This window comes from Cupressus sempervirens, chromosome 10 (genome assembly GCF_028749045.1).
Source record: "Cupressus sempervirens isolate cs-2001-9-10 chromosome 10, ASM2874904v1, whole genome shotgun sequence".
Lineage (NCBI taxonomy): Eukaryota > Viridiplantae > Streptophyta > Pinopsida > Cupressales > Cupressaceae > Cupressus > Cupressus sempervirens.
Genome location: NC_143127.1, coordinates 691,371,114 through 691,443,202, shown reverse-complemented (window position 1 = coordinate 691,443,202; position 72,089 = coordinate 691,371,114). Strand labels below are relative to the sequence as shown.

The window sequence follows — 72,089 nt, the reverse complement described above, 5'->3', positions numbered from 1 at the left end:
TTTGGAATTGAAAAGTACAATTTTTTAAAAATTGTATTGGCTCATGATGAAAAAGGCAATGAAAATTTTTAATTTTCTTTAACAAAAACACAAATATTTTTTCTAACACCTCTATTAATGAATGCATTAATTGCAACTTTATCTTTTTCACATTTGTGACAAGTGGATAAACTTTGAAAAAAATAATCACTTTTCTAACACCTCTATTAATGAATGCATTAATTGCAACTTTATCTTTTCCACATTTGTGACAAGTGGATAAACTTTTTTTAAAAACAATCATTTTTATCTTCCACCTCACAAATATGTCTAATCAATATTAATTATTCCTATCTATTTTCCTTACCAAGTTCAAATATAAACTTCAATGTTTTATATTTCTTATTTTAAATATATTTATTACTATTTTTACATTGATGTTTATTTTTGTAATTTGTAAAACATTATTCAAATATAGATATTTTAATCAATATAGAGTTAAATATTCTTCTTATTTTAAACGCATTTATTATCTTCTACTATTTTACAATTTTGCTCAATTTTTTAATACCCCTCAAACTTACTACATATCTTGGTACTTTGATTTAACTAATCAACAATTTTTTTAAAATTAAATATTTCAACTTATAATTGAATTGGTAGAAACGAGTAGTTCACTCATATAATATAATTTTTATTGTTATTTATATATTTCTTAAAATTATTAATATTTTTCAAATTCTCTTCAACTTACTCTATTATTCTACCTTTACGTGTCCTTATAATATCATTCTCTCTTTTAGCTCTATCTTCATATAACATTATATCCCATGGGCCATAGGCATCCTTGATATCAACACTAGCTTAGTTGTATATATATAGAAAAATGTTATGAACGTTTCTATTTTAAAAGACACTTCAACATTTTTCATTAGATTCTTTTGTAAAATTGACCAAAATATACACCATAATAATTAGAAACAAGATAGAGATCATTGCAAAAGCTACTTTAGTCAACCATAAAAACATGAAGGTAGGAACTTTGGCACATGCACCTCTTGTTTTATTTTGTTGCTAGGCATATGAGGATTTTTGATGGGACATGAAGTTGACCCATTTTGAACTCGTACAATTCATGATAGTCTTAGGCTACAGGGAAATACTATAGGACATTTATTTATTTCTTTGGCTTTTGGTTTAGGGGTATTATTTTATTGATACTCTACATGGAAGATTTTGAGCATATTCTCCTTGAATATTATATTGGACTATAATAAAAATCTAACTATATTATATTCTTCTCCACTCTCATACCAAATCTAGAGAGTGATTTTGCACCTACAAGCAAGTGTTCCTATGGTGGATTTATGTCATATTGTCTATTGATAGTTTTCTCTATGCAACTATGATGTTATAAGTCTTCAATTTGATATTTAATGTGAATACCATATTCATGAGCTTAGTTTAACAAGACCTTACTTTATTGATTTAACTAACTTCCAAATTTATGCATCTTATTGAAGCCTAATGTAATCATTTATAATTTGAAACTTGAGAAATCCTAATGAACTATTCACTTGTAACACCATAAATATATGTCTTGTATGACACTTGAGTAGGATTAACTATGAATTCAAATAAATCATTTCTACATGTTTACAAGGAAACTATGATTATATTTGCATCCTAACCATACATCACAAAAATCATTGACAAGATCAAGCATGTTTTGTATATGTGTTTCTCATAAAATTTCATAAACTAAATGCACCTAATTAGTAAATGAACATTGAGTACAATTTAATTTCTAAATTTTCATATTGTTCTTTATGTCAGTATTCAAAAGCAATGACCATCCTTTGAGATGAATCTCTTTTATATTATATTTATGACTACTATGATAAATAAATCTTTTCACTTAAATGTAACTGAATGCATGACATTGAATCTTGCAATACAAATACATATGATAATGTCCAAATTTCTTCACCTCCTTTATGGATCTACTCTTTACAACAATGTACATAAAATGAAGATCTCATTTTTTTGTTACAATACAATACACAAATGACAAAATAGAAGGGTCCAACTCTCACAATGCAATCCACAATAACATGGAGAAGTATTTCATCCCTTCAAATACATTACAAAGTTACACATCGCTTCCTTTCTACTATGCAATCATTCATTGAAACAACATGAATAAGATGGAGAGAGATTCTCCAATGCATGTACAATTCACAATGACAAGTTTCTCCTTGAAGCAACATCTATAAGATGATCTTTCCAAGCTTTTTCCACTACTCCCTTGAGCACAAAATCTGCAAATACATCACAACAAAATAACAAAGACCATGGGTACTCTCCTCCCAACCATAGGCATCCAAAGAGACCACCCTCGAGATGGGGGGAACAAGGCTCAAAACGAGTATCACATACAATCCTAAAAATGCATATACATCACATTACAACACTTGAACAATTTCATTTCAAGGGTATTTTCCAATGGTTCACCAATAGAAACATGAACATAGGGTGAAGGTGTGCTTTTCAAGTAGGAGACTTTCCATATCAAACAGTATCTATAATGACAATCTTCATGCCCTCTTGGGGCTTTCACAAATCAGAAAATTCCATGCGCTTTCAGGGCTTTCAAAATCATCCTCCAACACACTACCATCAACTATAGCTTCCTTAGAGCCCATACTCCATAAACTTCCTCCACACCATACTCCCCTTATCACCCCTAAAGAAAGATATGAATGATTATGGCATACAATGGAGCCTACACTCCAAGGTTCTCAACTAAATTTTCAAGCCCAACTAACCCCTTCACCCAAGACTTCTCTTCCCTTCCCAAAGGGTGAGTGAAGTCTTTACACCCATAAAAACACTCATAATAAAATGGAGAAACAAGTTAAAATTAAATGCAACAACACATTTCATCTCAACACAATAATATCACAATCTTCCTACAACATGAATCACAATTCAAACATTTACATGAATGCTACATCACAATACAACACCATGCAATTTACATACAATATGAATCTCACACTCCTTCATGCTCATGAATGAAACACCTTTATGAAAGTTTGAAGAAAAATACTACATGGGAAACAAGAAACCAACCTTGAATCCTTTTGTAAAATGGATATGAAAGGTTGTAGAAGAGCTCCATCCCTGCTTCCAAAATCCCAGAGTCTCTAAAGTTAGAGAGTGGGTAGACAACCCACTAATTTCCCCCTAAGCCCTCTAAAAAGCCTCCAACTTCTCACTTTGCTAAAAAAATCCCAAACAAGAAGCCTCCCTTTTCTTACATCCTCGCCCCTTTCTAAAACTGTAATCTTGACCAAGAGGGAGAAACATGTGAACTCTTCAATTTTGAAATTCTAAGAAAGTGACTTGATTGGATGGTTCCCAAGGTCATGTGGGCCTACTAAAGATTAAATTCAGACCCCCAACCCATATTTTTATCATGAGAGCACTTAGTTTTCACCAAAATAACCCCCTAGGAACACTTTTTGAACCTTAAAAGTTAATAGGAAGTTGGAATTCAAATTTCTCTTGATGAAGACTTCTCCTATCACTCTACCATAAGGGGTTAACTTGGGTACTACATTGGTTTAGGTTTAGGTTAGGTGAATTTTTTCCAAAACCCTAAATGACAAGTCATTAACACATGGACAACACAAGTGTCAAGTGACACATAAAAATAATACATTACATTTATAGTGACATGTCTTTAATTGTATGTGAATTAAACTATTACACACACATACAATTCACACTTACGAAACAAAACACATTACAATGAGATTTGAATCTTTTCCAATGATTCAACCTTGGCTATGGCATGCTCACATGGGCTTGATCTTTGGTTCCCCATTAAATCCCATGGTTAAATTCTTGCACACTAAACTCGAGCATAAGTAGTCCAAGAAAATCATATAAGCAATATGTAAATATGTGCAATAATTCATTATCACATTCAACATTAGGCTTGCATATTTCATCATTTCCAATTAACTTTCCCTTTTCTAATCATTTTCATATAAAACATTCAAAACATTAAAATATCAATCCTTGCATATCAACATTGATCTTTACTTAACATGATCTAGACAACATTCTAAACAACCTTATAATCTATTTTCTATCATAGTGATGAAATACTGAATCCATGACTATCAAGTCACTAGGCATGTGAATTAGGTCGTATTGCATATCACAATCTATTCTTTGACACTAATTTCAACTTAAACATTACAATTTGACATTTCAAGAATTTCTATATTTTAGTTTTTATTAAAGAAATTAAAATAATTTAGAACATGAAATGGAATCATTAAATATATCAATTAGGTCCTAATGTGTGGACACAAGTGTGGATCATAAAAATTCAACTATTGAAATGACATAACCCTATAGTCTGAGAAGTGTATTGAAACATTGAATTAGAAATATAATAATTCAAATATGTCATCTATGCTAGAGCATATCGGGTGAGGCCTCATAGTTTTCCTCATGTTAAAAAAAATTGTTGGCATAATGAATTGGAAAAAGGATCATTTATTGTTCTTACATAGTGTCTTGTCTCACATAAGTGCACTTTTTGTGGCCTTGAGATTTGATGAAACATGAAACATATTTTAGTTTTTATTGAGTTTCCATCGATGATTGCATCAATGGAGTCGAGAAAGTGATGCTCCTAATTTCATTAGTTTCCTACTTGATCCTTTTGATAATTTAATTCGTAGATGTGTTTTACCTTGGTTCATGTCTGTTAGGAATTTCTCTTTCAATTATTTTCTTTAATCTCTCATTTCTCTATCTTTTTTATTTTCTTTTCTAACACTTGGTTAAAATAGGATTTCATATAGTTGTATCAATAAATTGCATTCATCATAAAAATAGAAAATACCAAAAATATATTTCTTTTGTGGTTACTTTTTCAAAAATAATAGAGAAAATAGATTATCCAAAATTATTTAAAACTAACAAAGGCCTCCTCATGAACATACATATTTATCTTCAACTAAGCAAACCTAGTAGGTTGCAAGACTACCTGGAACATTGGAGTTAGTCCTTGATCAGCTTTTGAAGAGAGGGATTTGAAAGGATCCCCATCGTTCAACATCGTTCAAAATGACAACTTGACATCTACCAGATCCTCCATTCCACATTCATCTTATTCTTTATCCTCCTCATTGGAATAATATTCAGAGTCTAAGACTAAGCTATCACCTCCACTATCCCTTGCTCCTAGCAAAGCCATTTCCAATTCTCTAATAAATTTATATATCTTTGAAGCCTTCTAAAAAACCATCCATGTTACATTTTGGAGTGGAGACATTGCTTGTGGAGGGATCCATGCCTGGTTTAGGATCTAATTTTTTTCCTTTATCCTCTAAAATTATTTCTAAACTTGGTAGCCTTTGATCAATTTCCTCCATAGTATCATGAACCATGCAAGATAAATTATTGAGATCCACGTTTGTAGATGATAGGGAGAAGTAGGGATGAACCAATCACTGATTAGTGCTTCTTATCTGCCTCTAAGACTTAAGGTATCTTGCTAGACCACCACATGGACCTATAGTACCCTTTCCAAGCTAAAATCCCCAAATCCAAAATCATACTCCACCATCTTGAACAATTTCCACTTCTTGTTGTCTACTAGGCTCTTATACTAGATGAAGAGCATTCAAAGTTTTTTTAAAAACTACGTCTTTTCAACCATTCTTCTCAACCACTTGCAGGATCATAGAAGAAGTCTCAACACCTTGCAATGTACTCCTTTGACATATTAAAACATCTCTCTATGGTTAAGTTTCTACCCAATTTCACCCTTTTTCCCCAAAATAGGGCTACAAGGAAGAGCCCCAATTAGCCCTATTTCACCTACAAAATAGGGATTTGCTTACTTTTATTATAATAAAACTTCCAAGGTTTCTTCATGGACCTCTATTCATTTTGTGAGGGCTTTGATATTTTTTAGGTTTTAGGCCCTGGAATGGTCGTGCAGTGCTAGTACTGAAATGGAGGGTTTTTTGAGGGTTTACTATACCAACTTGTTGTTTGGTCTTATTAGGTGCCAATATGGATTGGTGGAACCTTATACTTCCACCCAAGGCATATCCTAACACTCCTTTGAAATCTCCATTTTCAACTTTCAAAATTTCTCCATCACCCTACAAGAAACAAGCTCTGCAACAACACTATTTCCTCAGGCATGCTTTAGCTCACCTAGGGCAAGAGCTTAAAAATGCTTGCCAATGTTTTTAAGGGCCCTATTTTTTCCACAATATATTACATTGATTTTTCTCACTATCTCCAAGATTCCATACAATTCCAATAGTAGGATAGTGAGTTACAACATTATTCCTACAAGCTATTGAAAACAGGACAACAAACTGTCTAAAAGGGAAAGATTTTTAAAACTATCAACCAAAAGACTTTCAAAGAAAACTTCCTAAAGAAAAAATGTTCTAATTAACCCTAAATATGATTCCATTAGGTACAAAAACCAATAAAAATAAAAAAAACATCTTAAAACTCAAAAAATTAGTATTTTTGCCTTCAAAATGTCATGCTACAACACTTGTCCACACAAATGACAATTCCTTATGTCTCTTTTAGGGTTTGGAAGGTATATATATGTCTTAATAGGTCTTTCCATTTCCTATTAGGGCTTTTATCAACCTTATCCTTGTGTTTTAAGAGAAATCAACATTTTTCTTGCTAAATCAACATTTTCCTCGCTAAATCAACATTTTTGCAAAAATTGCAAAATTGCAATATAGCAACTTTTGCAATTTGTCGTGCTTGCTCTTTGTAACACCTCTAACTTGTCATTTAAGCTATACCTTAGCAATTCCATTCTAGTGACCCTTCCCTAAGCTAATGATTCATCCCTTAGGTTACTCATAACCCTATGGTAAGGTATATCTTTCTTTTTAGGCCATTTATGACTCTTCTAAAGACATTTTTACTTCCTACACCCTAGCTATCACACCTAGGTCCAATGACCCTTATTCCTACTTACAAAAGATCTCTTGGAGCATAACAAAAAAAAATGAAAGGCGAGGGCCCTATGTTTCAAGGTTCCCCTGCACCATACTCCCCACCAAAGAAGCTAAGTCCCCTTTGGAAACAAAAGGTGAGATCTATACCTTTAAGCTTAAACTAATTCTCAAGAATCCATGTAACCTCTGAGTCTAGTTTTCCATGCCATTTGACAAGGTTCTCTTTGTATGTTCCATGTTTGGTTTTTGTATGAATCCAAGAATCCAAAATCATCTTTGCTTGAAGCTTTAGCTTAGGAGGTAAAGTTGTTGTTTGAGCATCCTTTTGAGCTTCCTCCACTTGCTAATCCACCTCAATAAGAGGGCCTTTATACCTGGTTAAGTCTACCATATTGAAGATGGGAGAGATAGCTTAATCATCTGGCAATCCAACCTTGTAAGCATTATGCCCATACTTGGTCAATATTGGACATGGTCCAATCCTCCTCATTTATAGCTTTGTAGATGTTCCCTTGTCCATCCTTGCCTTGTTAAGGTGAACCATGACTAAGTCCCCTACATCAAACTGGACTTCTCTCTTCTTGAGGTCAACTTTATCCTTGATCTTCTTGGTGTTATCAATAAGGGACTATTTTACTTGCTCATGCACTTCTTTCATTGCTTGACTGAAATCTTCAGCATAACCACTATTAGGTACTTGTCCATCTAGGTTTCTCAACTCACATACACCCCTAGGATGTATCCCATACACAATCTCAAAGGGACTCTTGCCCATAGTTCTATTAATGTTATCATTATAAGAAAACTCTGCTTGATGAAGAACCAAATCCCATGTCAAACCATACTCCTTGGTTAAGCATCTTAGCAAGTTGTCAAGTGTTTCATTGACCATCTCATTCTGACCATTAGTTTGAGGATGGTAAGTTGAACTAAAAGAGAGATTGGTGCCTAACCTCTACCATAAGGATCTCCAAAAATTTCTAATGAATTTTCTATCCCTGTTAGATATAATGCTAGTTGGCAAACCATGAATCCTCACAACTTCCTTGAAAAACAAGTAGGCAATATGACTTGCATCATGAATGACCTTGCATGGAATAAAATGACTCATTTTTTCTAAATCTATCCACTACTACATAAATTCTATCAAAACCACTTTTTGTTCTAAGTAAACCAAGCATAAAATCCATACTTACGCATTTCCATGGTTTGCTTTGTATTGGGAGAGGTTGATAAAGTCTTGCATTTGTAGAAGTTCCCTTTGCTCTTTGACATATGATGCATTGCTCAACATAAACTCTAACATCTCGCTACATTTTAGGCCAATAGTAGTACCTTTGGCCCAACTCCAATGTCTTATTTAAGCTAAAATGGCCACTCAAACTTCCATTGTGTTTTTCTCATATAAGGTTCTCCCTCATGGAACCTTTTGGCACGCAAAGTTGCCCACCTTTGAAGAGTAATCCATTCTACAATTTAAAGTCTACAAACTCACCATGAAAGTGATTTTGGTGCTCTTGACACACCTTGTATGTTGCTAAAAAATCTTCATTAGTTTGATAGAGTTCTTTGAAATTATCCAACCCTATGCTTCTTACATGGATTTCTTGAACTATAAGTAGCCTCCTACTCAAAGCATCAACTACCTTATTGAGCTGCCCCTTCTTGTGCTTTATGGTGAAGGTATAAGATTGTAGATACTTCACCCACTTGACATGTCTATGACTTAGCTTTTCTTGAGAGTTAAGAAAATTCAAAGCTTGGTTATCTATGAACACTACAAACTCCTTGGGCAAGAGATAATGCCTCCACTTCCTTAGGGATTGGACAAGTGCATAGAGTTCCAAATCATAGGAAGAGTACTTTTTCTTTTCTACATTTAGATTTTCACTAAAGAAAGCCACTAGTCTATTGCTTTGGCTTAAGACTCCTCCCACTGCTATATTACTTGCATCACAATCTACAACAAAAGGTTCATTGAAAGTAGGTGACTTAAGAATAGGCTTAGTAGCTACCTCCTTCTTTAATGTTTCAAATCCCTTATTTGCTACTAGTGTCCACACAAACATAGTTTTTATTCCACCTTTGATAGTATGCATCATGGGAGCACATATCCCACTGAAGTTCTTGATGAACTTTCTATAGTATTGAGCTAGGCCATGGAAACTCCTCACTTTATTGGCATTCTTAGGAGTTGACCAACTCAATATTGCTGCAACTTTGTCTTCATCCATTTTCAGATCTCATTGTGAAAGCACAAAGCCTAAACAGACTAGTTCCACTTGTCTAGATTGATGATTAAGTGTTCTTCTTTCAATTTAGACAATACAATCCTAATATGTTCTAATTTTTCCTCTTTACTCATGCTAAAAATTAGTGTATCATCTAAATAGACTACCACAAACTTACCTATGAAGTCTTTCAACACCTCATTCATGAGCCTCATGAATGTACTTGGAGCATCGAAAAGGTCAAATGGCATAACTAGCCATTCATAGAGTCCTTCAATGGTTTTAAAGGTTGTCTTCCATTCATCTCCCTCTTTTATTATAATCTGATGATAACCACTCTTAAGGTCTATCTTGGTGTAGTACTTAGCTCCTAAGGAATCCATTAAGTCTTCAATCCTATGTATGGGAAACCTATACTGGATTGTGATCTTGTTTATCACCTTGGAATCTGTGCATAATCTTCATGTTCCTCCTTTCTTAGGTGCCAAAATAGTAGGTACATCACATGGACTGATGCTTTTTTTTATCAACCCTTGGTCCATCAACTCTTGTACTTGCTTTGCAACTTCTCTATTTTTCTCAGAAGTTAGCTTGTAAGGTAATTTGTTTGGAAGAGATGCTCCTAGAACCAAGTCTATTTGATGACTGATTGCTCTTTTAGGTGGTAACAATACTGGTGTAACATTTGATATAATGTCCTTAAAGTCATGAAAAATTTGTTGCACCTCATGAGGTATTGCATCCTTCTTAGCTTATCCTTCTTCCTTGGGTTTCACCACAATGGCATAACGCACTCCCTCTTCATTGTCAAGAGTCTTCATGAACTCTTTCCCCTTTAATAGCAGCACATTAGGTCCACTTCCTTGGTTTTCAGATTCTAGTAATGATTGAATTTAATAACTTACCCCATCCTTCTTGAAGGTGTATGAGTTGAGCTCACCATTATGTATGGCATTCCTATCAAATTTCCATGGTCTACCTAATAAGAGGTGACATTCATCCATGGGTAAAACATCACATAGAATCTTGTCTTTGTAGCCTCCTATGGTGAACTCAATCCATGCTTGTTCATTCACCAAAACATGTTGCTCCTTGTTTAGCTAGGTGACCTTGTAGGGAGTGCTATGAGGTATATTTGGAATCTTGAGTTTAGCTATGGCTTCCTCTGAAATGATGTTATTAGTAGACCCTAAGTCTATGATAACTTTGCATACCTTTCCCATAATCTTGCATCTCACCTTAAAGAGTGATCTTCTATGCTTTGGCTCTCCTTTGATTGGTTCTTTAATCAGGATCCTCTTTATCATCAAGTTCTCCCCACTTTCATAATCCAACTAGATATCAAGTGACTTCACACTTGAAGCATATTCATGGATGTAGGTTATCTTCTTTTCTCCTTGTGATGTTGATCCCTTTTCAAGACACCTATAGGCAGGATGCCCAAGTTGTTGAAAATGGTAACATTTCATTGTAGCAAGGTAGGATGGTCCCCTTCCTCATGGTGATCTACCTCAACCTCTACCCCTACTTGAACCACCTCTTTGACTGGTTTCTCCAATTTTTTTGGTCAGCTTAGACTCACATTGGGATCTTCCTTCATTGATCCTACCTCCATAGCTTCCATTTTGTCCTCTACCATCTCTACCTCTTCCTCTATTCTTTGAGGTATAGTCTTGCTTTCTTTTTTCCTTTATTTTCCACCTTTAAAGCCATCTAATAGCATTGGTGGACTATTTTAAGAGTGACAAGGCTCATGTCTTCTTGGATAGAGCAATTAAGTCCATTCAAATACCTTGCCAATCTGATGTTTTCATCTTCTACCACCTTGGACCTCAAGCATAACTTTTGGAACTCTTCAATATAAGAGTGCACATCCATGTCTTTTTGCCTCAGATCTTGTCTCCTCTTGTGTAACTATATTTCATAATCTTTAGGAATGTAGACTTGTTTTATTTTAGCCACCATTCCTTTCCAAGTGACAATGGGACTTTTTCCTTCTTCATCCCTCTTTGTTTAAACAAACTTCCACCAAGTTAGAGCAGTACCTCTTAACCTTGATTTTTCCACCTTGACTTTTTGAACATCAGAGACACCATCACATTAAAAATGGTTCTCTATTCCTTTAATCCATTCCATGATGAGGTCTGGATCCATCTTGCCACTAAATAGAGGAATGCCTTCCAAGGCTTTACTATTTATTGCCTTTATTGCCTTCAAGAAAGGCTTTTCTGGTACAACAAGGTCTGGTGTTGGAGTTTCTTCTTCCAACTCAATCCCTTTCTCTTTTGCTTCTTTCTCTTCTTTCTACTCCATCTTGTCCTTGAATTTATTAGCTGTGTCTTGGACCTCGCTCAATAACTATTCAAGTTGTGCCAATCTTTCTCTCAAAGACATGTTGTCTTCCTCTTGCTCTTCTACTTTCTTCTCTTGTTCTTCTACCTTCTTGGACAATTTAGCATTGGTCACCATTGTGCTAGAACCACTGGATTCACTAGGTGACAACATTCACCTTGCTTTGCACCTACTTTTCCCACACCTTTTGCAGGCTCTGATACCACTTGATAGGGAGAAGTAGGGATGAACCAATCACTAATTCATGCTTCTTGTTTTCCTCTAAGACTTAGGGTGTCCTTCTATACCACCACATGGACCTATAGGACCTTTTTCAAGCTAATATCTCCCAATCCAAAACCCTACTCCACTATCTTGAACCATTTCAACTTCTTGCTATCTGCCAAGTTCTCATACTAGATGAAGAGCATTCAAAGTTTTTTTAAAAACTAGGTCTTTTTTACCATTCTTCTCAACCACTTATAGGATCATGGAAGGAGTCTCAAAACCTTGCAATTTACTCCTTTGGAATCTTAAAACATCTCTCTATGGTTAAGTTTCTACCTAATTTCACCCTTTTTCCCCAAAATAGGGCTACAAGGAAGAGCCCCAATTAGCCCTATTTCACCTACAAAATAGGGATTTTCTCACTTTTCTTCCACTAAAATTTCCAAGGTATCTTCAATGACCTCTTTTCATTTTGTGAGGGCTTTGAAATTTTGTAGGTTTTAGGTCCTGGAATGGTCGTACAGTGCCAATATTGAAATGGAGGGTTTTTTGAGGGTTTACAAGGCCAACTTGTTGTTTGGTATTATTAGGTGCCAATATGGATTGGTGGAATCTTCTCCTTCCACCAAAGGGTCTCCTAAAACTCCTTTTCAATCTCCATATTCAACTTTCAAAATTTCTCCATCACCCTAAAAGAAACAAGCTCTGCAACAACACTATTTCCTAGCCAGGCATGCTTTAGCTCACCTACGGTAAGAGCTTAAAAATGCTTGCCCACATTTTGAAGGGCCCTAATTTTTCCATAATATAGTAAATTGATAGTACTCATTATCCCCAAGAGGCCATACAATTCCAATGGTGGGATAGTGAGTTACACCATTATTCCTACAAGCTACTAAAAACAGAACAACAAACTAACTAAAACAGAAAGATTTTTAAAACTATCCACCAAAAGACTTTCAAAGCATACTTACTAAATAAATATGTTCTAGTTAACCCTATCTATGATCTCATTAGGTACAAAAACCAAGAACAATGTCAAAAACATCTTAAAACTCAGAAAATCAGTATTTTTGCCTTCAAAATGTCATGCTAGAACACTTGTCCATACAAATGACAATTCCTTATGTATCTTTTAGGGTTTGGAAGGTATATATATGTCTTAATAGGTCTTTCCCTTTCCTATTAGGGCTTTTATTGGCCTTATCCTTGTGTTTTAAGATAAATCAACATTTTTCTTACTAAATTAGCATTTTTGCAAAAAATGCAAAATTGCAATATAGCAACTTTTGCAATTTGTCTTGCTTGCTCTTTGTAACACCTCTAACTTGTCATTTAAGATATCCCTTAGCAAATCCATGCTAGGTACCCTTGCCTAAGCTAATGAATCATCCCTTAGGTTACTCATAACCCTATGGTAAGGTATATCTTGCTTTTTAGGCCATTTATGACTCTTCTAAAGACATTTTTACTTCCTACACCCTAGTTATCACACCTAGGTCCAATGACCCTTATTCCTACTTACAAAAGCTCTCTTGAAGCATAAAAAAACAAAATGAAAGGTGAGGGCCCTATGTTTCAAGGTGCCCCTACACTAGAAGATGAAGAGCTTATCTTAGTAATATCAATCCTCATGAGGGTATAAGGTGTCTTCTTTACCACTTGAGTAGAGCCTTGGGGAGTTGTCTCCATAGTTAGTCCTGGTTATGGATTCTTACTATTTCCCAAATCTGCATTCACACCATCCACTATGCCTATTAGAAGGGTTCTATTCTAAGCATCTCTTCCTCAAAGGAGGTTGACCAGGGGGGATAATTTCCCTTTGTTCCTCAATGTGTATTACCATATCAATACATAATTTCCATCAAACTTTCCCTTTTTTATTAACTTTACCTTTGCTAAACTCAACTTTTGTACTGTCCACTTCTAATCTTAACCTCCATTCCCCTTGCAAAGTTTTCAACATAACAATAGAACCATATAACAATCCTACATTCTGATCAGGATTCTAGTATACTAATAAAAATGATTTAGGTATACCATCTCCTCAAAAAAGTTGTAAGATCCAAAGCAATCCCCTATATTTTTTAGGGTTTCCTCATCTTTGAACTCCCAAGGTAATTTTTTTAGGTTTATCCAAACCATCACATCCTTTACATCCTTGGGGTGCCAATCACAAATATACACCCCTTTTCCATCAATCATGTATGGTCCTCCCTTCAAAATGTTATCCTTTTCTAATTTTGAGGGGCATATGATCATCATAAACTCATTTAATAGTAGCTTCATAGTCATATTCTGTCCCCAATTTCTTTCAATCCAAGCTTATAATTTTGATATGGCTAGCCATGGTCCCAACCATTTCATAAAGAAAGCTAAACTTTTATATCTACTAAACGAGTCCTCCCATGCATGATTATCAATAAAAAGTGTTGTGCCTCTTTAAATATCTTTAGGAATCAAATTATTACATACCTTTAACATAGGGGTATCCAACACATCTTTGTGGATGAATTTCTCCTTCTTTCTCCAGAACTTTTGTTTGATGTTCTTGAATTTGAAATTATTGGGCACTAGGTAAATATAATGGCTTTGATTCCCTCCATACCAAACAGTCTTTCCATGCCTACCATACTTGCTAGAATTTGAGGCTTCCCATATGAGCATTTTTACTCACTCTTCTAAGTAATCTGGAACCCATATTGAAGATACCTAATCTATGATTTTTGAAGAAATCTACATCTTTTGTATTAGGGTTTCTCCTATCGGTGTCTCTAGCATTTGTTACATTATGAAAACTTCTCTTTCGCTGCAAGAAAGGGTTCCCCCATGGCACTTGAAATCTACTAGACCCTTTTCTAAAATTTCGTAAGTGTTGCCAGTCTTGTTCCCATCCCTGTAGCCATTCCTGAAACCATTGCCATGGCCATGCATGTCGGGGTCTCTATTTCCACTCATCCTTTAATTCCTTAACTTTTAGATTACCCTCTATTATTTATTATTGATTTATTATAATTATTTAATTAATAATAATTAAATTAGAGTTACATTTACATTATAGGTTTTAAATTTTATTTTTTTGATAGGTAATCAGTCGAAGCCTAGATTATTTATTATTTATTTTATTATTATTGTTAAGACTAATTATTATTATGTGTTAATCTCTAGTAGATTTGAATCCAAGACCTCCCCAATGAGAGGCTCATAATTTACCAATGTGTTTTAGGCTCTTCCCTAATAATGGGTTTTATTTTTTATTAATTGACATACTAAATTATAACTCTAAAAGTGTCATGCAAAACAAATAAAGAGAAAGAGAATAATATTTTATAGTAAAAGTGCTTTGGGTGTGCATCAAAAGATTTAATAAATTAAGTTATTTAATTTTTAATTAAAAGTAAGTGGTTTTTTATTAAATTAAAAATTAGGAAACCCTAGTTAGGGTTAGAGCTATTTATTAGAGGCTTTTTGGCAATTTTTAGAGGGAGGCAAGTTTTGAGAGAGCAATTGGACATAGAGTTAGAATTAAAATGTTTACACAGAGGTTTATGGTGTCTTCAACTTTGAAGTTAAAGATTATGTTCAAAGCTTAAGAGCATTTTGGATTGTGTGTTTTGGGGTTATGCTATCTTGGAAATTTTGATGACGGATTTGAGGTAGGTTTGAGAAGCTTGCAAATCTTTTTGTTAAAATGATTGTCTTCTTTGTGTCTATCAGATTGTGTTGTGGTAATTATTAAACTTTATGAATGGTTTTTATTTGTGAAATTTAATAGAGAAATTACTTCTGGGTAACATTTTTTTTGAGAAATTAGAAGGAAGAAAATTTATTGTTCTTGTGTAGAAAATTATGATAACACCCAAATCTAGAAACATTTATTTTGAAATTAGCAAAACCATGTTGCATGAAATTTGTCAAAACCCAAGATCCTTCTTGAGAAAACTTATATGCAAAAATAATTAGAAAATAAGAATATTTGTCCAATTTAGAGCTTGATTAAACATCTTTGTAAATAATTTATAGAATTAAAATAAAGTGAAAGTTCAAGATGAACTAGATATTGTTATTCATATTTGAAGTTAAATCCAATATTAGAATAAAATGAAATAGGAAAATTATATGTATAAATAAAATAAAATATATTTATTATGAAAAAATTTATGTTTAAACGACACACATGAATATATTTATGCATGTGAAAATGAATGAATGGATGCTAGAAAAAATGATAGAATAATCCTGTATGTTAAAAGTAAACATGCATGTGAAAATGCATGTCAGTTTATTTTAATTTTATATATATGAATTTTTGAGATTTATATTTAATGTGTGTGTGCGCGCGCGCGCGTGTGCGCGTGTGTTGTAACACAATAAAATAAGTAATAATGTTTTATTTATACAACTAAGTTTAGTTAGCTCTTGGTGGAATATAATCTTATTAAATATTTACAAATGCATGTGTAGTTATAAGTTAGTAAATCTTTAATTATGATTTATTTATATTTTAAGTGAAGCTATAGTGAAGTTAACTATATAGTCATTTATTTATGGTTAGCAGGTATAATAGGAGGAATTATATGTAATTTAATTATAATTATAATTCAAGTTGAGCTATTTATAATTGAACTATGAGTTCAATAGAAATTAAATATTAATATTAGACTTATATTGAAATTAAAGTAATACTCTAAGAATAGTATTGATATTAATATTTAATCTAATGCTTTATGATATTAACTAAGCCATTTATAATATAAGATCATTTAAATTAATAATATGATGATAATATGAAATAGTTTGAATTGATAAAATATTTATATTTATTTAAAAGTTAATTTTTGAGTTGAATATTAATTTAATCAATAAATTATTGGAAATATTATCATTATAATATTGATTAATCATGGTGATTTAATATATATGAAGAATTCATTTACACTTATACCATAGGAATTCATGCATGTTTTTGAACATAAACTCCTATAGCCAAATCGAACCTTAGAATATAAATTAACGTTGGAAAACTAAACTTGTATTATTTTTGTGATTTCTTAGTAGATGACTTTGTTGTATTTTCTTTTATGATGTTTTGAAGGTTATGTAGCTAGCCAATTAGTATTGAACACTAGAGGCTGTGTGATTATATTTTCTATGTGAAATGATATAACCATTTTTATGTCTCGATTAGTCCATGTATAATTTGGAGTGTAACTGTGAGTAATCCTTCTTGATTTGATCATTATGTCATTTAACCAAATGGGGTGACGACCATTATTTTTGTTAGGTCTAATTTACCTAGTCACCTTATGTTATCATTTATCTTGATCTATGCTCAGGGTGGTTGTGTTGTGTTTTATGTTACTTTCTATATTTGGAATGGTTATCTTAATGTGTGATGTACTCTATGATGGAGATGAATGTTATTGATATTGGTTTGTCATTGTTCTCATGATTTTGGGACTTTATGGATTGTTACTATGATTATGAGATATCCATTATGGGATGGGTGATTATTTGAGATATGTTATATTGAGATTAATAATGAATTCTTGTGTGGATGTGATGTTATTTCCTATGCTTCATTATTTTACTTGGTGATTTTCATGATTATTGTTTATGAGAATGTTTTGGTATTATTTGGATTGTTTTGAATGGAGCATTAGGGTAGGTTATCTAGGTGTGTAGGGGGGAGGTGGCTTGCAATGGGGGTTAGGCCTTGAGTAGCTGCCAAGGTAACTCATTGTAAGTAACTTAATTAAGTGATAAGACTACACATTAAATTGAGGCATTTAAAATGAATTAAAAATATTAAGTGTTCCTTGTCCATGCCTTGAGAACTAGTATAAGCTAGAATGAGAGTGGGAGAAGATGCTTGATTGTGATCTTGAATAGTTAGTTTCCTTGTCTATGCAAAAGGATTAATGATGTTGCATAGTGTCTAGGGGGGAAAATTCTAGAGAGACTACCAAGGTAACCTTAGAGTTGACTCATGCGATGACACTTCTCCATATGCATCTTAGGTTTTATATTTATATTTATATTTTTTTGGGGTTCCCTCAAGGGTCGTCTTTTCCTATGAGTAGTATCACTTGTTGTAGAAAGATTTTAGGATCCTTGCCTTAGATTTGTATTGGTGATTTTTTGGTTTGATTATCCCTATGTGAATTGTACATTATCTCCCTTGTACAGTGGGAGTGGGATCCTGATTAGGTGACCATGTAGTTGGGAGGTAGTGACTTCTTACCATTTGCCCCCCCTCAGATTTACACAGATATTGGTGTATTTTTTATTGATGTACTTTTATTTTTTATTACATAACCTATGCCATGTGCAGAGGATGTGGTTATTTGATGTTCTTCATTGTATGAATTGTACTTATGTATCTACTTATAAGATTATGTATTTATTATTCATTTATGATTATGAAAATTTTACTTAAGATTAAAACTAATTAATAAAAACTTCTTAAACTTGACTCAACATGAAGGAACCCTTGAGAAATGAAAACTGTATTGGTAATTGCTTATGTGTACTTGATTTATATGTGTACATTACTTCCACATTATTATCTTATGTTGTAAACTTTAAAATAAAATGTTTCATTAACATTCTAACATAATAGGTTAATTTCTATTGGATTCCCGAGCAGGGCATTACACACATCCTAAGGATGGTTTTTCACTTCCAAATATATATAGTATATTTGACTGTTGAACATGAAATATTATCTCTCATGGATTATTTTTTAGGATACAATCAAATTAGAATCACAGTAGAAGACTAGAACATAAAATGAAATTTACTACCCCTTGGGGTACATTCAATTTTCAAGTCATGCCTTTTTTCTTTAAGAATGCCAGGACAACATATCACTCACAATGACAACAATATTCCATGACCTTCTACATGTATTTAAGGAGGACTATGCAGATGCCATCCTAGACAAGTCCAAGACATGAGACTTACATACTATTATTCCTTACCAAAATATCTAAAAGATTGAAGAAGTACAAGGTATGATTGAATCTTAAGAAGTGTGTCTTTGGTATACAATTAGGGAAATCACTAGATTACATTGTGTCTAGAAGAGGTGTCGAGGTGAACACCAAGAAAGTGAAAGTTATCTTGGAGATGTCTCCACCTACTGCATTGAAATAATTCCATAGCTTGGAAGTAAGATTAAGTCCATCAAAAGATTTGTTTCTCATCTTGCAAAAAAAGTCTACCATTTTTCACATCTACTCAAAAAATGCATCAAGTTCCTTTGGGATTGCCTTTGTCGAATACATATTTTGAAGAAATAAAATAATATCTAGCTAATTTATTAGAGTTGGTCTTTCCTATCCAAGGTTGACCTTAAATCTTGTACATATTAATTACCACATTTACACTTGATGCCCTCCTAGTAGAACTAGATGACGATGGAAAGGAACTGTTGGAAACAATTGATTAATTGTGTATTGTCTTTGATGTTACACAAAATTTCATATCATTTAGTTAGTGTATGTCAAGCTCACTCAGGCATTGAAGATAGTTTTCTATGGCTACCGAGCATTCCAAATTTTTCCTAGTTCAGAAGTCAATATCTACCATGTTCACTCGGTCATCAAAGGAAAGTTTGTAGAAGTTGAGGGTTAACCAAGCTCACTTGGTTAATGAAGGAAATGTTGGATGGAACCAGTGTTAACCAAGCTCACTTGATTACCAATAGAACTTTGTAATATGCAGTGTTAACTGAGTTCACTTGGTTAATGCATGAAAATCATTTTGAGCTAGTATGTACCAAGCAAGGTTAGCTAATGAAGGATTTTCTTATTTTGGCATGTTGAGATCAATTGAATTGATTGTTGGTTCTAGCTGGATGAGGAGATGATTTGTATTCAAGCTGACTTGATAATGTGTAAGATACAAATATAAGGTCAAGTTAAAGATTGAATGTGTGGAATATAATAGAAGATTTGATTATGCTTAGAGGAAGAAAATTAGAAGGACAAGAAGAATATACTTGTTGAGCTACAGAGATACATTCGATTAGGAAGGATCAAGTATACAAGCTAGAACTGAGATCTGTAATCAACAGTGCAGTTGCAACAGAAATCAAGTCATCTCATTGTTACTTTCTAACCATTATAGCAGTGATCTAAATCTCTTAACACAGTTGACTTAACAACTATTTGTAAATCCTCTAACAAGGTGGGATTTCTAGATTTAATTTTCTAAAGACCTCTAACAAGGCCACTCCTAATAGGTCTCACTTCAAAAGAGTGAAAATCAATAACTAGTTGTAATTGGTGATTTTTCTCAAATTGGGTTTCCACGTTAAATCTTGGTGTCAATTGTGTTCATGTTATTTATTTTATGTGTATGCAACTAAGTGAAGTAAGATTAATCACACATAATATCTTAAATATTTTCATGTTAAGCAGTTACCAAGTTAATTCAATGTTTATCGAGTTACAACATTTGTTAGTGTAAACTGAGTGGATTTGTATTTTTTGAGTTACAACAAAATATAGTTTAATCAGAGTTTTGTTTTGTGTTGAAATCTAAGGGATCTAGGATTTATTTTAGTGGTAATTGATTCACCCCTCCCCTCTCAGTTACTCCTCTTATATTTCCAATAATTGGTATCAGAGCTTTTTGGTGCTTACAGAAATGGTTTCAAGGACCTAAGCTAAAGATTAGGATTTCTTATAGAAGGGAGATCCCAAAGTTGAACAAAGATAACTTCAAAGCATGGCAAGAACTCATGAGGCTACACTTGAAAATCATTGGAGATTCAGGATTGAAGTATCTAGATGCCAACTACAAGGCTCCTACTGAAACTATGATTGTTGAAGAAATTGTAGAGAAAGAGAGCCATAATATCATGATGATTGATATTGCTTCATCTCTCAACTATGCTGAATTTGATGAGGTCAAAGATTGTGGAACTGCTTATGAGATGTGGATCAAGCTAAAAGCCATCTATGGAGGAGATGACAATGTAAGGAGAGCCAAAGCTAAAAGTCTTAGAGGATAGTTTGATCAAATAAAAATGAGAGAGGATGAAAACATTGCAAAATATGTTGAGAAAATCAAAACTAATTTCAGTGTTATCAAAGCCTCTGGAGGAACAATTGAATATGTGACAATGGTAAGCAAGGTACTCAAAACCATTCTTCCTATCTATGTAATCAAAGTGTCTACTATTCAAGAAATGAGATGTGATCCAAATAACGAGATAGTTGTGGATGCACTAGTTGGAAGGTTGACAACATTTGAACTAGATAACTAGGATAATTATATTCCTAGTTCTAGCAATATTGAGTCTACATTTGAAGCCAAGGTATCACTCAAGAAGAAAGCCAAAAAGTCTAAAAGAAAACAATTTGAAAGTGAAGAGAAAGACAATTCTAACAGTGATCTTGAAGCCACTGAATCATTACTTGCAAGAAGCTATCCCAAAGGCAAAGGAAAGTATAAAGGTAAAATTCCTTTAATTTGTTTCTCTTGTGAAGAAGTTGGACACATTGTTGCAAGATGTCCAAATAGAGAAGACAAAGATGAAAAGAAGCACAACAAGTTTAAAGGCAAGAAGGATTTTAAGAATTTCAAGAACTACAAGGACAAAGTTAAGAAATCTTGTTTTATAGCTAAAGATTTAGATAGTAGTGAAGATGATGAAATGTTATACATTATTATAAAAGATGAATCTGATGATGAAGGAGATAAAATGACACTTATATCTCATGTTAGAAAAAATGATACATGGATTATTGATAGTGGTTGCTCACATCATATGACTGATGATAAAAAAAAGTTTGAACACACGGAACATGATGAAGGTGGTAGTGTGAGATTTGGAAACAATGAACCTTGTTGCATAAGGGGAAAAGGTTGTATTTCACTAACCAATGAACTTAGATGTGATAATGCTTATTGGGTTGAAGGACTAAAGCACAATCTACTAAGTGTGACACAGTTGAATAGCATTGGATTCAAGGTAGAATTCATGAATAGGAAGGCCAAATTGTTAGATGGAAAAGGAAATCTAGTTGGGTGTGGCAAACAAACAAAACTTAATCTATTCTACCTAGATCTTAGTGAAAGTTCATGTTTTATTGCTCAAGTAGAATAAAGTTGGTTATGGCACAAAATATTATGTCATGTAAAATTTGATAATATAATCAAGATAAGCAAAAAAAAGAGTAAGAGGTATTCCTAGCCTGAGGAAACTTGATATGGGTCTGTGAAAAACTTGTCAAATTGGTAAGATAAAAAAGACAAGTTTCAAAAAAAAAGACTATCATTCAAAAGAAGTCTTGGAGCTAGTTCATAAAGACTTATGTGGACTTATTGGAATAGAGAGTTACAATGGAGATAAGTGTTTTATTCTATTTGGTGATGATTATTCTAGAATGATGATTGTAATGTATCTAAAAAAAAAATCTTTAAAAAATTAAGTGGTATCTGGCAAGAGGAAGAGAAGGAAACTAGAAAGAAGCTAAAATGTTTGAGATTAGATAGAGGTGGTGAATTCATTTCCAATGAATGCAATGAATTTTGCATTGAAAAAGGAATTAAGAGACAAGTATCACCCCTAGTACACCTCAACAGAATGGTATAACTGAAAGAAAGAATAGATCTATCATGGATTGTGCAAGAACATTGATGATAGAAAAGAATGTTTTAATAAAATATTGGAAGGAAGCAATCAATACTACAGTGCATACCTTGGACAAAGTACAATTGAAGAAATACTCAAATCAAACTCCTTATGAACTATGGTATGATTACAAACCTAATGTAAGTTACTTGAAAGTATTTGGTAGCAAATGTTATATCTTGAAGGAATCTAGGAAAGGAAAATTTGATATCAAAGGTGATGAAGGCATATTCCTAGGATACTCCTACAGAAGTAAAGCATACAAATGTTTGAATTTATCCACTCATAAAATCATAGAAAGTGCACATGTAAGATTTGATGAGTTTGCAGAAAAGAGTGAAGAAGAGAGCAACAAAGAACCTGAGGATTACATAAGATTTGTTTATTATGAACCTGATACATTGCCAAATCTATTTGTAAGTCAGGAGGCCTCATCTCTTGAGTCTCCAAAATCTCTAAAAGCTATTGAATTACAACCAGTGCAACCCAAGTCATAGTTTAAAGGACCTAAGTCATAGTCAAAAGCTACTAAGCTAGTGCCAAAGCAAACCGAGTCTAATGGACCAAAGTCACAGATAATGGGACCCGAGCTTGATATAGAAGATCATGAAGAGGTTAGTGGAACAAACTCCAAATCCAAAGTACCTATGTTAACAAGATATGTTAGAAGGCACCATGCACCTGATCAGATCATTGGAGACAAGTCAGATGAAACAATCACAAGAAACAAATTGAAAGGTACATGTTTGCTTGCTGAATTTGAACCTAAAAATGTTAAAGATGCTTTGGATAATGAAATTTGGATTGAAGCTATGAATGAATAAATAGAACAGATAGAGAAGAATAAGACTTGGACTCTTTTTCCTAGACCCAAGGATAAAAATGTAATTGGCACAAAGTGGGTATTCATAAATAAGTTGAATGAAGATGGAAAAGTTTCAAGAAACAAAGAAAGGTTGGTTCATAAAGGTTATCCTCAAGAAGAAGGTATTGATTATGGTAAAACTTTTGTTCCTATTGCAAGATTTATAGGTATTATAACTTTACTAGCATATGCATCACACAGAAGATTTAAATTTTATCAAATGGATGTAAAATCTACATTCTTGAATGGAATTCTTGATGAGGAAGTCTACATAGAACAACCTGGAGGTTTTGGAGATCCTAGAAAAAGAGATATGGTCTACAAATTACACAAAGCATTGTATGGTCTCAAGCAAGCCCCTAGAGCTTGGTATGAAAGACTTCACAACTACTTGATAAAGATTGGTTTTCAAAGAACAAATTATAACAACAGTCTGTACATCAAATAAGGACCAGACAAGAAGATTTTGTTGGCAAAAATCTTTGTGGATGGCACTTTATTTATAGGAAATGATGACTTCTGCAAGGCATTTTCAGAAGAGATGAGTAAATAATTTGAGATGTCTATGTTTGGAGAGATAAAAAAATCTGTTGGCTTGTAGATCCAATAGAAGAAAGATGGTATCTACATTACTCAATCCAAATATATCAAGGAGATACTAAAGAAGTTTGGAATAGAAGATTTAAGACCAGTTGGAAACCTATGTCTACTGGACATGAGCTTTCCAAAAATGATGATTCCAAAGAAGTAGATTAGACCAAATATAGATCAATGATTGGAAAATTGCAATATGTAGTACACACAAGGCCTGATATTGCATTAGCAGTTGGTATGGTGGAAAGATTCTTAGAAAATCCCAAAGAAAATCACATGATGAAAATCAAGAGAATCATGAGGTACTTGAAAGGTACTGAAGAACATGGTTTATGGTACAAAAAAAGAGGCAATTTGGATTTGAAAGCATTCACAGATGTTGATTGGGCAAGAAGTGTTGATTACAGAAAGAGCATCAGTGGTGGAGTATTCTTTCTTAGTAAAAGACTAGTGGCTTGGACAAGAAAGAAGTAGAATTGTATTTCTCAATCCACATCAAAGGTAGAATATGTGGCAACAACAATTAATTGTTCAAATGTTGTTTGGTTCAAGCAACTGTTGGCAAGTATGAAGATAGAGATCAAGGATCCAGTGGTTATCTTCTATGATAACACTAGTGCAATTAATATATCAAAGAATCCTGTAATGCATACCAAAACCAAGCACATTGCTATAAAATATTATTTTTTGAGAGAATTGGTACAAGATAAAGAGGTAAGATTGGAATATGTGAATACTAAAGAGAAAATTGTAGATATATTCACTAAGTCATTACGTAAGGATGCATTTTTGTATCTACGAGGTTAGTTAGGGATCATTCCCCTATCCGAAGCTCACTAAAAGAAGTTTAGCGATGCATCAACCAGAGCATGTTGAAGATTAGCCAATTGATGTAGTATTGACAAAGGCACATTTCAAATGAATCAATATATGAGGTACATTGATATTCACTAAATATTGTCTTTGGCATGAGATGTCAAAGGGAGAAGTTTGTTTTCATATCTCACAAAAATTTTATCAAGAGAAAGAGCATATATTTTCAGAGATGTAAAAGAAGAAGAACTTGGTATGATATCAAAGAATGGGTGTTTTCTATCAAAAGAAGATATTGAAAATAGAAATTTGCTGATAGAGAGAGAAACTATTCACACTGATAGAGAGATTTCTCATGGACAAGAACCAGAATAGAACTAAGGATATGTTCCTTACTTTATTCTTGCTCTAAAAATTTCATTATATTATGACATGTTGTGTTGCCATCAATGCCAAAGAGGGAGATTGTTGGAAACAATTGATTAATTGTGTATTGTCTTTGATGTTACACAAAATGTCATATCATTTCCAGTCAGTGTATGTCAAGCTCACTCGAGCATTGAAGATAGTTTTCTATTTCTATTGAGCATTCTAGAGTTTGCCTAGTTCATAAGTCAGTATCTACCGAGTTCACTTGGTCATCAAAGGAAAGTTTGTAAAAGTTGAAGGTTAACCAAGCTCACTTGGTTACCAAAGGAACATGGTGAGTATGTAGTATTAACTGAGTTCACTTGGTTAACACAGGAAAATCATTTTGAGTTAGTATCTACCGAGCAGGGTCGGCTAATGAAGGATTTTCTTGTTTTGGCATATTGAGTTCAATTGAATTGATTGTTGGTTCTAGTCGACTGAGGAGATGAATATTAATTATTCTAAGTTGTATCCAAGCTGACTTGATAATGTGTAAGATATAAATATAAGGTCAAGTTGAGGATTGAATGTGTGGAATATAATAGAAGATTTGATGATGCTTAGAGGAAGTCAATTAGAAGGATAAGCAGAATATCCTTGTTAAGCTACAAAGATACATTTGATTAGGAAGGATTAAGTATACAAAGCCAAGATTGAGATCTGTAATCAGCAATTTAGTTGTATCCAAAATTAGGTCATCTCATTGTTACTTTCTAACCATTGTAGCAGTGATCTAAATATCTTAACAATGTTGTCTTAATAGTTATTTGTAAATCCTCTAACAAGGTGGCATTTCTAGATTGAATTGTCTAAAGACCTCTAACAAGGCCACTCCTAATAGGGTGATTAAATCCTCTAACAGGGTCACACCTAATAGTGTATTTTGTAATCTTTAACGAGGTTGCCTCCTAACATGGCTCACTTCAGAAGAGTGAATATCAGCAACTAGTTGCAATCGGTGGTTTTTCCCAAATTGGGTTTCCATGTTAAATCTTGGTGTCAATTGTGTTCATGTTATTTTTTTTATATGTATGCAATTAAGTTAAGTAAGATTAATCATAGATAATATCTTTAAAAATTTCATGTTAATCAGTTACCAAGTTAATTTAGTGTTTACCAAGTTACAACATTTGCTAGTGTGAATCGAGTGGATGTGTGTTTTCCAAGTTACATCAGAATACAATTCAATCAAAGTTTTGTTTTGTATTGAAATCTAAGGGATCTGGGATTTATTTTAGTGGTAACTGATTCACCCCTCCCCTCTCAATTAATCCTCTTATATTTCCAACGGGAACATGCTATTTACTAGCTCAAGAGAGCACTATTTGGATGTGAGTTAAACTATACTACAATTGAAAGAGCTTTGTTGGTTGTAGTTTTATGTACCTAGAAGTTGTGTCACTACATGCTCAACCATACAACTCAACTCATTACCAAGGTGGGTCCTCTTAAGTATTTAATATCTAAAATTACACTCATTGGTTATGTTATTAATTCTTAGTGAATTTAATCTTCTCTATGTAGACCACAAGACTATCAAAGGAAAAATTATAGAAAACCAACTTGTAGAAGCTCCTCACTAGAGAAATCATCCTATCATGTTGATTTTCTTCATGAACTAGTATGATTGTCTCACCTAATATATGTGAAAGCTCTATTTTAATGGCTCTTTCACACAGAAGGGATTCATGGTAGGAATCTTGTTTGTCACACATTAAGGAGACCTTATCTAAAGTCTTCCAAACTCTCATTTTCTTATACAAACCCTTAGTAACAAGACTTTGTCAAGCTATTCACTAGAATATCAAGAGCCTTCTTATCTTCAGTGACTCCCAATTAGTCATTAGGAAAGTGATAAATGAGTACCATGTAAAGGATAATAACATGCTACCCTATTGTAGAGTAGTAGAAGACCTTAAACAACATTTTGTAGAATAAGTCTTTTAGCAGATCCCATAAACAAATAATAAAGCAACTAATGCAATGGCTACCAGTACTTCCATGATTGTCATGCCTAAGCATAGTCTTAGATGCAAGTTCTTATTGAGAATCTCCTTTTACCTACTTATGAACAAACAAAATCTAAGTTGGTGCATGATATTGTTGGTCTCCAGTCTCCTTGGTACTATGAGATTCATGCCTATGTTTGACACAAAACAACTCCCATCACCCTTTTGACCAATCAACAAAAAACCTTCATTTGCCTTACTTCTCAATACACTATCCTTGGTGATACCCTTTTTCGAAAGCACTTTGATGGACTCCTCCTATGATGTCTCAATTCAAAGGAAGCTAAGACAACATTATGAGAAGTATAACAAGGAATTTGCGAAGCCCATTCTAGTAGACTCAATTTGGAAAAGAAGTTTCTAAGAATAAGATACTATTGGCCTTTTATGAAAGAAGATGCATCACTTTGTAAAACATTGTGTTCCTTGTTAGGAACATGGATATTTGATACCTGCTCCCCCATGACCCCTTCAACCCATAATCACACCTTGATCCTTCTCTAGTTGAAGTTTTGACCTTGTAGGCCAAGTCTATCCAAATTCCTTAAATGGTCACGAGTATCTTATTATCATCACCATTAAGTATTTTATGAAGTGGGTCAAGACTATTCCACTTACATAACAAGAAAATAAGTTTTGAAGTTCATCCTGAACTATATTATCTATCACTACAATAAGCTAGGGACGTGCATTAACTTATAGTGAATTCCCTTTCAAAAATAAGGAGGTCTCTACATTATGTAAGAAGTTTAGAATTTCCCAACATTGCTCATCCAAGAACTTCCAGGGAAATGGTCAAGACAAGGCTATTAATAAAACTATCTTGAAAATCCTAAAAGGGACAGTTGATGACATTGGTCATGACTAACACCTTCAACTCACTCTTTCCCTTTGGGATTATCAAGCATCCATATGTACTCTCATAGGTGCCACTCTGTTTGCCTTTATTTTTATTGCTGAGGTTGTCGTTCCCATTGAAATCAAGCTCTCTTCCCTTAGAATCTCTTTGAAGAATCTGACGTTGGACAAAGAAACATACCAAGTTGTCCACTTGCAAGAGATACAAATCATCAATGAGAGGTGGCTCAATGCCTTAAACCACCTCCACATGTATCAAAATTACCTACATTTATAGTTTCACGAAAAGGTCAAGCCTTATGAGTTTGAGGTTGGTGATCCAGTTCAACAACATAATATGAAGAACCTCCAAAATAGAGAAAAGAAAGGGAAGTTTGAGCCTAATTGGCTTGGGACATTTATCATCATTGTTAAAATTTGACTCTAAAACCTATTAAATTGCAATAAATTTTCAAGAATAGCAATTTCAATAATATCATTCAAAATAGAGATATTTAGGTTACCAATTGCCAATCTAGCCTCCTTACTCTTGCCCAACTCCTCCGATAAGGAATGGTCTTGATCAAGAAAGAGCCTGCCCATCTTGATGACATCACTTGCAAAACAAGGGTTTCTGTTGACACAAAAGTCTGCACCCTTGCTAGAGGTATGATCCTCAAGTGACCTCATGTAACAGGGAAATGACCTCCAAGTGTGGGACTTGCGCTTTGAGGTCAAATCTCCAGAGAAGGCCAAATTCCTTACAATCAGGATGCACCTAAATACACTTTGAAGGAAAAGGGAGAAGATGTAGGAAAGCAAACTACCCAATCTAATCTAAAGGGGGTGATGCACCTAATTGAAATGGTTGCAACTCTACTCTCATATGCACAACACATCAATGAAAAGTCCAAATACATGGATCCTCACTCTGTTCCACTCTCAAAGAATCACATGCAAGTATGGAACTGATCAAATGATGAATGGAAAGACATCTTCACAATACAAAAATCATCAACAATTTTGAACACAACATATAAACCTTAGAAACTTAGAAAGAAACATTCAAGACAAAGCAAAATACATGCACAAATCATGAATGACACGAAGAGGTAAAAAGAGAACTATTTCATTAATGGTAAGCAAGGGATGCAGTTGCAGAGCACAAGACTGCTGCAAGTAGACATAACAAAATAGGGAAGAACAACCCCCAAAACATATTTACATCTGCCTTTTATAGAGTTCAAGAATAACTCTGATATTACATTGAGTTCAAACTCTAACTAGGTAGAGTTGAGATTGTAGAGGAGCAATAACTACTGAGCAGAGGAAATCATGATCATATTCACATTCCCATATAGGAAATCAAATCTTTTACGTGCAAATTTGGCTCTGAATGGATAGAATTGGTGACCATCATCATTCTGATTGGGTAGATGGATAAGCAAGTAGCAGAAGGAAGAAAACTACATTTAATAGGCATGAAGAACACCAAAGAGGGTAGTTGCAGTTGATTGAAAAGATCGATGTGTCATTAATGAGCTACTTTTCTTTGTTCTCAACATGCCAAATTATATATATCATTAAGTCAATTGGAGTCAATCCTCAAACCTTGCCACGTGGCCCAATGTCCTTGAAGTATTTCACCACCCTGCCTAGCCATTCAACTGTTATGTTGACCTATGCTTATCTCTTGGTTTCACGGCTTCATGACTTATTTTCTTTATTAGTTGTCTGACTCTGCGAAATCACAAATTGCTTCATATCATGTTTGATCGCTACATCATAGCTTACTTCCTCCTTTCTCTCCTAATTGATGTGACCTTGTGCTCAACATGCAAGTAGCTCTTTGTGCCATCGCCGTGGTTTAGACATAACAATCTTCTAACTGTGTGAAGGTGCAAGAACAATTATTTCTTACTTGTCACCCCTTCATAGTTGAAACTAAAAATAACATCAAATGTTTATGACCACGCGATCAATGTTATCTTCACTGCATGTGTTTCCTTTCACACAATTGCAACTTAACCATGAACTGCAGCCTGGACACCTATGACCTTGCGAAGACTACCCCTTTAACCATAATCACCCCATCGCAACCATGACCCAAGGTAGACCTTGACTGCATGTGAAGATGCGAACATAACTATTGCACAACATTGCCTCCTTGATTCATAGTTAAGCCTGACCACTTGTGATGTTGCGTTGACTAGTTAGTCGCACCTACGCAACTTAAAACTGAACACTTGCCTTTTGAGCTGCAAAGCCACATTATCCTTGAACTTGAACATTTCACATAATCACGACTTAATTTTCAATTACTCCTTAACTGCCTGCGACCACGCGATGAAAAGATTTCGCATCGTCACAACTCTGAATCCTTCCTTTGATATGAACTTCTAAAGCCTAGGAGTAAAAGGACAAGTCAAGGATTTTTGTCATATTCCCATTGACCTACATGACAATAAATGAATGGATCAAAAGATTGTGAACATGTCTGCCACCCTGGTTTTCATAAGATCTAGTCAATATTGAAAAAATAAGGGGGGAGGGGCAAAAATGGTCAACAGTTTCCTCTCAAATTTGACACATTTTTTACTGCATAGTCCCCTGATCCATAACTCGATGCTATTCAAAACACATTGATTTTTATCTCTAAATTCTTAAAAATATGTTATTCTCAATATTTATTAACATTACTAGCCATTAAAAAAATGAGGATGAGCAGGAAAGGGAGCGGGCCTGGAGTTTTCAAATGGAGGGTTCCTTGTAGACATGGATGCACTGCAAGGGCATTTGAGATTGGAGAGGGAGAAGGGAGTGATGAAGATGAGGATGATGCGAAGCTTGGTGTTGAGGGAATCGGGTTTTGTGGGCTTTTGGAGGACTTTCTCTGGTTGGATCCGGCGGTCTTATTGTCTCAGCGGTCTCTTGCTGTTGGTCAGAAAACATGGGGTTAGATTGCTCGTGCATGGTGCAGTTCAGCTGCGAGTTTTTTCCTTTGGGGTGGAACTCCTCTTGGTTGTGGCCTTTTTCTAAGAATCATATGCAAGGATCATGGTTGGGTATTCGGTACCTTTCCTACTGGTGACAATGTTGACGGGTTCCTTCTGGGTGTTGCTCCTGGTTGGGGACAACTTTCTTCTGAGGGTTGTTTTCTGGTTTTTGTGAAAGCTAGCTCTGACCTTCTATGTTTTTGGGGTGAGAGGTGTTCCCCCAGATGCGTAGCTGGTTGTCATGGTAACATGGGAAAAGGTGGGAGCTTGGGGTTCCAAGGCTTGGTCCAAGGCTCTCATTCTCTTTGGCTCATCTTACCTTGGAATGACTTTTTTTGGATCAAGGCTTTTAGATCCTCTGTCTTCCCAAGTGATGGTGTGGAGATTTACTATCTGCATGACTCTCCTTGCTGTTATGTTGGTAATGGCCGGGGTGGAAGGTTTCCTCTCCCCCTCCATTTGTTGGATATCAAGACAAGTTGCTACTGTTGGGGCAATCTTAGGTTGTGGAGGCTTATGCGGCTGGCTTCTCTTGGACACTACTAGGTTCATGCATTAGGCTCTTGTGTCCTAATGCTGGTTAACCATGCTTGGGTTCCACCACTAGTGGGTGGTTGGTTCTCGGCTGGGAGGGCTATTCTTTGTCCTCTCACTATGAACAAATTATGGTTACAGAGGTGGTGGGCTTGGTTTTTTGTCTCTACTCTGTCTCGCATGGCTTCTATGGAGGTGAAGCTATCTCCTATTGAGGTGGAGATATTTTGTGAGTTGCTAGGGGTGGAGGTGACTTCTAGTGTGGGAGACATTGTCAAGGCTGCTACTTTTGATAGGTTGGAGGGTTGGTGGTTCCACCTTCCTAACCTTGATATTTGGACCGTTGGTGGGAGGACTCCCCTTTGTCCTCTCATTATGAGAAAAATGTTGTTACAGTGGTGGTGGGCTTGGATTCGTGTCTCTACTCCTTCTTGCATGGCTTCTATGGAGGTGAAGCTATCTCCTATTGAGGTGGAGATCTGGTGTGAGTTGTGGGAGACTCCTAGTGAGGGGGACAATTTCTTGGTTGCTGCTGCTGATAGGTGGGGGGGTTGGTGGTTCCATCTTCCCAACTTTGTTGTTTTGATCTTCCATTGCCGGGCTTCTGCTGTGGGGGACCCTTTCACTATTGAGGTGGGAAAGGGGACTGCTGTGAGTTGGAAGATCTTTGAAGGTGCTTGCCTAAGAATTGGGCCAAGATGGGTCTGACTCTTTGATTTAGAGAAGAAAAGGCAGGCATCTTGCTGCCTTGTTTTGTTGTTCATGTGCTGATGTTAAAATGACCTACTACTTCTTGGTCCTGGTTGTCCTTTGTTTGGAGGTACGCTGAAAGTTTTAAAGGGCGCTTCCAAACCATTGGTTTTTGTGTTTGGATGAATGCTGGAAGTTTTAAAGGGCTCATCCAAGTCCTTGGTTCTTGTTTTTGGTTTTGTTTCACAGCTGTTTGGGGGCTTGTCCCAAGGTGTGTTATTCTTTGACCTCTGTCATTGATGGAGGTAAGTTAATATTGTAGATCCTTGGTGATCTTGGATTTGGCACTTGAGACTGTTAATCACATTTAGCAGTATAGTGCAAGTTGTTTGTACCACGGGCCAGCACCCTCTTGCTGCTTAACTTAATAAAAAACATTACTATCCATAACTTTTAACTTTGATTGTGGGAACATTTTTAACATAAAAAATTACATACAATCAAAATTACTATCGATAAAAATGAATTGTAGTAGTTTGGTAAAATTGATTAATCTTTTATTGACATTAGACCACTACAATTACAACTCTCAATCTAATGAAATAAAAATAATATTAAAATATATATTTTTCAATTAATTCACTTTACTTGCCGTGCAATACAAATGCCGGCTGAATTTTTTTATAATGAGATAAAAGGACATCTTATTTTTTGTCCGAGTACCGAACATCGGGTTCTCCTTCTTTATATTCAATTCTCTCAAGTTATTCCCAGATTTAGACAAGCGGATGGCAATTTCACGAATCTAGCAACTCACGCTACCTTTTACAATATTCAATCCAGATCAGCAGTCCAGCGAAAATTCGTTGGACTCATACTTTACCTTTCTTTCTCATTTGGGCTCTCACATTCGCTCATTCTCAATTGGGTAATTATGCATCTTAATCCAACAGCATCACTCATAACTGATTTTCGGACATTTATTCATTTAAAAAAATCATAATCTCAACTGATTTGTGTGCTACTGGGCAGATCTTTGAAAGTCGACGACCGTTACAACAACATGGGGTGCAGAGGATTCATAGCTTATGTATTGAATTTTTTGAATTTTTTTCAGACATTTTTTGGAGCGGCCATGATCATTTATTCAGTATGGATGCTCCGTCAGTGGAATTCTTTTCACAACTACATACCCAGTTCATTTACATCTATTGATATACTTGGATTTGATCTTCCAGGCCCATGGTAAGTAACTTTCTGATATTAGCATGTAGGTTGTTCAAGTTTTTTTCTTAAGAGTTACTGTTCTCATACACATACATTTTTAGATGATATATTACATAATGATATAAAATGGTTAAACAAATGACAGGTTTATCTATACATTTATGGGATTTGGCATCATTGTTTGTGTGGTTTCCTGCTCCGGTCACATTGCTGCAGAAACTACCAATTGGTGCTGTCTCTGCTTTGTATCCTTAACATGACTAACTTTTCATTTGTTCAGATTGAAAAATTGGGCCTCGCTTTAAATTTAACAACATGATGAAAAATCTGGCTGAAATTCCATCTGCCTATGATATACGTATCTTTTACACCCATGTTAGGTCGCATCCTACAATTAACTAGATGTACAAATGTAACTTTCTTGATATGCACGAGATCATAACATTCAGAACTTTCTGGAATAAAGGAAGAATTTCAGAAAATGCAGGAAGTTCAGACTATGATTAGATGGATAATAGAAGAAATGACTCTTATTCCAAGCAATTGATGCGGCAAAATAATATTCAATGAGGATACTGCATAAAAACTCTATTTTTAATAAAGGAGGAATTGTCTAACTAGCATTGTCGAGGATGATTAATTTTGATCAAATCAAAAATATTTCTGAAAGCGAAAGGAATTTGAGATGACTATCACAATGCCATCTTTGACAAGTTCGTAGCCTGCACAAATTAATTGTCCTCCAAACACATTTGGATCATATGAAGGATCAGATAACACAAGATTGTTTCTTTATAAAGCGATTGAAAAGTGAAAAACTCTGTGGGCATAATTTGAAGCAATCAATCTAAATCCCTCATTTGGTATCATTAAGGACCTTGGAACATATGTCTAAGGGATGAAGTTAGGAGCTCTACACTCTAAAAAGTTGTTCTTACCAAATCCTTGCGACTATACATGATGTAGTTTGTAGCATAGTGATGCATGGCAAACATTCCTCGAGGAAACCTTTATAGAAGCATTGTATACACACTTTGCAAAGCTGCAGACTTGCAAAATGACCAGGAAGAAACTATTTGCAAGCCCAAGAGATCCAGATCAGTTAGCATTTGAGTCTCTAAAAATTGTGGTGGTGGAGGAAGTGAAGATGCTAACACATCTCTACTTGCTCTTCAAAGTCTGTTTTGAGTGGACAACTTGCTCTTCAAAGTCTGTTTTGAGTGGACAAAACATTTGGTCAATATTGGAAAGAAATGGTAGAAGAATATGAGCATTTGAAGACAAAATATTTCTTGTGATATTGCTATCAGGATTTAACTGTGTGATTTTTGAGTCAAACTCATGGACCCATGTTTCATGAGTAGTGATTCTACATGAATCCATCTCTCATGAGAATAAATGGAACACTTAGCACTCATTGGATCTAGGTGATGCTCACAGGGGTGAAGCACCGGGACTTCCCGGGAGGTCACCCATCCCAGTACTACTCCAGCCTGAGTGCGCTTAACTACGGAGTTTCCTTGCTTAACTACAATTTGACTTGCTGTGAAAATTATCTCCTACTTATCAAAATATTTCTTATTTTCTCCTCTAGACTCTTTTCAGTTTTGACATATTTATCAGAACAGCTTGACTTGGCTTGTTCATTTGAATTTTCAGAATTTTCTGTATTGTGATAATTTTCTCTTAATTGCTACAAAGTTTGAATTCTATAAAGCCTTAATAATGCAACAGTACACAGTGCTTGTTTTTCTTCTTATTTTACTGGAAGCAGCTATTGTGGGAGACATATTCTTCAATCCTCAATGGAACGAGGTGCGTTAGCGGAAATATATTTTATCTTAAAGACTGTTCTACAATGTTTTAAAGTTAAATCTGTCTAATATTTTTGTTCCTTACAGGACATTCCCGATGATCCAACCGGAGAGTTTGAAAATATTAGAGAATTCATAGAAAGCAATATTGACACTTGCAAGTGGGTTGGTTTAGGAATAGTAGTTATTCAGGTGAGACACTTCCCAAACATTTATTATGTTTATGTTGCTGTCATACACCAATATGATTATTTTAAATAATGAAAGTAGGAATTATGGATGTAAACAATGTTCTTGACTAGCATTGGTTCTATCAAAGTACTTATTCAGTGAGAACCTCAGCAACATACTGGAAGACCTGAAAATGTTGTCATTAAAGTTTTAGAAATCAATAAATTACTAAGTTACCTGTTCGGGTTTGGGGGTGGGTTTAGGACCTAGGTACAAGAACCCGGTATGAGGGTTCATGATTTTTTTTTCATTATGATTTATACATGTTCATTTGTGTGTGTACATTACACATACAAAAAAAGAGAAATATACACAATTGTAAAACTAAATCATTTCATAGTATGAATCTACGATGCTTGATCATTGATCAATGTCAAATATCAAAGATAAACCTTAAAATTTTAAATAGTTGATCATTGATCTATGTTCACGATTCTAAATAAATCATCACATTGAGTTACTGAATTGTAAATTATAGCTCGCTAAAGTTCGAAACATGATTTGATGCTCATGAATCATGAAAATGTTCATCAGTCGTCAAATGACTATGCAAAAAAAATCTGGATCGATGGGGTCTTCAACACCTACAAATGGTAGATCAACATCATCATTGGAACCTAAACTAGTTCAACTAGCACTAGAGGACATTGTGTCATCATCATTATCATCCACATCAAGCAAAGTGGCTCTAGCAATATCCAAATCAGCAGACATGGGTGCTTCATCCAAAGCTTCTCTGCCTCCTTCTTGTATTTTTGGATCCTAATGTGCCATGAGGCGCAAGTTGTGAACAAACACCAAGTCTTCTGCTTTCTTTGCAGTCAACCAATTATGCTCCACTGCGTGGATAAAGGAGTATGTCAGATGCTAACACCAAAGGGGCATAAGAGCTCACAACCTAAAGAGAAAACCAACAAAGTTAAAAATAAAAGATAAAATGAAGAGTATTAAGTGTTAAATTCTACAATGCAAATGGCCCAAAAAAAGAAAAGAAAATTAAAAACTTGTGATAGGATCTTAATTTGGTGCATTCATGGATGGAGGGACCTCAAAGAGATTTGTCCAAGCATACAACAAGAGTAAACACAACAAAAAAAAACAAGAGATTGAGAGAACAATGTTAAATCAGCTTTCTTTCATCCGGAAATCAAAGTACAATCGGTTGGCAACATACATCCCTTCATACATGGCAGGCTACAACAGGTCTTCTTGTTTACAATCTTTGGTCAGCAACCTTAGATCCAATTCTAATGATATTTATCCTTAATATTTTCTAACTACGTCTCAAGGTTACATTATATTACTTTATATAGGCATTGTGATATGCAGGTCGGCCCAAGAATAAATTACATTCCCTATGGACAGAAAAAATTCCTCAAAAACAAGAAATGTATTACAAAAAATAGGTTCGGTCGTAAATCATAAGGAGCAAACCACATAAACTGTGTAAGGGCTAGTGAACCAAGATTTGGGTCAACACATGATCCAAGAACATAGATGTATGCGCCATCAAGCTTCGCAAGCTGTAGATTTCAATCACAAGATCAGAATTCACCAATGCATCCAAGAACAGGCTAAAACACACTACCCAAGATAGAACAATCATAACTCGAGCAACAATGATCCAAATGAGTTGCGAACGTAGGAACATGGTCCAAAATATGTCCTGATTATAATCTGATCATTGCAAATGCTAATTCGAACAAATGAATGATTGCTGAATCGATTACACAGACTATACAAACTGACAAATTGAACAACTGTAAACAAAAATGTTTTTGGCTGATGCAAGATTGCTTCGAACCCAAGATGCTCCTGCATCAGACACTCAGGGTTATTAAGAAAGTGAGTCTCTCACTATTCAATCTGAGAAGTATCAAACTGATCCGACTTATTTTGAGAAATCATTTAAGAATCCTCAACTGATCTTTCTTTTCACTTCACCAAATACTCTATATACTCCTTTCCTTGCGTACGCCTTTTGACTTTGTTGTCCAAAATTCTCTATCTCATCCTTCTTCTTCTTAGGATACTATTGTTGTATGCATAAACCACCCTTTGAACTCAAATTAGTCTCATGATACTCATATGAATCTGCAAAGATTGAATATAGGTGATATATCCATATTCTCAGGCATCCCAATTTCAAAAGCATTTATGTAAATCAAACTTCCTCAAGATTCTACAAGGTCCAAACTTCCTCATCTTCAACTTGCTTTAGGTTCCAACAAGAAATCTCCCTTTCTTCAAATGAACCACAATCTCATCTCCTATTGAAAAATCCTTATATCTCCTAGATATATCAATCTTCTCCTTATACTTTTGTTTTACTATGCTCCAAATGATGTTCAACCTCCTCATGCAATGACTTTATAAGATCTACATATCCTTCTGTTTCAACATTTGTTTTCTCCTTATGACAAAGATCCCTTAATAATGTAATTCCTTTACCACTCATTTCTATAACAATTTCAACTGGAGTCTTACTAGTTCTCCTATTTACTGAATTGTCATATCCAAACTCTATTTGTGCCAAAACTAAATCCTAAGTACTAGGTTTATTTGGAACTAAACATCTCAGTAAATTACCTAAACTCCTATTCACAACCTCTATTTGTTCATCGGTCTTTGAATGAAAAGTAGAACTAAACTTCAAATCACTATTCATCTTCCTCCAAAGTGTCCTCCAGAAATATCCCACAAATTTACAAGTGCATGCCTTGGTAATCCATGCAACCTCACAATCGCCTTAAAGAATGAGTTTGCTACATGCACTGCATTTCAACAATGAATGAAATCTGTCATCTTAGAAAAACTTGTCTACCACCACAAATATAGAATCATTACCTCTTTGGGTTTTAGGCAACCCCAAAACAAAATCCATGCTAATATCCTCTTGAGGTTTACCAAGTACGGACTATGGTGAATACAATTCCACATTCTGACTACTACCAGCAAGTTGAGAAATTATGCAACCTTAAATATATCTCCAAATATCCTCATGAATCTTCGACCAATAATATCTTTCACTTATCAAACTTGTTGTCTTATCAATACCAAAATGTCTTGTAATTCCAGTATATATCTCCTTAATCAAGTTATCCCTCATTGATCCTGTAGGCATGCACAATTGAATTCCTTTAGACAATATATCATTTTGAATGAAATAATCCAACCATTGACTTCGGTCAACAACAAGAGGTTCCTACAAGCTTTCCACGGTTCTATAAAATCCGGATCATCCTCATACAAAGTCTTCAATTTATCAAACCCAAGAACCTCCACTCTCATCTTTGTCAACAAATTTCTTCTCCTACTCAATGCATCAAATACCTTGTTCGACTGTCCACTCCTATGTTTCAAAACATAGTATAACTTGATAAGTAGGAGATAATTTCCATAGTAAGTCAAATTGTGATATTGCTATCAGGATTTAACTGTGTGATTTTGAGTCGAACTCATTGACCCATGTTTCATGAGTAGCGATTCAACATGAATCCATCTCTCATGAGAATAAATGGAACACTTAGCACTCATTGGATCTAGGTGATGCTCACAGGGGTGAAGCACCGAGATGTCCCGGGAGGTCACCCATCCAGTACTACTCCAACCTGGGCGTGCTTAACTACAGAGTTTCCTCCATAGTTAAACCCAAAGCTTGCAACCCCATTTGCAAAACCTTCATCAAGTGTTGTGCCTTATGAACCATTCATTAGAAAGCCCCTTAAGCTCATCAGTTGATAAGTAGTAGATAATTTCCATAGTAAGTCAAATTGTGATATTGCTATCAAGATTTAACTGTGTGATTTTGAGTCAAACTCATTGACCCATGTTTGCTGAGTAGTGATTCAGCATGAATCTATCTCTCATGAGAATAAATGGAACACTTAGCACTCATTGGATCTAGGTGTCTGAATAAAGTATAACTTTGCAAGAATTCACCCATTTCATGTGTCTCTGATTCAACTTCCCTTGACTACTCAAATATTGTAATTCTTTATGATCAATATACAACACAAATTCCTTTAGTACCAAATAATGTTTCCATTTCTTCAAAGCTTGAACTATGACATAATACTCTTGGTCATAAACGGAGTATCTCCTCTTGACATCATTCAACTTCTCACTATAAAAAGAAACATGTCTACCTTCTTGACTCAATATTGTTCCAATTGCATTTCCACATGCATTACAATTCGCTTGAAATACCTTAGTGAAATTAGGTAAAGTCAACATTGGTTGTTCAATAATTTTTCTTTAGTAATTCAAAACTTTTAGTTGCTCTAACTTGAAATCCTTCTGATGATTTCTCATAGTTTTTGTCATAGGATTGTACATTGAGCTGAAATTCTTAAAAAACTTCTGGTAAAAACTAGCCAGTCCATGAAACAATCTAACTTCTCCAACATTGTCTATTGTAGGCCATTCAACAATTGCTTTAACCTTCTCAAGATCCATCTTCAAACCTTCAACTGAAATCACAAATCCCAAATACGCTAACTCCTCTTTCATGAAAGTACATTTGTTGATATTGATCAACAAATTTTCTTCCTTCAATATTTGCAATACTTGTCTCAAATGCAACTAATGATTGTCCTTACTTGTACTGAAAATCAGAATATCATCCAAGTATACAATCACAAATTTACCCAAGAATTTCTTCAATACCTTATTCAATAGCCTCATAAAAGTACTAGGTGCATTGGTCAAATAGAAAGACATAACCAATCACTCATACAAACCCTCATTACTTTTGAAAACAGTCTTCCATTCATCTCCTTCTTTGATTCTCATTTGATGATAACCACTCTATAAATCAATTTTGGTAAAATGCCTTGCTCCACTCAAATAATCCATTATGCCATCCATCCTAGGTAAAATAAATCTATACTTCATTGTGATTTTATTTGTAGCTTCAGAATTAGTAGACATTCTCCATTTTTCATTCTTCTTAGGTGCCAATACAACAAGTACTGCACAAGGATACAAACTTTCTCTAATCAATCCTTTCTACAATTATTCTTGCACTTGCTTGTTCAACTCTTCATTCTTTGCAGGTGTCATTCAATGCAGTACTTTATTTGGTAAACTTGCTCGCAGAATTAGATCCATACAATGACTGATACTCCTAACAGGAGGTAATCTACCAGGTACATTTTCTGAAATGATGTCCTTCAATTTTGTCAGCAATTCCTTTACTTTTGGTGGTTGCTCATCTATTTTTCCCAATCAGATTTCTTAGGAAAAAAAGCAAAACACATACTTTCTTTCTTCAAGCCATCTAGAAATGTTTCATTTTCAACTAAACAAACTCTTACTGTGGTACAATTCACACTTTTAAAATCTTCTATCAAATGTAACAATACTTGCTTCATTCCATTAGCCACAATAGTATACCTATTCAATCTACCATCATGCATTGCTTGTCTATCGTACTGCTATGGTCTACCCAAAAATATATGACAATAATCCATTGGAATAATATCACAAAGAACTTCATTGTGGTATGACCCAATCTTCAACGTCACAAGACATTGTTCACTTACTGGAATCTTATGATTATCTTTGATCCATGCAATCTGATATGGCTTCGGGTGCTTCATTCTTGGCATATGCAACTTGGTAACCAACTCCTTTGATGCTAACTATCAATGATGACTTTGCAACACTTTACCCCAACTTTACATCTGGTTTTGAATAAACTATTCCTCACCACCGGTTCTTGATAGGTTCCTCATTACATTGGAGTCTTCTAACTATTAGGGCTTCCCGATCTTCTTGTTTACTCATTAATTGAAGTGACTCTTCTTTCACCAATGTATTTTTGCTACTGCTACTGATCTTCTAACCTGAATTCCTATGGGTGTACTTAAATGCTCTATGACCTTTCCAATTTTAAAAGTTCTCTTAAACCAATCTCTATCCTCTCTTTTGTAACCATTGCCTCTGGGGCGTCCACTTCCTCTTCCTCAGTATGAAATATCTTCTTTACATTCTGATTTTCCTTTGTTCGGATCGAAGTAAGATCTACCTCCTTATGCAAATGATCTACCTTTGCCTCTCTAAAATTCGCCACCTCTTCCTCTTTGTCTTTGTTCATGCCTTTTGTTTAACTTTTCTTTTGCCTTCAAAGTGAATTGGTATGCTTCTTCAATGCTATCCATCTTGATCAAACAAACTTCATCCTAAATAGATGTCCTCAAACTATTTAGAGACTTGCAATTATTTCAACCTCATCATCCATATGCCCAAACTTGATATCCAACCTATAGAATTCTTTTGTATATCCGTTCACACTAGACTCTTTTGTTGAAGTTGATGAAAGATCAACCCCGCAGCTCCCAAGAATCACCTGCATGCAAACACTTGTCACAGAAGAGATAAAAAAGGCTATGGAGGCTGAAATCGCTAGATCCATAGACGAGACATTCTTGATGAGCAAAAAGAGAAATTGCTATTATCAAAAGTGAATGAATCAATTGTTACAAAGAAAGATCGTCCTTATAAAGAAGATCGAAACTTTAAAAAGGTCAAACCTAGGTTGCATCATAATAATTAATAAAAGAGTTAACCATTAGATGCCTAAAATTTAGCTTAAGCAACTAGAGTTAATTATGATATATCTAATTACTCTAACACCCCCCTTAAGATAAACTTAGGGAGTAGTTAAAAACCTAGAAACTACTACTGAAAGTAGAAATGGGTCCGAGAAAACAAAGCCTGATGAGGTACCCAAGAACAACCAAATCTCTAGAAAGAGGAGAAATAGAGAAAACCATATGGCAAAAACCCTACTCCAAAAAGAGATGGAAAATATGCCAAAAAGAACCAGTGAAGGACTGAAGAAGCCTCCAAACTAAGGAATGTCCCAAAAGATAGGAACACAAGATGATCATGAAGAACATCACTAAAGCATATAGAAGCTGCAAAGCTTTGTCAAAAGTAACTATTGATCTGAAGAACCTCCACTACAATAGACCCTGACCAGGTAGAGAAGACTATAATCTGCATTGAATCAGGAGGCACAGAGGCACAACTAAAGTCGAAGATATAGATGGCATGAAACACCAAAGCCTGAAGAGTTGATCAATCGAACCAAAGAAGCATGAAAAACAACAAAAGAACCTGTAATGTTCCCGTTATAAAATAAATCATTTATCAAACTATTGTTAATGGGGCGATTGATTTAATATATCTCGGACCCATTTTTATTCTGTTTCCATAGTTTGTGTTGCCGTCGGCTATCTTTGTACACCCTTAGAAGTTTTCCCAACGGGTGTTTAAGCACGGCTTGTAGGTAGTCTTTAGGTATGCAATTTGGATTATTTTCTATGTACTACGAATTCTTGTTGGAGTTCTCTGTTGTTCGCCATTTCGGAAGTGAAAGATCTTCCCTACTTGGCTATACCGATTTCGGTGGGATTCAACCGTCACCCTATTTCGTCGCTTGTAATACTTCGCTTGGATCTGGCAAATCAGAGCACCATCATTTTGGCAAATCTTATTGAAGGTTATGTGTTCTAATCTCCATTGTTGATTCTATCTTATGAATTGGGTCTTTGCTTTATTATATGTTTGAGCACTTCCTCTCTATCCGTACCCCATCCACTTCTTCTGACACTTAGTTCATCTCCCGTGTGACTACATTGCCCTCTGTACAGCCCATGCCCTAGCTCCATGTCACCACCGTACAGTCATTTAGCCTTCATCTTCCTACCATCGTACAACCATTTGGCCTTCATCTTTTGCCACTGTGTACTGCCGCTTGATACCACATTGTACGACCAACAGTACATACTTGCACGACCCTTTAGTCCTCACACTATACGACCTCCTTGGTCACCATATGGCCAACTTGGTCATTGTACGACCAAAGTTGTTCACCTCACAACTTGCTCCCACCCTCATTGTATAGCAAACTAGTATCCTTACACTATACCGTACGACCTCCATTTGTGCCTATACCGTGGTCAAAACACCTAACCGTACTACCCTCTAGAACTCTATATTGGCTCCATCTAATTGACATTGTGAAGGGAAAGGGATTGTTGGAAAGTGGTTGCAGGTACAGAACATTACAGTGGTATCAGAGCACTTCGATCCTGCCAGTCTGTGAACAGTGAATGAGAGTTTATAGCCGAAAAAGACAAAGAACCCATTTCGTTGATAGAATGGCTGCCGAACTAGAACCAATAGCTGCCAAACTCATGGCACTATTGAGAGAAATTGCAAAGAATCAAACACAAATCATTGATACTTAGCGACTCATGGAAGAGACTCTCAAGAAGTTGGTAGACGATAAAATATCCAGAGAACAAAATGGTCACAGTGTGGGCTCGATTTCGGGTAAAACAAACCCTCATCCAACATGCTCTCGACCTTTCATGCTGTTTTTTTAGACACCACACGGAGGGAAACAACCAACCTTCGAAGAGATGCAAGAACAACTGAGAGAAGACTAGAAGAATGCAAATTTTGAGGAAGATATATCCTACAAAGATTACGTGGATTTGAGAATGAGATATTTGAAAGGTGGAAATAGAGGATATTTTAATCATGATCTTAGGAGGAAGTTGAGCAAAGTAAATTTGTCTCCATTTGACGGATCTGGATCCATATCTGCGCAAGCGTGGGTAATGAAGGCCGATACTTACTTCCAGCTGAATCCTATGCCAGAAGAAGAAGCAATCAAATTTGCAGCATTGCACTTGGAGGGAGTTGCGCATGAATGGTGGCATCACGACACCATCACACTGGGGCATGATCAAATAAATACTTACACGGAATTCACTGAGAGATTGATAGATCAATTTGATGGTCAAGATCCATAACTCAATTTCAAAGTTTTGGCACAACTGAGGCAAATTGGATTGGTCGACCAGTACATTGTGGAATTTTAGAAACTCTTTGTTTTGATCACAGACATTTCTGAAAGAAGACGGATAGTGCTCTTTATGGACAGATTGACAAAACCACTGAAACGTTGGGTAAAGGGGTTCAATCCTGCCACCTTGTCGGAAGCTATTAAGAAGGCACGAAGCATGGCATCATCATCGATGTCATCCTCTCGAAGTTACTCACACCCCAAACCGCCGACGTTTTCGAGGGACAAAGATAATAGACCTTTGCCCAGGAAGCCGTCATTGGACAAAGCTACCAGACAGGAACTCCGAAGGAAAAAATTATGTTTCAACTGCAAAGGACCTTGGAAACCTGGCCACAGATGCCTCAGAAAAGGAAAAATACACTACATTGAGGTTGTGTCGGATGATGAGGATGAATAGGAAGAAACACTCGCTGAAGACAATCAACATCACGACGACATCGACATGGTTAGTTTGAATAGTATGGAAAAGATTACAACATTAGTACGACGCAGAGGAACTATTGCCCTAGCCGGCAGCCTGAGGTGCACAGTGTTTCGTGTATGGGGAACCGTTGAAGGACAAAGGGTTATGGTGATGCTCGATAGCAGAGCTACGCTAAACTTCACAAACTCCTCTCTGGTGAAACAAAGAGGTCTACCTACGGAGATGCACGCAGGATTTCAGGTCAAGGTTGCCAGAAAGACTCTCTTGCCTTGCACACACCTTGTTCTGCAACTAAGTATCACAATGGCGAATCACACGGTGACCGAGGATTTCTTCATAGTGGACTTTGATGATATGGAGGTTATTCTAGGCATACAGTGGATGGAGACACTTGATGAATACACTCAAAGTTTCAAATAGATGGACTTCACTTTTGTTGTCGATGGAAAGAAGGTTGTTCTCCATGGAATGACAAGCAAGGGTCCAAAGGAAGTTTCTGCACATCAGATGGAGGCAATTTTTTGGCGTGATGACATTGCATGGGCTGCACATTGTTTTATCTCGGCAGAACCTATAAAGAGGCAACAAACACCTCCCTAGGATGATGATCTCTAAGATATTTTGACTAAACATGATAAAGTTTTCATTGACATTCCTCTTGGCAAACCGCCTCATCGAGGGTTTGAACATACTATCAAGTTGGAAGTTGGAGCCAAGCCGGTCATAACCACACCCTATCATCATCCCAAGAAATTCAAAGATGAGATCGAAAAGACTATTTAGGAACTACTGGAGAAAGGATAGATCCGTCCTAGTTCTAGCCCTTTTGCATCATTAGTAGTTTTGGTAAAAAGGACAGACAATGCGCATGTGTGTGGACTATCGTGTGTTGAACAAAAAAACAATAAAGAATAGATATCCCATTCCAAGGATAGATGAGTTGTTGGATGAATTACATGGCGCAGTCTATTTTTCAAAAATAGATCTCCGTTCCAGATACCATCAGATCCACGAGGGAGGAAGACGTAGAAAAGACGACCTTTTGTTGTCACTATGGGCATTATGAATTCCTGGTCTTGCCGTTCGGATTGACAAATGCACCTGCTACATACCAATCATGCACGAATCACATCTTCAACAAACAATTGTGTAAGTACTAATTGGTATTTTTTTGATGATCCTATTTATAACAGGACATGGGAGGAGCACCTGAAGCATCTGGATGAAGTCCTAAGGATCATGGAGGAGCAGTCTTTGTTCGCCAAGCAATCCACGTGTGAATTCGGTATGACTGAAATATTGTACCCAGGGCATGTTGTCAGTAAATATGGAGTTCAAGTTCATCAGGAAAAAATTTAGGCCATCCTTGATTGGCCTCCCCCAAAATCACTCACGAATTTGGGAGGAATTTTTGGACTGTGCAGTTATTACTCGAGGTTCGTTAAAGGATTCTCTCAGCTCAGTCCACCCTTGACGGATTTGACAAGGAAGGGGTCTTTCCAGTGGAACGAAAAGGCACAACTCACTTTTGATAAACTGAAAGAGGCAATGCGCACTTGTCCCATACTTGCATTACCTGATTTCACTCGACCATTCATTCTGGAGTGCGATGCATCCAGAGAAGGCATTGGCTCGGTACTGGTGCAAGATAGACATCACATAGCTTATGAAAGCAGGAAGCTTACACAAACGGAACGCTTATATTCTATCTATGAAAAAGAAGTGTTGGCCATTGTACATGCACTAACCAAGTTTCGGCAATATCTGGTGGGTGCCAAGTTTGTCGTCTGTACGGATTACAACAGTTTGAGATATTTTCTGGAGCAATGAGACTTGAACGAGAGGCAACAAAAATGGGTAAGCAAGATTCAGGCTTTTGATTTTGACATTGAATATGTGAAAGGGAAGAACAATGTGGTTGCAGATGCCTTGTCCAGGAAACCCGCCATTTGCTCATTAAACCAGATTTCAGCTGACTGGAAGGCACATTTGTTGGTAGAATATTTCAAAAACACCTTTACCTGTGAGCTAATGGATGACAACACCCAAGATGATCAGTACAAAGTGGTGGATGACATCATCTACTATAAGAATCAGATATTTTTAGTGTCGGAATCTAAATTGAAGTAGAAAATCTTGAAGGGAGTACACAACTCCCCCTTGGCAGGACACCTGGGTTTCCTCAAAACTTACAGAAGTCTCTGGGAGAGGTTTTCATAGAAATGACTTAAAGAGGACGTGTTGCAGTGTGTAAGAGAGTGTGTGGTCTACCAATAGAACAAATCCGAACACACTACTTGCTGGGTTACTGCAACCCCTGCCAATTCCAGAACATAAGTAGTAAAGTATCTCGATGGGTTTCATAACAGGGCTTTCCAAGGTGAACGGAAAGGATTATATTTTTGTGGTGGTTGACAGATTGACAAAGTACACACATTTCTTCGCCATCCCCTCAACTTTTTAGGCCGCACAAGTTGCTGATCTATTTTTTAGAGAAGTCTTTCATCTGCATGGGTTACCCCGAAATATTGTCAGTGATCGGGATGGGCGATTCATCAGTATCTTCTGGACAGGACTGTTTCGGTTGGTAGGGATAGAATTGTTGCCAAGTACTAGTTACCACCCTTAGACAGACGGACAAATGGAAATTGTGAATAAGTGGCTCGAAGGTTACCTTCGAAACTATGCTTTGGCACAACAACGGGCATGGGTCAAGTGGATATATCTCGGAGAATATCGTTACAATACCACGTATCACATGTCCATCAGGATGACACCATTCAAAACTCTGTACAGGTACGAACCCCTCTCCTTCATCGACACAGTGCTGAGAGACAGTTGCGCACTGAGGACAAAGGATTGGCTTCAGGAGGGACATGTCATCCTATGATACCTTAAGGAAAACCTACAACGGGCATAGGATCAACAAAAGATGTATGTCGACAGACACCAAATGGAGAGGAGTTTCAAAGTAGGGGACTTGGTTTATCTCAGGCCCCAGCGATATTGACAATCCTCATTGAAGGAAAAGGGAAAAGAAAAATTGAAGCCACAATTTTATGGCCCCTATTGCATAGTCCGTCGCATTGGTTAAGTCGCTTACGAGCTGGAACTTTCGGAGGTAACCCATATTCATAACGTCTTTCATGTTTCATGCTTGAAGAAGGGCATAGGGAAGAACGTCACAGTAGCCACAAACCTTTTGCCACTCAATGAAGAAGGAAAGCTCACATTGGAACTAGTCGAGATCATCAAAGTACATGAGAAGACTGCGGAATCGCACGATGAAAGAATACTTGGTGCATTGGAAATCCCTGCCATTGGATGAGGCGACGTGGGAGGGTGAGCACATTTTCCAGCACCCGACATTGCATTTTCTTGAGGACAAGCAAAATTTGGGACGGGAGGACTCTAATGTTCCCGTTATAAATTTAAATCATTTATCAAACTATTGTTAATGGGTCGATGGATTTAATATATCTTGGACCCATTTTTATTTTGTTTCTGTAGTTTTTGTCACCGTCGGCTATCTTTGTACACCCTCGGAAGTTTTCTCGACGGGTATTTAAGCACGGCTTGTAGGTAGTCTTTAGGTATGCAATTTGGATTATTTTCTATATACTGCAAATTCCTTTTGGAGTTCTCTATTGTTCGCCATTTCGGAAGTGAAAGATCTTCCCTACTTGGCTATTCCGATTTTGGTGGGATTCAACCCTCACCCTATTCCGTCACCTGTAATACTTCGCTCGGATCTGGCAAATCGGAGCACTATATTTTTGGCAAATCTTATCGAAGGTTATGTGTTCTAATCTCCATTGTTGATTCTATCTTATGAATTTGGGTCTCTGCGTTATTATATGTCTGAGCACTTCCTCTCTATTCGTACCCCATTTGCTTCTTCCGACACTTAGTTCATCTCCCATGTGACTACATTGCCCTCTGTACGGCCCACGCCCTAGCTCCTTCATTTGACCACCGTACGACCAACATTGGTCACCGTACTGCCGCTTGATACCACACCGTACGACCAACAGTACATACTTGTACGACCTTTCAGTCCTCACACCGTATGGCCTCCTTAGTCACTGTACAAACGAAGTTGTTCACCTCACATGGCAAACTAGTATCCTTACACTATACCGTATGACCTTTATTTGTGCTTGTACCATGGTCAAAACACCTAATTGTACTACCCTCCAAAACTCCATATTGGCTCCATCTAACTGACATTGTGAAGGGAAAGGGATTGTTTGAAAGTAGTTGCAGATATGAAACAATACAGATTCCCCCTAATGCAAACAAGGGTGAGGTGACAGGCAACTAGAAAAGTGGGCCAAAAGAACTCCATGTCAAGGAACCACGATCAAGATGCACAAAATAGTGCATATGTGTGTACTGAAGTGATCAATCTCAGACACGTCATGAGGCTAATGTCACAGAAGGGACACTCACTAGACAAAGGAAGATGGCAAACAAAGGCAAAACATCAACCCCCTCATGGCACTTTAATCATGAGTAGTGCATGTACAATAAGGCACAAGATATGGTGAATCCCAAGAATACAGTAATCTGTACGAGTGTCCTCAGATGATACTGCTTGAATTAGAAGGCAAAATAAGGCAAACAACTAAAACGAAAATACAGATGTAGTATGACACTTTATCTTAGTGCGTTTGCAAGAATGCATACAAATGATATTTAAATAGACCAGAAGAGACAATACTAATACAATAGATAGTAGAAGTCACGACGAATCATCTAAAGCAATGAAATCGATCCCCAGACCTGAAATGACCAAGATATCCACCATAATGCAAAAATGCAAAAGACTGAATAGAATGTGTCTAGAGTAGAATCTGGAAAAACAACCAACAACACTGGAAAGAGCTCAGAAAGACCTTTCCAACGATATAAAGAATTCCCAAATGGGAGATCGGATGCTCAAGATATGTCTCCCGGAGTGCAAAACTATACCCCTGACTTTGACAACTAGAAAAGTCATCAAAACAGCATCAAAACTGAAAATCACCTATACCATTGTGACGGGCTTGGAACCAGCTTTCCGGCGATATCTCGCTTTCAAAAAATGGAGTTTGTATGCCGGAGATATGAGCAAAAATGCGAAGGTAGATCCAAATAGAGCCTGAGGAGGTGACTAGAATGCTGATGTGGTGCTGATGTCAGCAAGTGATGAACCCAAATTTGACAGTCAAATGGTCATTGAGGCAAAAAATGCCATAAAAATGACCCCTGATGTCAGAAAAAAATCTAGTCCGCCAGAAAAAAATGGTTTCCAAGAAAACAAAGGGTACATGTGTCAAAAAAAATTGCACATGGGAGAATTATAAAAATCCACCCAAGAAACCATTGTGATCTTAGGAAATAGCCCAGAGATGTCATAGACACTGTACAACCCAAACAAGAAACCACTATGTGCTCCAAAAAGCCATAATTGCCATGTGGAAACTAAAATCCACCCATCAAACTTTAAAAAATAAAAATATCAATGATGCTGTCAAAAATGGGCACATGAAATAAGAGGCCAATAAAAATAATCGGCAGGGTCCATGTGGCCATAGCAAGTGGGGTTCCCAAAGGACTGTGTGAAGTCACGGGGAGAGGTGTTGACGTGACCTCTAACTTTCGTTAACGTGTGAAGGAGTGCCAAGGTGGCGAAAAAGCCGAGGGACCAAGCATTGGCGACCAAAAAAAACCTTGAAATCCGCTTCAAAACACTTATTGTGCAGACTTCATCTCCAAAAAACACCAATACACTACCAAGTGTCCTTTTGCACCAAAGATCATGCCCACCAATATGCTGAAACTGCAAAATGCCAAGAGCAAAACCACCAAAGAATCCGGAAATCACCATAAAAAAGGTGTGGGAAAGCACAAAACTGCCCAGAATACTCGATATAAAACTCTACCGCAAAGAAAAAAACATTGGCACAAGAGATGCCATGTCAGCAGTGGTGCAAAAGGGCATTTGACAAGCGCTGACATCTCTCTACAAATCGATAATTAAGCACAAAACAATGCTTGTCTCCCACAAATCGCTGCACCTTGTGCCAGATGTGGAAGCTCTACTAGACATCCTGGGCCTTGACTTCGACGAGCTCGTGCTGCCCTCCATTGGTAATGAGCTTTTGAAGTCCATGGTGGTGCAGTTCAATGTGGACCAGTTGCTGATTTGGCGATGTTCTCGCGGGTTGTGGAGCAGAAGCAAGTGGTGTCACATAGCTCAGCAGTGAACAAGACCGCCTAATCCAAACAAAATTTGTGCACAAAACGATGGAGAGTGGGCCTGATGAGCTGGATTAGCATATCCTCCACAAAAAAAATTCTCTCAACAAGATAGCCACAAGTCACAGGAAAATGGGCCGTAGAGGGGAGAGCCAAGGTACAGCTGTGGAAGGAGGGGTAGATATTGGAACCATTGCGGGGTGCAATCAAGGCGTGATGACCAAGGTGGCCGTGGGATAAGAGTCTTTAACAAAAAATCATTGAAAAAGATCTCTAATATAAACTCTTCCATCAATCACAAATAGAGCGGGCCTGCAAAAAATGTTGGCATCGTTGCCATACATGCCAAAAAAATCGCTCCCCATCAAAAGTCCTCCAAAAAATGCTGTCACCCACAAGAAGGCAGAGGGCCCACTCCAAAAACGTGGGCTTCAATCTTGTGTGAAGGGCTCGAAAAGGAAATGTGTGCAGAGCAAGTAAAAATGGTCCCAAGCTAATAAAAAAATAGACTTGCACCAAAAAAAGAGCATCGGTGCATGTGGGCCCAAACTTGATGCAGAGATGGAACACGTGCATTGATGGTATATGCACCAGCACCTTCAAATAAAAAGACTCCCCTCTCCACATACACTCAAGAACCAAAAAAATCACGCACACATGGCCTGACTCAAACTGCCTCAATTTGTGTGCCCAGGTCAAAATGGCCTGGATAAAAAAAATTGCCTCAAATTTCAACAGCATCCAAACTAGATGTATTTTATATGGAAATGGGGGTTTTCAAGCACTCTGAGCTCAACGGTGATATTCGTTTGGGGCTTAGTGCTCCAAAAAATAGGTCCTCTCTAGATCCGATACAAAATCCTCTAACAACCACAAATCTGAAAACTAATGCCAAATCTCTCACGAACAGAATAGGGGCATGAGGATTTGGAGCTTTGATACCATGTTGAAGTTGATGAAAGATTAACCCCACAGCTCCCAAGAATCATCTACATGCAAACACCTGTCACAAAAGAGAGAAGCAAAAGGCTATGGAGGTTGAAATTGCCAGATCCATAGATGAGACATTCTTGATGAGCAAAAAGAGAAATTGCTATTATCAAAAGTGAATGAATCAATTGTTACAAAGAGAGATTGTCCTTATAAAAGAGATTGAAACCCTAAAAAGGCCAAACCTAGGTTGCATCATAATAATTAATAAAAGAATTAATTATTAGATGCCTAAAGCTTAGTTTAAGCAACTAGAGTTAATTAGGAAATTTCTAATTACTCTAATATCTTTTGCTTAAGGTTCTGCAATTTTCTCAACAAGCTTTCTTGATGATCACTCGGTAAGAATTTACCCTTTAACTTGATTACCATCTTATCCCAAGATTTGATTTTGTCCCGTCCTCTCTTTTGCCTATCCTAGTGCAAGTGTTCACACTACAAAGATGCATGTCCTTTCAAATAAGTATTAGAAATTCTCACCTTATATACATTTGCACTCTCATACTTGAAATACTTTTCCACCTCAGTAATTGAATCAAGTAATTCATCCAAATCTAGCTTATCATCATAATCTGGTGGATTAAAATGTGGTTTCATATTAACCCTTGTTAAGGCTCTCAAGAAGCTTTTATCTCCTTTTACTTTCAAGTACACGTTCTTCATTTCCTTCAATTGCTTCTTCAATTTCGTCATCACTTACATCTTCAATCGAACTACCTCTTCTTTGGGCAGCCTCCATAGCTTCCAATCTAGTTTCTATCTGTCTCAACATGTCTATCACACTTGGATCTGCTTCTCTCCTTTCTCAAACCATTTTGTCAACCTCTGTAACATAGGCCAGATTTCAACTCTTCCACCCTAGAACCAAATCAACTTAGGGCTTTGCGAAAACAAGTTCAATAATCAACTCCAAAAGGAACATGATCTTGCTTTGATACCACTTGGTGTAGTCACAAATTAAGGGACCTCAAAGAGATATGTCCAAGCATGCGAAAAATTGAAACACAACGAAAAACAAGAGATTAAGAGAACAATACCATATCTTCTTTCGTTCAACTGGAAATCAAATTACAATCAGTTGGCAACATACCCGCCTTCATACATGTTAGGCTATAATAGGCTTGCACATTTACAATCTTCAATAAGAGACCTTAGTTCTGAATTCTAATGATATCTATCCTTGATATTTTTTAATTGCATCTCAAGGCTACATTGTATTACTTTATATGGGCATCGTGACATGCAAGTTGACCCAATAATATATTACATTTCCCAAGAACAGGAAATCACAACAAATAGATCCAGTCCCAAATCAAAAGGAACAAACCACATAAACTACGTAAGGGCCAGTGAATTGAGATTTAGGTCCACACATGATCCAAGAACATAGATATTTGCACCATCGAACTTCACGAGCTGTAAATTTCCATCGCAAGAGCAAAATTCACCGACAACTCCAAGAACAAGCAAGAACATGCTATTTGAGAGAGAAGAATCATAACTCCAGCAATAATGATCCAAATGAGCTGTGAACCTAGGAACATAATCCAAAATAGGTCTTGATTATAGTCTAATCATCACAAATGCTAACTCAAACAAATGAATGATCATTGAATTGATCACACAAATTGTACAAACTAATTGGAAATAAAAATGTTTTTGTTTGATGCAAGATTGCTCTAAACCCAAATTGTACAAATTGATTGGAAACAAAAATGTTTTTGTACATATAATCTTGCCCATAAAGTTACCATAAAGTTACCACCATATAATAGCTTCTATTCTGCTTTGGTCATTGATAGCAATAGGGCTTGCATCTATTCCTAAGATGAATAATCCAAATTCTCTCTTGACATTTCCCCCACCTTTGGATCGTTGAAGAGTGTTTAGTAAATTCCCTCTTGTACCAACTAGATGCCTCAACATCTCTATATGGTGGCACTCAGAATAACAACAAGACCGATCCTCTTTAGGATCTCAAATGGTTTGACAAAATGTGGCGCCAACTTAGAACCTTTCCCATAACGGATGGGGCTCTTCTGTGGACGCACTCTCAAAAACAGCGTGTCACTAATGGAAAAGTGACGATCCAACCTATGGGCATTTGCATACTTCTTTTGCTTGTCCTGAGCAGTAACCAAATGCTCTCTAATAAGAACAATCTGTTGCTTCATATCCTGAAGCATTTCTAGACCCAAAAGTACTCAGTCATCTAAACGATCCCAACTCAAAGGGGTACAACACAGTCTACTGTACAAGGCTTGAAAAGGTGACATGGCAAGAGAACTGTGATACCCATTGTTATAAGAAAACTCAACTAGGTACAAGTAGTCCTCCCACTTCACCTACCTGTCCATCACATACATGCAAAGCATGTCTTCTAAAACCTGGTTCACTCTCTTTGTCTAACCATCGGTCTTTGGGTGATATGCCAAACTAAAATTGAGCTGCACTCCGAAAGCATGCTGGAGAGACATCCACAATGTTGAAGTAAACACTATATCTCTATCCGAAATAATCTGACAAGGGATTCCATGTAACTGAACAATGTCTTCCAAGAAAACATGCGCTATAGACAAAGCTGTGTAGGATGCTTTCATGAGCGAAAAATATGCTACCTTGGACAACTTGTCCATTGTCACCATGAGACAATCATGTCACCGTGATGACATAGGCAACCCTGTGATAAAATCAATAGATATAGTATCCCACTTCCAATCTAGAATGGTATGTGGTTGCAAAAGACCCGCCAGATGTTGATGCTCTGCCTTCACTCTCTGGCACTCAAGACATTGAGCAACAAAATCAGCAACATCGCGCCTCATCCCTGCACAAAAGTACAATTGTCTAAGGTCAGCATGCATCTTCTTGATGTCGGGATGTGTTGAATATGGTGCACGATGTACTTCTGACAAAACCAAGGTACAAAGATCACTAGACACTAACACATAAATGCACCCCAAGTATCGCAATAGTCCATTAGACTACATTGAATAACCTAAAAACCTCCCCTCAAGGGTATGTCCAAACTCAATTTCCGCCCTCACCTCCTGATACCATGTGTCACTAGGTAAGACCTCTAAGATATGACCTTGGACACCCACTACCAATGACAAAATTGATATCTCATGTCGTCTCCTACTCTAGGCATCTGTGATGACATTCTCTTTCCCTTTGATGTATGAACATCAAAATCACACACAAAAACTCCATCTAGCGACGCTATCATGCATTTAGGTTTGGCTGAGTAAAGATATACTGCAAGCTACGATGATTGATATGCAACTCAAACCTATGTCCCAAAAGGAAATGTCTCCAGTGCACAAGCACATGCACAACTTTTGCAAGCTCCAAATCGTGAGTGGGGTAGTTAAGCTCATGGTCATTGAGTTTTCTAGACTCACATGCAATCAAATGACCATCATGCATCAACACTGCACCCACACCCTCTAACGATGCATTTGTGCAAACCATAAAATCACCTATAGGGTTAGGCACTACAAAGATTGGTGTACTGGTCAATCACTCCTTAAGAGCCTCAAATGCTGACTCACACTGATTTGACCAAACATACTTCTTCCCTTTCCGCTTAAGAGAAGTGATGGGATGAGCCACTCGTGAGAAATCCTTCACGAATTGACGGTAGTAACTTGCTTATCCCATGAAACTACAAACCTTAGGAACACTAGTGGTTGTCGAGCAATCCATGATAGCTCGGATTTTCTCCGGATCCACTGCAATACCATCACCTGTGATGATGTGCCCTACTTCACCTTAGACTGGAAAAATCCACATTTACCTAGGTTGCCATACAATTGATGATCTCATAAGCACTACAACACCTGGCGTAAATGGACCATGTTCTCCTCAACAGTCTTTGAATAGATCAATATGTCATCCAAGAAAACAAGGACACACCGATCAAGGTAAGTGCAAAATACTCCATTCATCAAACCCATAAATACTGATGCCGCATTGGTTATCCCAAAGGATACAACTGTAAACTCATAATGCCCATAGCATGTACGAAAATCTGTCCGATGAATGTCAGCCTCATGAATCTAAAGTTGATGGTATCCCGACTTAAGATCAATCTTCGAGAACACTCTTGCTCCCTTCATTTGATCAAACAAGTCATCAATCCTCGACAAAGGATACCAATTCTTTACTATCATCTTATTCAATTGCCGGTAGTCAATGTATAAACGCAATGATCCATCTTTCTTCTTCACAAAGATGACTGGTGCACCCCATGGGGATACACTAGGACGAATATGGCCCTTAGTCAACAATTCCTCTAATTGCAATATGAGCTCACTCAACTCTTGAGTAGTCATACGATAAGGAGCTTGTGAAATAGGCTCCACTCCTAGAATGGGATCAATACGAAAATCATTGTCACGTTGTGGCAAAATACTTGGTATCTCATTAGGAAATGCATCGACATAGTCACGAAGGAGTAGGTAATCGTCAAGCGTCACCTCACGACTCTTAGTCTTCTCAAGGTTATTGACAGAGACCGTAAACATCTGACATCCATGTTCCACACTCTGCTTCAATTGCTTAGCTGAGATCATTCGAAGTCAGACTGGCCTCTGCACCCCTACAAGCTCTATCTACCTACCTATGTCATCAACACACTGTACCAACTTACATTGGTAATCTATATTCGCCTGATGGGCGGCTAACCAATCCATACCCAACACGATGTCATAAGACGAAGATCAACTATGGTGGTGAAGGTGTCCAAGTCCAACACACAACCACTGACTACCGAATCCACAGTCACTTTGGAACCTGTGGCTAACTCAACTTGCCACCTATCAATCTATCGTGCAACCACTAGCTCACATCATTGAACAAGGGACGGTGAAATAAAAGAATCTGAAGCACTTGAATCAAATAACACTGTAGAAGAAATACCATGCAGCGTACTTGTAGCCTCGACTATGGAACCTTGATGCTCAACTTGACGATTGTCAACTGTTGCAAAAACTCTGTGGGATCTACCTGCATCCCCCATGATAGGCTTAGACTGTAACAACCACTTTTTTCCTGAGTCTTAATTAGCAACTAACATACTCAAAAAAAATATAGACACTACATTTTCATAGGAAGATAGTTAAATCAGTTTCGTTCATATGAAAAAGATTGATGCTTAAAATCAGTTAAACAAAATTTCTTAACTAAGAACTTAAAACACCATCAAGGAATTTACTATGGATATTAAAATCCACATACCATGGAATTTGAACCAAGAAATCATTTGAAGGGATGCTTTTGCAATCACCCAAATCAGTCCACGCATACCACTATAACAAAATCATATAACGACTACCATTCAATACCGCTATATCAAAATCAAATGACGATTACTATTACATACCACTATATAAAATTAGGGCATCACAAACCACTGTATCAATTAAGGCATCAATTACCATTGGATCATTTAGGGTTTCGGATACCACTGTATCACTTAGGGCTTCAATTACGATTGGATCATTTAGGGCATCAGATACCACTGTATCAATTAGGGCTTCAGATACCACTGAGTCAATTAGGATTTCAGATACCACTGTATCATTTAGGGCTCTAGATATCACTGTATCATTCATTTCCTTCTGATTGCTTAACTGTGGCAATAACTCAAGATTAGAAGCTATGCTTATATTCGATATTCATATAAATGAAAAACAGTCCATAAATCTATCTCTCGCATCTAGGTGTAAAATAATTGTAACGATGAAATAACTCAATTAATCTCACCTTCTTGCATATGCATCATAAAAGTGATAATACATGTTTTCAACAAACAATTGAATGTATAGCTTATCTTTGTTTGTTGTACGTCTGACAACTTGGGGAGAGGTGAAACATTGTTAGGGGCTTCACCACTCAACCTCGGACCTTAACTTATTCCCCACACAATCTCTAACGAGAAAGGCCCTCCCTACTTGGAAGTGGACTTGAAACATTTGGCATCTATTGAGCATCCTGGTATTTAAACACACCATTCGACTTGACAGCAGGAGGATACAATTAACAAGATCATGCATGAACTATTAAATAATTCAAACTAAAAATGATAAACATTGTTATGTCATATCTGATTCTGTTTCATGTTATTTCAAATTCCTTTCTCTCACCTCATCACCCATTTCCTTGGCTACATAGCCAGGTGAGTCCTAGGTGTTCAGAATTTTCAGAACAACTGGTTCTTTCTGTTGATTCTCAACTGTTTCATAATAAATATATATTCCAGCTTATCACAATTTGCGATTAAAAGATTTCAGAATTGATTGTTTAATATCCATTGGCATAAGGATCCATACTATGGTTACTTGGTTATCAATTGCCATGATCAAGGCTAATTTAAAGAAGTTCAATCTGTAAATTCAAACAAGATATCATCATGATAAATATTGAAAATTGCTGCTTGGTATGCTTATCACAATTGTGACCAGAAGATTATGTTCTTGAGACTATTTTAGAAAATATCATTATTCCAAATTTTAATGCATTTGGAAATACGCTTCCATAAGGATTGTTTCTAATGTATTACGGAAGTTTAAGGAAAAAGAACTGATAATAAGGACATTGAATAAGTAGCATCTCATATTGATTCTTGAAAATAAATCTGAAATGATAAATATCTTGGATGCCTAACTGGCTGCTTTGGAAAGTAATAAAATAATATGGTAATGTCATAACATGACCTGATGTATCACTGGATATACTAGAATCCTTGCAACCCAATTTGAAATCTGTCCTCCTGTAATTGCAGACATCCAAAATGCAGATCCCTCCAAGATGGGTTCTTATGGCAGAATTTCTATGGTATTGGATGCTTAGTTTGGTAATATAAAATGAAACCTTGGCTCACGGCTCTTGTGGATTTGAATGCTAGAGAGGTTATTACAGAAAAGTTCGTAGTGGTAAAGTAGGGTTGATGGTCACACCGATGCTAAGTTGATTGCCTTAATATGACAAGGCAGACCAAAATATAAGGAAAGGTGCCAGACTCAATTCATGGCTAAATTAAAGGGAAGGCCGTGCCTTCTTGGCTTCCGCTGGTTATGTAAAATATGGTAATCTTAGTCTTAATATTGGATTTCTATCTTGAAAAATTGTCTAAGTCTGAAATCCTAAGACCTGTAAGATCTAGAATCTTTATCTTAACTCCTGGAGGTCTGGAACCTACCTCAAAAGAATTGTCGCATATATACAAAATATATCTTAAGTTGTCATTCTCTTCTTCCTTATTCTAAGGAAGAAGAGAATGCCAAATTATACTTAAATGATATATTTTATATATCCCTTCACTATAGGAAGCAACAAATCCCATAAGGGTATCCAAAACACCTTCCCAAACACACGCAACAAGTCGGAAAATACCCTTTGTTTGCCTGAGTAGGTTTTACTCATAGACCCCGTGCGATACTTTTCACTATGGCCATGCGATACTTTTCTCTATGGCGGTGTGATAGTTTCCCCTATGGCTATGCAATACTTTACTAGTATTGCGCGATACTTTTTAATACTGTCGTGCGATACTTTATCAGTATCGTCCAATGCTGAACAAATGTCGCTTAGGTTTGGAAAGAAAGACCAAATGACCAATTTAGAAGGAAAATAGAGTTAGAACCTCCACATCGGGGAGTACTGGAACCACCATAGTCAAGGAGTAAACACTCAAAAGCATAAAGAAGATCAAAAAACTCTAACATCTAATCCATAGCATCTAATGTAATCATGCAAAAAGCAACACCACAGTGAACATACATGTTCTTAAATCAACTATCTCAATAAACTCAAATAACAAAAATCACAAGGGAAACATACAACGGAAAGGCACGGAGAACCATGTGAACATCTAGCTCTGGAACTAAACTGGAGGAAGGCCAACTCTGTATGCCGGTCTCCAACAGTGGTATAGGTGGCTACACTTCCCAACCACGTGGAACCCGTAGGCCCACTCTTGTTGTGCTGATGGAGATAGTGATTTGGCCACAACCACACAGTAGAGCCATCCATGGCTAACACTCATGCCAAACAGTACAGAGGATGGAAACCAAGATCATGAGACAATGCAATACAACAAGTCCTGGTCAGACACTCTATGGGTCTACTATGTAGGGACTCTAGTGGAGTGTAGGTCACTTGGTATCATGGAGCCCAAGATAAACATCATGCGGAAACTCTGCCTCGGGAGTCCATCACATTGTGTCCGTGGTAAACCCATACAGAAACCTGCCCCTGGAAAACTCGTACAAGTACATACCCTTGGATCAACCCGTACAGGTATTCTCTTATTTTATCTTAGTTTTATTACCCATTAATTCATTTAGTTATCACTTATTAGGAACTCCTTCACGTTTACCTTGTCAGAGATGTTACCCGAGGTAACGAAAGAAGCCACTCCACATGCCTACCCTACATACCCATGCTTATCACACGATGAGTGCCTATAGGCAATGTTGTTTCCCAACCCAACCCCAATGAACATAACTCTACCGATATCAACCGGGAGTTCAAGCCTCGCAAGAGCTCGACAAGTGCACGCTCATGTGCTCGTGTGTGGGCTCACCAACTACACAAAGGTCATAAACAACAAGGGCTGGATGAGAAACAATAAAATACGAAGTATAAAAATCACTCAACTGAGCACATTGTTGGGAGTACGTATTCAACACGAATCCCAATGAAAGAAGAATACATCTATGGCAGGATTGGAATCCTCACGGATAATCTGAATCCATGACCAATATCAGTACCAAGAAACACCCAAGAAAAGTAGGCGACACACAAATTGAGGCAAAGTCTGAAATGCCCAAAATTCAACGTTGACAAAAATCAACGAAATTAAAACCCTTTTTACAATTGGGTATAAAAACCCCAAATATCAAATAATGTTTGTGTTCAAAGTCCAAATGCAAAAACAACCAGCATAACGGTTTGAAACCCAAAACCTAAGTCAAGAGGCAATCAAATGCTCGTACCTGCCCAACCGAGTAGAGCCAACATACATCAATGGAGGGGAACACTAGTTCTCTGCCTCCTAGCAAACTACTGTCCAAAACAGACTCTAAAACAGAGCCGAAATGTAAAAACTAGAGAGCCCTACCTGGCAACCAAAAGGGCAAATACGGGAATGCTTGCGATAAAATAATTGCTCCGCGAAAGCTGTCGAAAGTCTCGAAAAACCAAGGTCTCCCCGAGCTGGATCAAACGAGATCAACCTCGCACCGATCCCACACTCGCAGCTCCCACAACGAGCAAAACAATAATTCCTCAAGAGGATTTTGGGATTTTACTCTAAAAAATCAAATTTAAAAGTGAGAAGTGAGAAAGAACTCACTTTTTGGGATATATATTCACTTGTAAAGTGAAATATTAAAACAGGAAAATAACTGACTCACTTAATTAAATCCCTTTTTTAACCTAGACAAAATCGAGCAATTCCAATTAAATGGAATTCAACTATGGTAAAGCTGCCAGTAATTAAAATAATTAAATTCCCCTAAGACATTAAATCACAATATTCTGTAGTGATTTCCGCGACAAATGTGGACATCTAAATGCACAAACAGAATATTGGTCTAGTCAAAATTGCAAATGAATCCGAATTTATTAAATCATCGACGAGTTTAATTAAATAATTAAATAAGATATGTCGCCCATACCGGGATGACATTGGCTAGGTATGAATAGCCGAATCACTAACTCCATGTGTCACTGCTAGGGATATAAATCCTGCACATTAAACAACACAATCAAGTGCAATTGCATATAATAATATAGCTGAAGCGATAAATGCATTAAATCATGTAATTTATCATTTATTTAATTACAGCGAATAACCTATTTAAATCATTCACTGCATCATAAAACATCTCAAGGAAAATATGAAGTAAATATCCGTAGCATCAAATCATAGTATCTAGAATCCAATAAGTCCATCATATAATCATAAATAGAGTATATATCCAAATACAAAATAACCAGCTATCATCATCAAGCATCATGTCACATCAATAAGCATCATCATGCAGATATGATCAAAATGAACAACATAGTATCTATCATCGATGATACTAGCAATCAAAATATAATATTCGACCATTAAGTCATCTCCAATGTCATCCAACATGAGGAGCAAAGTATCTCTTGAATCAAAATATAACAAGGTACATAATGCAAACACGGGAGACATTACATGCATAGTTATGCGCAATGTTAGGAAATGATCTTTGTGGAATATCCTTGTATGGAGCTTTGAATGAATTTTAAATTTTTGAGATATTTTCTTTTTCAAAGCAAGCACATCATTAACCAGTTTCTGCATCACAGAATCCGTACTTCAAGAGGTGGAAACACCATTGGAATTTTCTTTAGATTGATCCCTATGTATCTTACCAGCCATGACAAGATCATCCTCAATCTCCGTTGCCAAAGTCTGAGCAGTTGCCAAATTTAGAGGAGTGGCTCTTCTTAGCAAGAAGCTAATATCTAGAAGTTGAGTGTTGATGAAGAAACATTTAAGATTTTCAGCAGTAGGTTGTGAAGAATTAGGAATCCGTTTGGCCAATTTGTTGAATTTGGCAATGAATTCCCTCATGCCTTCTTGTGCTTCTTTCTTCGTCTAGGTAAGTTGTGAGCAATGCATGCTCATCTTCAACAAGCTTGAAATGTTCCTCGAACTTAGTCTTTAGAGAATCCCAATCAGTAATTGCACCTGTAGCTAAGTTGTAGAACCAATCTGCTGCAATTCCTTGTAAAGTCTCAGTAAAGAGCCTTACAAAAACATCTTGATGTTCCACACCAAGCACACCACACGCTATGTAGAATGCCTTGATGTGCTCATCAGGGTGTTGCTTTCCATCTCCATAGAACTTGGGAAAATTCTTACGGGAGCCTTGTGGTAAAGCGTGTAGAGTTGGTGCAAGATTTAGTGGACCAAAAGTCGTTCCCAGTGGGCTAGTAGGAGCAGCCATGATATTAGGAATATGAGTATGGGCACTATGGGTAACAGAAATCAGAGGTTTAAGGAAAAATTGGGAATCTTCATTGGGTATAGTAGTTTTCTTCTTGGAAGGTGGATAGCTTGTAGTTTGGGAAAGAGAAGGGATTTTAGTGAGTAAATCAAAACAAACTCGTTGGGCCTAGAATGATCCAATAGAACTTGATGAAATTTTTGCCTTCTTTCTCCTCAAATATACGTGCTCAAAACTTGCTAGTGTGATAACCTGTAATTTTCAAACACCAATAACAAGGGCGTAAAACTTCAAACGAAAGCAAGAGGCTTCCAAATGCGTTCGATCCCCAGCAGAGTCGCCAAAAACTGTTGGCTAAATATTTTATAAGTCACTGTGACCACAACTTAAAAGTCAGCAGTAATCATGTAGTCCCCAAGGGTGATGCTCAACTAATGAACCAAATGTGTGCAAGGTAGTTTATGACCATTGGTTGCCTTAACATTGAACCCTTCATGTTTGACTATATGCAATCCTCTCTTAGCAACCAAGGAGGACAAATGAAATTGTGAGTGTCCCCACTATCAAGCATAACAATGACCTAATGACCTTGAAGATCACCTTGGACCTGGGAAGTGTTATATCTTGAAGTACTGCATAGAGTAGCCATAGTTCCACTCTTCTTCCCAAGAAGTGTTGAGTTCTTCCCAATTCGTGTATCCTCCTTTGACTTATAGGCTTCAACATTGATGTGATCCACCTCATTATCTAATATGAACTCAATCCCTTGCCAAGGCATTAATGTCCTAGGAGGCACAACTCCTTGCAGCTAAAGAACAAGTCCCTCCTTTGTAAATCGTGTCTATTCGCATCATCTAATTGGTTCTTTCGGGGCCATTTCTTCTCCATAGGCTTCTTTCCATTATTCTTGTATGAAATGGGTGCCTTGGATGGAGCCCGACTCTTTGAGGTAGAAAAAGTCATGTCACAAGCTTTCTTGATCACCTCTTGTAATGAATTTGGGCCAAGATCTTTAACCCATCCCCTCAATCGATCCATCAATCCATCCATGTATAGGGAAATTAATCTCCTCTCTAATATATTTGTCACTAATACCAAGAGTATTTAAAATTCAACAATGTTGTTGTCAACCAATCTTCCTTGCTCCAACTTCACTAACTCTTGAAGTTGAGTTCAATTCCCATAAAACCTCTCAATAAGCTTCTCTATGAAATCAATATATGATATGATTTGATCATGCACCAAGACGACCATTTTGTAATGCCACCTCTTATGAGCAATCCCATCAAATGCCCAAGGCATCAATGTCCTAGGAGGCACAACTCCTTGCAGCTAAAGAACAAGTCCCTCGTTTGCAAATCTTGTCTATTCGCATCATCTAATTGGTTCTTTCAGGGCCGTTCCTTCTCCATAGGTTTCTTTGCATTATCCTTCTACGAAATGGGTGCCTTGGATGGAGCCGGACTCTTCGAGGTGAAAAAAGCCATGTCACAAGCCTTTTTGATTGCCTCTTTTTTGTGAACTTGGGCCAAGGTCTTTGACCCATCCCCTTAATGGATCCATCAATCCATCCATGAATAGGGGAATTAATCTCCTCTCTAACATGTTTGTCACTAACACCAAGAGTGTTTAAAACTAAATAATGTAGTTGTCAGCCAATATTCCTTTTTCCAACTTCAACAACTCTTGAAGTTGAGTTCTTCCCACAAAACCTCTCAATAAGCCTCTCTGCGAAATCAGCATATGATGTGATTTGATCATGCCCCAAGGTGACCATTTTGTGATGCCACTCTTAGGAGCAATCCCATCAAGATGTAGTGTTGTGTGATTGATTTCTCTATTTTCAGGCATGGGATTAAACTGAAAGTTTATATCCTTCTTCTGTACTCAAGTGTGCATTATTGTCTTTCTTGAATGATCAAAGAAGGGTAGGTTGAGATTGCTAATCTTCCTCCTTGGATCATTATTGTACTCTCTATTACCCCTGTTGGGCAAGTAATTTCATCTAAGGTCCATATAGTCCTTGAGGGACACATCTTGCTTGAACTGCTCTTGCAATTTGATCAGTGAGGGAGAATGAGTCTCCCGCTAATCAGTCCTAGGTGGGAAGGTGAGTATCATGCGAATTGAGATGGAATTAGGAGTGGGTTGGTTGTGGGCCTTCCCATTAGCTGAATTATCACCGTGCCCATTTCTACATCTGTTATCGGTGCCATTATTCCTTGATTCTATCAAACTTGTAATTGTGTCAACTTTTCTTCGCCGTACTCTTGCCAAATCATCAATCTCGCCAAAATACTCAAATTTGGTTGAGCATCTCCGATTGTTTCTATGGGATTGAGAATAGGAGTCTGAGCTTGTTATCTCCTTCTCTAGCAGACAATGTAACCCAATTCTTCACAACTCATCAAAACTTAACCTAGCAGGTTGGTAGGGTCAAATCCCTGAAACCACTGAAATATCCTAAGGCAAATACTAACAAAGAGCCAAAAAATCCAACAAAAACTTGAGCATTGAAAGGCACAACTTGGATTCTATTATTCTATTAGGACCTTAAATTGAATACAACCAAACATGTTCTGAAAATTCATACTCCCTAGCCTACTAATGATGCATTTGCATTGGGAATCGTGGATGATGATGTATCAATTGCAAGTCGGATTAAAGGGAGCTTTATGCCAAACTGAAACATGCAATTACCCTAGTTGTAATGTCAATGAGTCCTCTCCCTATGAGGCATGGTGCATAGAAGCCTTGTTGTAATGGAACTGGAATGAATCAAGATTCTTATCGCTATGCTTTTTGGCTTCTTGCAAATTGTCTTTGATCTTGCCTGAATGTATAAAGTGGTATCATCAGAATTATGAACTCCCAGCTAGCTGTGTAATGGGTGTCATTGACAGAATTAAGAATTCACATGCCCGACTTCCTTCTTTGCTACTATGGATGGATTTTCTATGTGCCAAGGGAAGATGTTATGCTTGGTGAAGATCCTATTCAACTCTAGATTAATCAATCATCAAATACACAAACTTGATGTTGTTCTAAGGGTAAATTGTGAACCATAGTGGTCACTCGCACTATTCCTGAGATGACGCTGCCTTGCAGCGGTTGATAGAAGATGCCTTCTCCAAGAGTCAAGAAAAGGCAATTCTCAGTTTTGTTGAGATGAAGGGAATATTTTTCTCTTAAAGAGAACCAAGCATTGATCTTATTCTTTGATTTCCTACGTTCAATTATATCACACTCCCATCAGACTCGATCTGTGCTGTTCTGAAGTTGCTCTTAGCAAAATGATAATGTCGGTCCCCTTGTATTATTCTTGAGGTCTATTGTTTAGGTATCGACACCCTTAGTAATGCTAGCACCGTGTTATTGCTCAATGTCGTGAAAATCGCTGATTAGGAAGCCCAAGACCCCATGACTTTGGAATACTCTTCGTAACAATACAGAAATATTTAATCTGATTTCAACTGCTATTGTGCTAGTACAAAGATATCAAACTTATGCTATGAAATTTTATCATGTGCAGAAAGGATCTCTAAGTCTTACAATAAAGTTTGTTGAGTTCCAAAACAGTGTCAATGATGAAAATACTAGCACTGGTAATTCCTCCTCTTGTCCTGCAATTCAATCCCAAAGTAATGCAATTTTGTCTCCTCGAAGAGACTTCACAGAATTGGCGAAGAATGAGAAGATTAAGATGGCTTTCAAGGCCACGAAAACTGCTGGTGCTCTAAACTCCAATTCATTGGAATTAGAAAGAAGAAAATGCCAAAATGCGAGGATCTCCTTGATTTGAAATCAACTCGAAATGATGAGAAGAAAACAAGTACTAGAGTGGTGCAACAATACAATGTATGATCAAACCAAAGGGCCCATAGTAAAATTTATCATTAATTTTCCTTATTCAAATGGAAGTGGAAATTTCACTTGTTTTAAGGAGCTCCTAAAATCTCTTTCCATTGGAGGTACTTGTTCTCTTATCGGGGGTGAAGTTTTGGCAAGATAGATGATGCTCCAACTGATAACAACGTATGGAGAATTGACATGATTGATTATATGCTCAATATGAGTACTTTCAGATTCAGATTGACATGTTAGCATTTTTGGTGTATTGTTTCAGTGGTATCTTGACGAGTGATCACAATTTCTGAGAAGGGAGGACTGTAGTGTCCCCTTATTTGACTAAGGGATGAAATTAATAAATTTTAGTAAAGGGCCTATTGAATTAAATAATTTGTTATTTATGGCCATATTTAATTTTCCACCAAAGAGTACCCAGTGGAAATTTAAAAGTTTTGCAGGAAAAAGTCATTTTGAGGTAGTAAAAAAGGAGCATTTGGAGGAGCAATTGAGGATGGATGTGTTGTTTTTCTGATTTCATTTCGCGTTTAGAGTTGAAAATTGCTTGCAGTTTCAGTGGTTCAATACCATCCTACTCTACTGAACATTTCCAATTTCGTACCATCCTACTCTGCTGAACATTTCCAATTTCGTGAAGTCTTTATGAGGAGAGGAAACTGCATCTGTTTAGGCTTGAGTGGCGTATCAAGAGGAGACTTGAAGTTGAGAAGAGAGAGCTTCTCTTTACAAGATCACCATCAGATCAAGTAGGGCCGATCCTTTGAGTCTTGTGATTGCAATGTGACGACATTCATCACTGCAATAGGTAGGATACATTCACTGGTAACAACACTGTGAGGGTTCGTGCATTTGTTTGTTGTTTATATAAATGGATATTATGGATATTACAATTTTTTTTACTATATTTATATATTATTTCTCAAAAAAAAGTCTTGTATATAATTTTATATGTTTTTGTATGGACAAACCCAACCCCACTTGTTTTTTGATTGAACATGCAAGTTGAAGGGGCAAACCTGAACCCAGACCAGTACTAGGACTAGTAACTTGGTAACTTCCCAATAGGGATCCCTTCTTGCATTTCTTGGCACGATATGGTTTCAAAACTATTTAAAACTATGACGAAGTTTAGTGCAGCTTGAAAACAGTGATAAGCATAAAATACAAGCTATTAAGGAAGAAGTGGGGTCCTTGTTTAGCTAATGCAAAATTAATAGTAACTACTGAACCAATGGTGATGCTTAACTATTACTTCAGGGAAAAGTTGGATATTCAGCACTATTTTTATATCAATATCTTGTTTTTCCTTTTTGCTTTTAGGTGGCCCTTGGTATTGCTTGGATCTATCTTGGGCACGCTAGGCCATTTTAGATTTGGACCCAAACCCACAAGTATGGGAATGGAAGCCAGGTGGGGAATAGTTTTGTTGAACCAGCACAGAGTCAAATCATGTGTTACCTCATCAAAGAAATTGGCTGCTAGGGAAGACCTGAGATGAACAAAAGGCCATTCCAGAACAGGACCCAGCTCCAAATTGGACCCATAAAGGCTTTTTGCGGGGTAAGGGGTCGGGGTTATGCTGAACCTGTAACGTAGAATCAAATCATGTGTTACCTCATCTATGAAATTATTTACAGGAATTCTAAGTGCATTTGTGGTAAATTGTGTGGCAGGGTTGATTATAAAGTCCCTACTTAAGTTACAATGACTTAAATGAAATTTGAGATCTAAGCACATTGTTTAGCTGAAGATTATACCCCAATACAAGGTAATCCTCAAGATTCAATAGGGGCATTTACAAAACCTACGTTCCAGGATATTCAGCTAAAAGTCTAAAAGGAGAGCCTTGGTCTCACAGTATTTCTTCTCTGTTATCCCAAATATGCTTTAACTGTATATCGCACATATATCTCGTTTCAATAAATTGTATTATATTTCAGTGTTCACTAGTAATCTTCAACGGAGACAAGTAGACATTTTCAGACACTAAAATGGCTTTGACATGCTTCAGTTTTTGCTTCTTATTTCCACTTGAAGCTATCTTACTCTTTTGTGCAGATATTCCTGACTTTGAGCTTCACTAAATAATTTTTTATAATATCATCCTGGAGAAATAAATTGTTTGAAAAATAAAAAATGCTCAACTTCGTCTAAATGTTCAATTTCAAATACCTTTCTTCAATTCCAATTATAGAGGCACAAATGGGCTCAATATGATCTACTATTTATATTTATTGTTCTTACAAATTTCAAATATAGTTTTATATTCGAGTCCCATAAATAAATTGGTTACAAGTGGACAATAATTTATTGGTTTCAAACTTCAAGTTTGTACACTTAATACATGCCACTTAATTTTTTCCCATTTTTTTTACATCTTTTTCCCCTTGAAAGAATCAGAACTTCTATGCACTTCAAAGCATATTTTATTGTAATGCATGTCATTTTTCATGATCTTGCTTATCAAGTCACCTGTATGGTTTTTAATTAATAATGGTCTATTGATTTTCTATTATGGTCCAACCATGAAACCTTAGTAAAAGAATTTAATTGATAACTTACTAAAATCTATTTTTATGCTTTGCAGGTCCTCTCTTTGTTGTTGGCAATAATCCTTCGTATTATGGTCTCACCCACAAGGGATGATTATGACAGTGATGATGACTATGTTCTGCCAAGAATTAGCTATCGGCAACCACTTTTGATACAGCAGAATTCTTCTACGCCTGTTTTCAGAAGAGAATAGGTTCAAACATATTAATGCTTTGTTGAAAGAATGACAAGGGGGTTGTATTTGGGAAATGGAAAAGGTAAAAGAACAATATTGTATGTGCATATAGGAGAGATATTATTATTCTATGGTGCTCCAGTCAGGTTTAGAAACTGCCAAATTTTTAGTGAGATTGAGTTGAATTTTTCATCCACTTCATACATTTTTTTCGAGGTTATGTTTAATGGTAAAGCTAAACTGTTGCTGTAATCTTAAACCTAGGCTTTGTGAAGCAACCATTTCTTGCTTTAGCTTGGGGTCAGGTGCAGAAACAAGTAATTCACAATGAATGGGTTGATTATTTGAATTTCTGTATGCCCTAGGGCATGATTGATGTCAGAAATTAAAATGTATTTTAGATCTCACAAGTTTATTTCCTTAGTGTCTAAAAAAGAGTATTTGGATATATCACAAAAAAAGATTGAATCAATTGATGAGCTTAAAGGGCTTTCTAATAAATGTTTCATAAGACACAACACTTGTTGAAGGTTTTGCAAATGGGATTGCAATCAAAGTGGGCTTAACCTTGCAGGAAACTACATGGTTAAGTGCACTTGATTTGGAGCAGTATTGGGATGGGTGATCTCCGGGGAACTCCCGGTGCTTCACCTCTCTGAATATCACCTAGATGCAATGAGTGCTAAGTGTTTTATTCATTCTCATGATATAGAGGTTCTTGTAAGCCATTACTTGTGAAACATAGATCAATGAGTTTGAATAACAACATAGTTAAATTCTGGTAGTAATATCACAATTTGACTAATACAAAAGTCTATTTAAGGAAATATCTCCTACTTATCAACAAAAGTCTATTTTGTTGATGGTTTTCCCATGTCTATGCCTTAAAATGTCAACATGACTTTGGGTGTATTTACCAGTGACTGTGGACAACTGGCCTCTTACATTCTCAAAGTCACGAGTTTCTGTTAGCAACTAGATAAGTACTTTGCAATGATCTTTCATTTTGATACTAAGCTACCGCTTTGGATTCGGGTTCGAGATTTGGGTATAGATTCGAGGTAGAAATTTGTACAATTTTTTTGGGCATTGGGTTCGGATTCATTTTTGTGTTTGTCTATACAAGAATATTTGTTTTTAGAAATACATGTGTGTGTGTGTGTGTGTGTGTGTGTGTGTGTGTGTGTGTATACATATATGCAGTAGCAAATAAGTTGATACACTTATGCTAATATTAAAGCAACATAGCAAAATACACCACCATATCAATGTTTCAGTTCAAAAACAATAATGTCAACACTAATAATCAGCCATCACAATCAAATATCATAAAAAAAAATCAAGCAAATATATTCTTTTGTTGCAAATTAGAAGCACAAAAACTAAGAGATAACAAGTTGATCAAGAGATATGGTCAACTTAAAGGGTAGGAAAGCGACACTTAGAAGAACATGTTAGAAAGTGAGAGATGATGAAGCATGCAATAGAAGGGAAGAAGAGAAAAAAATATTGAAACCATGCTAAGAGGCCTAAAACATCTCAAAATGAAGTGCATCCATTTTAAGACAATACATATAGGCCCCAATTTAGCGAGAGTATGAGGCAAGTCATACTCTCCATAAAGAAAGGAGAGAAGAGAGACAATGACACATCAAGGAAGAACATCACTAAGCTTAAAGACATAAGTCCCGAAACCTAGGAGATCCTAAATCCATTCCCATGCATACGAGCATGAAAACAAAGGAAAAATAAAAACAAAGATTAAAAAAAATTCAAAAGACTGAAACCCAAATCAACTAGTGAAAGAGATCTCAGTTGAAGAAATGCCTCATCCACTAATATCATATTTGGAAGGCCATTACAAATCATAAGAGATCACATAGGAAAGGCAAGAGCATCACAAAGGACTACATCCATCATGATTCTATCCAACAACATGAAAGCATAAAGAGAGAGAAAGGGAGAGTGATTATCGTGCCCAATCAGGTTTATGTGCCTTACTGTGAATCAAAAAGAGGAAGGATTTAAATGGTCTAACAGATTTGTGTGCCTGATAGTCAATCCCAAAAATAAAAAGTAAAAAATCAGGATGAAATGGTCTAGCAGGTTTGTTTGCTAGGTAGTCAACCTTGTGAGCTCGTTGGTGGCTTATGCATGCATGTATATGTGTCTACCCATGGATTCATTTCCTGATATCACCACAAAGTATAAATGTGTGCGCATTACCCTAGGAGGGATTTAGCAAAAAAAGGGTGTGTTTTTCTCAAGATGGAGAAGTATCACTAATACCCATAGAGGATTTAGCAAAAATAAAAAGATGTGTTTTCTTGGGATAGAGAGATGTCACTATACCCATAGAGGATTTAGCAAATGTACATGCATTACACATATATGAGTTTTAGCATATGTTCTTTTGTGTGCAAAAGAGAGATGAAGCAACACTGCATAGATTTGAGGATGATCTAGAAATCATACTGAGCGCTT

At 36.5% G+C, this 72,089-nt stretch overlaps 1 protein-coding gene across 2 annotated transcripts; it reads left to right on the top strand.

Annotated features, from left to right (window-relative positions):
• Nucleotides 1-32,910: 32,910 nt before the first annotated feature.
• Nucleotides 32,911-70,015, top strand: LOC149535726 (tetraspanin-20-like). Of its 2 annotated transcripts, XM_089805551.1 has the most exons (6): nt 32,911-33,125; nt 33,230-33,442; nt 33,570-33,669; nt 35,159-35,239; nt 35,326-35,430; nt 69,465-70,015. In XM_089805551.1, the coding sequence occupies exons 2-6, from the start codon at nt 33,261-33,263 to the stop codon at nt 69,621-69,623; spliced, it is 627 nt and encodes a 208-aa protein (XP_089661677.1). In that variant the 5' UTR covers nt 32,911-33,125; nt 33,230-33,260; the 3' UTR covers nt 69,624-70,015. The 2 variants fall into 2 exon arrangements, with proteins under 2 accessions (XP_089661677.1, XP_089661676.1); XM_089805550.1 differs by lacking the exon at nt 32,911-33,125 and having other exon boundaries at nt 33,132-33,442.
• Nucleotides 70,016-72,089: the final 2,074 nt, after the last annotated feature.

Excerpts from the sequence above, each read along its gene's own strand:
- LOC149535726 (XM_089805551.1), top strand. The coding sequence starts at position 33,261 with ATGGGGTGCAGAGGATTCATAGCTTATGTATTGAATTTTTTGAATTTT. Across the intron at positions 33,443-33,569 it reads TTTGATCTTCCAGGCCCATG|GTTTATCTATACATTTATGG; the intron begins GTAAGTAACTTT and ends AACAAATGACAG. Across the intron at positions 35,431-69,464 it reads TAGGAATAGTAGTTATTCAG|GTCCTCTCTTTGTTGTTGGC; the intron begins GTGAGACACTTC and ends TATGCTTTGCAG.